The sequence below is a fragment of the Mobula hypostoma genome, chromosome 21 (genome assembly GCF_963921235.1).
Source record: "Mobula hypostoma chromosome 21, sMobHyp1.1, whole genome shotgun sequence".
Classification (NCBI taxonomy): Eukaryota; Metazoa; Chordata; class Chondrichthyes; order Myliobatiformes; family Myliobatidae; genus Mobula; species Mobula hypostoma.
The window spans coordinates 29,253,312-29,325,400 of NC_086117.1; the positions used below are offsets into that span (position 1 = coordinate 29,253,312).

The 72,089-nt window shown below is 42.5% G+C and overlaps 3 protein-coding genes across 4 annotated transcripts; 1 reads left to right on the forward strand and 2 right to left on the reverse strand.

Annotated features, from left to right (window-relative positions):
• Positions 1-11,429: 11,429 nt before the first annotated feature.
• LOC134359924 (uncharacterized) lies at positions 11,430-15,881 on the reverse strand. 2 transcript variants are annotated; one of them, XM_063073785.1, is made up of 2 exons: positions 15,255-15,881; positions 11,430-12,949 (listed from the first exon to the last, which is right to left on the reverse strand). In XM_063073785.1, the coding sequence occupies exons 1-2, from the start codon at positions 15,415-15,417 to the stop codon at positions 12,087-12,089; spliced, it is 1,026 nt and encodes a 341-aa protein (XP_062929855.1). In that variant the 5' UTR covers positions 15,418-15,881; the 3' UTR covers positions 11,430-12,086. The 2 variants fall into 2 exon arrangements, with proteins under 2 accessions (XP_062929855.1, XP_062929856.1); XM_063073786.1 differs by lacking the exon at positions 15,255-15,881 and adding an exon at positions 14,974-15,221.
• An 11-nt stretch (positions 15,882-15,892) lies between these two features.
• mrps2 (mitochondrial ribosomal protein S2) lies at positions 15,893-28,810 on the forward strand. Its single transcript, XM_063073787.1, has 4 exons — positions 15,893-16,042; positions 19,381-19,500; positions 24,294-24,420; positions 25,187-28,810. The coding sequence occupies exons 1-4, from the start codon at positions 15,946-15,948 to the stop codon at positions 25,716-25,718; spliced, it is 876 nt and encodes a 291-aa protein (XP_062929857.1). The 5' UTR covers positions 15,893-15,945; the 3' UTR covers positions 25,719-28,810.
• A 919-nt stretch (positions 28,811-29,729) lies between these two features.
• On the reverse strand, positions 29,730-47,224 carry dipk1b (divergent protein kinase domain 1B). The gene is made up of 5 exons (XM_063073155.1): positions 47,031-47,224; positions 41,920-42,054; positions 40,942-41,049; positions 34,525-34,701; positions 29,730-33,760 (listed from the first exon to the last, which is right to left on the reverse strand). The coding sequence occupies exons 1-5, from the start codon at positions 47,091-47,093 to the stop codon at positions 32,948-32,950; spliced, it is 1,296 nt and encodes a 431-aa protein (XP_062929225.1). The 5' UTR covers positions 47,094-47,224; the 3' UTR covers positions 29,730-32,947.
• Between the last annotated feature and the right edge of the window lie 24,865 nt (positions 47,225-72,089).

A 72,089-nucleotide genomic window follows, 5' to 3' on the forward strand; every position in this document is an offset into this window, starting at 1 on the left:
GAATCTCCGCAGACTCCTGAGGAAGTAGAGGTGCTGTCGTGATTTCTTTGCAATTATATTTATATGATGGGTCCAGGACAGATTCTCCGAGATAGTAACACCCAGGAAATTAAAGTTACTGACCACCTTCACTTCTGATCCTCTATTGAGTACTGGCTCATTGACCTCTGGTACCCTCTCCTGAAGTTTACAATCAGAGTGCTATCACAAGAAAGTAGCATCAGAGACCACCATCATCTAGGCCATGTTCTCTTCTCACTACTACCATCAGGTAGGAGGTACAGGAGCATTAGGTTCTGCATCATTATTTTCAGGAACAGTTATTACCCTACAAGCATCAGGCTCCTGAACTGGCATGGATAACTTCACTCACCACAACTTTGAACTGATTACATAACCTACAGACTCGCTTTCAAGGACTCTGCAACTCATTATCAGTATTATTTATATTTTTATTTACAAAATTTGTCTCCTTTTACACATTAGTTATTTGTTAGTCTTCGTTTAGATATAGTTTTTCATAAGGTCTATTGTATTGTTTATTTTTCTGTAAATGCCTGCAAGAAAATGAATTTCAAGATAGCACATGGTAGCATGTACCTACTTAGATAATAAATAAATAAATTTACTTTGACTTTCACAACTTGCTAGTCCACCTGCATTTGTGCCTGGCAATGTGGCTTTGAGTTTGGTATACAGCTGAGTTATGATCAATATGATAGTAATGCCATCTGTTAGGATCAAGGATGAAATCAGCAATGCAATAAGTTAAGGTTCTTCAGTTCCCATGTTTTACTACTCCTACAAAAAAGCTCTCCATATTAACACAAACACGAGGAATTCTGCAGATGCTGGAAATTCAAGCAACACACATCAAAGTTGCTGGTGATCGCAGCAGGCCAGGCAGCATCTCTAGGAAGAGGTACAGTCGACGTTTCAGGCCGAGACCCTTCGTCAGGACTAACTGAAGGAAGAGCTACTAAGAGATTTGAAAGTGGGAGGGCGAGGGGGAGATCCAAAATGATAGGAGAAGACAGGAGGGGGAGGGATGGAGCCAAGAGCTGGGCAGGTGATTGGCAAAAGGGATATGAGAGGATCATTGGACAGGAGGCCCAGGGAAAAGGAAAAGGGGGAGTTGGGGGGGAACCCAGAGGATGGGCAAGGGGTATAGTCAGAGGGACAGAGGGAGAAAAAGGAGAGTGAGAGAAAGAATGTGTGTATATAAATAAATAACGGATGAGGAGTGAGGGGGAGGTGGGGCATTAGCGGAAGTTAGAGAAGTCAGTGTTCATGCCATCAGGTTGGAGGCTACCCAGATGGAATATAAGGTGTTGTTCCTCCAACCTGAGTGTGGCTGATGGAATATAAGGTGTTGTTCCTCCAACCTGAGTGTGGCCGGCAGACCTATTGTCTCAGCTTGCTCCTGCCCCACCGAACTCGTTTCTGCATACCTCGACACGGTTTTATCTGCCCTTGTTCAATCCCTTCCTACCTATATTCGTGACACTTCTCACGCTCTTAAACTTCTCGATGATTTTAAGTTCCCTGGCCCCCACGACTTTATTTTCACCATGGATGTCCAGTCCGTATATACTTCCATCCCCCATCAGGAAGGTCTCAAAGCTCTCCGCTTCTTTTTGGATTCCAGACCTAATCAGTTCCCCTCTACCACCGCTCTGCTCTGTTTAGCGGAATTAGTTCTTACTCTTAATAATTTCTCCTTTGGCTCCTCCCACTTCCTCCAACCTAAAGGTGTAGCTATGGGCACCCGTATGGGTCCTAGCTATGCCTGCCTTTTTGTTGGCTTTGTGGAACAATCTATGTTCCGAACCCATTCTGGTATCTGTCCCCCACTTTTCCTTCACTACATTGACGACTGCATTGGCGCTACTTCCTGCACGCATGCTGAGCTCGTTGACTTTATTAACTTTGCCTCCAACTTTCACCCTGCCCTCAAGTTTACCTGGTCCACTTCCGACACCTCCCTCCCCTTTCTAGATCTTTCTGTCTCTATCTCTGGAGACAGCTTATCTACTGATGTCTACTATAAGCCTACTGACTCTCACAGCTATCTGGACTATTCCTCTTCTCACCCCGTCTCCTGCAAAAATGCCATCCCCTTCTTGCAATTCCTCCGTCTCCGCCGCATCTGCTCTCAGGATGAGGCTTTTCGTTCCAGGACAAGGGAGATGTCCTCTTTTTTTAAAGAAAAGGGCTTCCCTTCTTTCACCATCAACTCTGCTCTCAAACGCATCTCCCCCATTTCACGCACATCTGCTCTCACTCCATCCTCCCGCCACCCCACTAGGAATAGGGTTCCCCTGGTCCTCACCTACCACCCCACCAGCCTCCGGGTCCAACATATTATTCTCCGTAACTTCCGCCACCTCCAATGGGATCCCACCACTAAGCACATCTTTCCCTCCCCGCCTCTCTCTGCTTTCCACAGGGATCACTCCCTATGCGACTCCCTTGTCCATTTGTCCCCCCCATCCCTCCCCACTGATCTCCCTCCTGGCACTTATCCTTGTAAGCGGAACAAGTGCTACACATGCCCATACACTTCCTCCCTTACCACCATTTAGGGCCCCAGACAGTCCTTCCAGGTGAGGCGACACTTCACCTGTGAGTCGGCTGGGGTGATATACTGCGTCTGGTGCTCCCGGTGTGGCCTTCTATATATTGGCGAGACCCGACGCAGACTGGGAGACTGTTCTGCTGAACACCTACGCTCTGTCTGCCAGAGAAAGCAGGATCTCCCAGTGGCCACACATTTTAATTCCACATCCCATTCCCATTCTGACATGTCTATTCACGGCCTCCTCTACTGTAAAGATGAAGCCACACTCAGGTTGGAGGAACAACACCTTATATTCCGTCTGGGTAGCCTCCAACCTGATGGCATGAACATTGACTTCTCTAACTTCTGCTAATGCCCCACCTCCCCCTCCTACCCCATCCGTTATTTATTTATACACACACATTCTTTCTCTCACTCTCCTTTTTCTCCCTCTGTCCCTCTGACTATACCCCTTGCCTATCCTCTGGGTTCCCCTCCAACTCCCCCTTTTCCTTCTCCCTGGGCTTCCTGTCCCATGATCCTCTCATATCCCTTTTGCCAATCACCTGTCCAGCTCTAGGCTCCATCCTTCCCCCTCCTGTCTTCTCCTATCATTTTGGATCTCCCCCTCGTCCTCCCACTTTCAAATCTCTTAGTAGCTCTTCCTTCAGTTAGTCCTGACGAAGGGTCTTGGCCTGAAACGTCGACTGTACCTCTTCCTAGAGATGCTGTCTGGCCTCTCCATATTAATACTCTTCTCTTGCCACAGTGAGTTCTTTTCTAAGGATCCTGGAAAGTATCTCGATCTTTCTATTTCCTTTAACTTGATGAACCAATCCAATCTGTTAACCCCTTTAATACTATTCACCTCATTCTTATCCACTTAAGGATTCTTCTCATATAGTTCTCTTTAGTAAAGACAAAAATATTTATTGATATATTTTGATATTTTCCCTTCTGCTGTATTATTCCTAATTTCATTCTCTCTCTTATTTCCTGATAGGTCCTGTTCATTTTTTGCCATGAATGGCATTGAGATTTGCAAAAAAAAGTATAATCATCAAGATATATCTCTTGCCAATCCAGTTATGTTAGCTGGATTTACTCAACAAGCAGAAGCTTTCTTTAAACAGCAGAGGGCAATCTGTCAATCACTTTCTAGTCAGGGGTAAAACTCACATTGTTATAATTTTGACTGCAGGTTTTGACATGCATCAGGATCACTTTCTTTTCCCACTTGATGAGTATGATAATTTTATGAGCCAGAGAGTGGATAACAGATATACCCGTCCCTTGAACAGAAGTCTAACCCTTCTCAGAGAATTGAAGCCTAATAATCTTAATTTTAAGCACCAGATAAATAATCTGTGAAATTTCATTTGTCATTCTCTTAAGATCAGATTTCTCAGAGTAAACCTGACACATGTACATTATAATGGGGAAACAAGCCTGGGGAGGATGATCAAGATGGGAGAAAGGAAAAAGATGTGCATTTATAACAAATCTTTTTACTCCGTCTTGGAACTTCCCATATACTTTTACCATGCCGTCAATGTTATAGCACAGCAAAGATGAGTATTTTTTTTTGCCCATTCAGTCTCTTAAAAACATTAATGACTGGATAAACCGTCCAAGAATATTGTTCAAGAGAAGAATAATGGACAGGGCTGTAAGTGTGACTCCTCTACTTCAAAGTGAAGCCACAGGACCATTTATGTGACCTAAGTAATCAGACTGTGACTCTTCAGAAAGACAGCACCTTCAAAAGCACACGATCCCTCAATGGGCAGCACTGTGGCATAGTGGTTAGCACTGTATCCTCACAACTCCAGGGACATGGGTTCAATCCTGACCTCAGCTGCTCAGTGTCTGAAGTCTGAACATCTTCCACATGGCAGTGTGGGTGTCCATAGCCCAAATATTAAGTTGCTGCTGTAAATTATCCTTTGGTGTGAGGAAAGTCACACAGAGAACGAAAGGAAGATTGAGGTGCAGGATTCATGAAAATGAGGAATGAGGCTGGGAGGAATGGGATTGTACTGACTGAAACTGGCACGGATCTGACAATTTGAATGGCCTCTTTAATTCCAATTGGAATCTTTTTGCCTAGGTTACAGTGTTCAAACTTCTAGAGTGGAATTTGAACCTATGACCTTTTGACCCTACTGTCAAATGAATCATTGAGTCATAGTCATAGACATTCAGCGTGACAACAGACCCTTCTGCCCATTGAGTCTGTTCTGAACAGTAACCACACCCTTACACTCTCTCTATATTAATCTCACTTTCTCATCAACATCCCTTCAGATACTACCACTTACCTACACTTAGGAGTAGTTTACAGTGGCAAGTTAATTATTGACTCCCTAGTCTTTGGGATGGGATGGAAACTGGAACTTCCGGAGGAAATGTACATGGTTGCAGAGTGAACATACAACGTCCACATTAAAAGCACCTAAGGTCAGGATTGTCTTTGGTGAGGGAGAGAGCGCTTCCACTCTCTGGCAGGTACATGTCTATGAGCAATGATTCTATTTGAAATCAGTTGGAGAGCCTTTGAACTCAAGCTGAAGAAGCCACCACCGTGGTATTCCAAAGGTGGTTAACATAGTCATAGAGCAAAACAGCATGTAAACAGACACTTTGGCCCAACCAGTCCATGCTGACCACATAGTCCACCCAGCTAGTCCCAATTTCCTGCATTCAGACCATATCCCTCTAAGCCCTACTTTTCCATAGACCTACCCAAGTGCTTATTAAATGACACTGTTGCATTTACCTTGACCATTGCCCCTTGCAACTCATTCCACATACTCACCAGCCATACACTCACAGCAGGATGCAGTTTAAGAGATTTGCTTTGGTACTGTAAGGCCATCAAAGCCAGCCACTGGATGTGGGACATTCTGATTCTGTACCATTGTAGCTGGCCAGAGGAAGTTGATAAATAAGTGTTCATGTTAAATGACCCTTGCTGAAATTATTCATTTCCAATTTAGAAAAGGTTGGCTCATAGACTATTAGGCTGCTCAGTAGCGTAGCAGTTAGCACATCGCTTTACTGCACCAGCAATCACTGATTTGGGTTCAATTCCTGCCGCTGTCTATGAGGAATTTGTATGTTCTCTCCATGGGTTTTCTCTCTCTCACATTCCACAAATGTATGGGCTAAGGTTAGTGAGTCGTGGGCATGCAAAGTTGGTGCTGGAAGCATGACTACACTTGCAGGCTGTCTCCAGCACAATCCTTGACTGTGTTGGTCATCGACTCAAAATGGTGCATTTCAATGTATGTACATAAAAAGATAAGAAATAGGAGCAAGAGTAGGCCATATGGCCCATCGAACCTGCTCTGCCATTCAGTAAGACCATGGCTGATCTGGCCATGGACTCATCTCCACCTACCTGCCTTTTCCCCATAACCCTTAATTCCCCTACTATGTATGTTTTGATGTACATGTGACAAATAAAAAGATAGTCTTTAGATGATGGTGATGTTCTCAGGGATGGAACCCTTGCATAACCTGGAAACTAACTGTATACAGATTTAGTCTATGCAAGGAAGGATTCACTTGTGATGGAGGGAACACTACAAAGCTTTATCAGATTGTTTCCAGGGATAGCAACTGGTCTGTGAAGGGTGTTCTCTAAGTTCTCTAGCTTCCTCTCACATCCACAGAAAAAGATGCACTGGTAGATTCATTGGTTACTCTAAAATTACCCCTTGCACTGATGGCTAGTAGAATTGGAGGGTGAAAGGGAATATGAGGGAGAAGAGGATAGAAGGGGGTTGAATGGAGAACTAGATGTGGTATGGAAATAGAGATCTGTATCAGAATCATATTTATTATCGCAGACTTATACGTGAAATTTGTTGATTTGAAGTAGCAATACAGCGCAAAGATATACAATTATCATAAATTACAAATATAAATAAATAGTGCTTAAAATGGAATGATGAGGTAATGTTAATGAGTTCATGGACTATTCAGAAATCTGATGGTGGAGCTTAAGAATCTGTTCCTAAAACATTGAGTGTGGGTCTTCATGCTCCTGTACCTCCTCTCACATGGCAGTAATAAGAATTTGGAATGTCTTGGATGGTGAGGGTCTTTAATAATGGATGCCACCTCCTTGAGATGTTCTTGATGGTGGGGATGTGATGAAGCTGACTGAATTTACAATTGTCTACAGTCTCTTGTGATCCTATACATTGGAGGCTCCATACAGGATTGTGATGCAACCAATCAGAATCGTAACTGATTGCAGATTCAAAAATTAATTTATTGCTTTTAATGCTGTATGAGAGGAGGTTGGGATTAAATAAGGCTTGTAGCACTACTGGGTGGAGTTTGTGCAAGGCACAGATTGTGATGGTAGCTAAAGTAGCAAGGATATAGAAACATAGAAAATAGTTGCAGGAGTAGGCCATTCGGCCCTTCGAGCCTGCACCGCCATTTATTATGATCATGGCTGATCATCCAACTCAGAACCCTGCACCAGCCTTCCCTCCCTGACCCCCGTAGCCACAAGGGCCATATCTAACTCCCTCTTAAATATAGCCAATGATGAGTTACTGTATTGTAGGTGTGTGCGAGAGATGAGGTGATATGGCTATATAAATTGGCAATGGATGGAACCTGTGGCCTACAATTCATGGTCAAACACAGCACTGAAGCTGACCATTGTGCTGAGGCTGAAGGGTAGGAGGACGAGTGGAATGAAGCAAGAATTGAAAGAAATTGAAAGTGAGGGAAAGCAGCTTGAAGGGTTGGAAAAAATGTATTATTTCTTCAGCGGTTTGATCGGGACACAACTGCTCAAGCACATGCACGTCAGCCAGTGAGAACAGCAAGAAGAGTTTAAAGGGGGACAGTTATTTCTTCAGTGGTTTGATCGGGGCACAACTGTGCAAGCGCGTGGACGTCAGCTACTGAGAACAGCAAGAAGAGTTTAAAAGGAGACACCTTATAGAGCAGGCATCAGAGTAGAAAGCCTTTGGCTCAATGGGACTTTGGTGATAACGGGTCGAGGTGAGGTAGGTTGCCTGTGTGAAATACAGACAGGAAGAATGTGTGTCAGGCCGGTGTTCTGTGCTTGGTGTCAGATGTGGGAAGTCCTGGAGACTCTCAGTCTTCTGGACGGCCACATCTACACCGGGTGTGTCAAGCTGCAGCTCCTTAGGGATTGTGTTAGGGAACTGGAGATGCAGCTCGATGGCTTTCGTCTGGTCAGGGAAAGTGAGGAGGTGATAGAGAGGAGCTATAGGCAGGTAGTCACACCGGGCCCTGGGGAGACAGATAAGTGGGTAACAGTCAGGAGAGGGAAGGGCAGGAGTTAGATGCTAGAAAGCACCCCTGTGGCTGTACCTCTTGACAATAAGTACTCCTGCTTGAGTTCTGTTGGGGGACAGCCTACCTGGGGGAAGCAACAGTGGCCGTGCCTCTGGCACAGAGTCTGGCCCATCGGCCCAGAAGGGTAGGGAAAGAAAGAGGATGGCAGCAGTGATAGGGGACCCTACAGTTAGGGGATCAAAGACAGTTGATTCTGTGGATACAGGAAAGAAGCACGGATGGTAGTTTACCTCCCAGGTGCCAGGGTCCAGGATGTTTCTGATTGCATCCATGATATCCTGAAGTGGGAGGAAGAACAGCCAGAGGTCGTGGTACATATTGGTACCAACGACATAGCGGATGGGCTTAGAGTGTGGTTCAGTACTTGGAGCTATAATGTTGTGGCCATTACAGGGACTTGGATGGCTCAGGGGCAGGAATGGTTACTTTGAGTGCCAGGCTTTAGATGTTTCAGAAAGGACAAGGAGGGAGGCAAAAGAGCTGGGAGCATGGCACTGTTGATCAGAGATAGTGTCACAGAAGAGGAAGACATGGAGGGATTGTCGACAGAGTCTCTTTGGGTGGAAGTTAGGAACAGGAAGGGGTCAATGACTCTACTGTTTTTTTTATAGACCGCTCAATAGTAACAGGGACATCGAGGAGCAGATAGGGAGACAGATTCTGGAAAGGAATAATAATAACAGGGTTATTGTGGTGAGAAATTTTAATTTCCCAAATATCGATTGGCATGTCCCTAGACCGAGGCGTTTAGATGGGGTGGAGTTTGTTAGGTGTGTTCAAGAAGGTTTCTTGACACAATATGTGGATAAGCCTACAAGAGGAGAGGCTGTACTTGATCTGGTATTGGGAAATGAACCTGGTCAGGTGTCAGATCTCTCAGTGGGAGAGCATTTTGGAGATGGTGATCACAATTCTATCTCCTTTACCATAGCATTGGAGAGGGATAGGGACAGACAAGTTAGGAAAGCGTGTATTTGGAGTAAGGGGAAATATGAGGCTATCAGGTAAGAACTTGGAAGCGTAAATTGGGAACAGGTGTTCTCAGGGAAATGTATGGAAGAAGTGTGGCAAATGTTCAGGGAGTATCTGTGTAGAATTCTGTATAGGTACATTCCAATGAGACATGGAAAGGATGGTAGGGTAGAGGAAATGTGGTGTACAAAGTCTGTTGTAAATCTAGTCAAGAAGAGCTTACGAAAGGTTCAAAAACTAGGTAATGATAGAGATCTAGAAGATTATAAGGCTAGCAGGAAGGAGCTTAAGAAAGAAATTGGGAGAGCCAGAAGGGGCCATGAGAAGGCCTTGGCGGGCAGAATTGAAGAAAACTCCAAGACATTCTCCAAGTATGTGAAGAGCAAGAGGATAAGACTAATAAAATAGGACCAATCAAGTGTGACAGTGGAAAAGTGTGTACGGAACCAGAGGAGATAGCAGAGGTACTTAATGAGTACTTTGCTTCAGTATTCACTACTGAAAAGGATCTTGGCGATTGTAGGGATGACTTACAGTGGACTGAAAAGCTTGAGCATGTAGATATTAAGAAAGAGGATGTGCTGGAGCTTTTGGAAAGCATCAAATTGGATAAGTCACCGGGACCGGACAAGATGTACCCCAAGCTACTGTGGGGGTGAGGGAGGAGATTGCTGAGCCTCTGGCGATGATCTTTACATCATCAATGGGAACGGGAGAGGTTCCAGGGGATTGGAGGGTTGCGAATGTTGTTCCATTATTCAAGAAAAGGAGTAGAGATAGCCCAGGAAATTATAGACCAGTGAGTCTTACTTCAGTGGTTGGTAAGTTGATGGAGAAGATCCTGAGAGGCAGGATTTAGGAACATTTGGAGATGCATAATATGATTAGGAATAGTCAGCATGGCTTTGCCAAACTTGGTCGTGCATTACAAGCCTGATTGAATTTTTTGAGGATGTGACTAAACACATTGATGATGGTAGAACAGTAAATGTAGTGTATATGGAATTCAGCAAGGCATTTGACAAGGTACCCCATGCAAGGCTTATTGAGAACGTAAGAGGTAAGGAGGCATGGGATCCAAGGGCACATTGCTTTGTGGATCCAGAACTGGCTTGCCCACAGAAGGTTGAGTGGTTGTAGACAGGTCATATTCTGCATGGAGGTCAGTCACCAGTGGTGTGCCTCAGGGATCTGTTCTGGGACCCCTACTCTTCGTGATTTTTATAAATGACCTGGATGAGGAAGTGGAGGGATGGGTTAGTAAATTTGCTGATTACACAAAGGTTGGGGGTGTTGTGGATAGTGTGGAGGGCTGTCAGAGGTTACATTGGGACATTAATACAATGCAAAACTGGGCTGAGAAGTGGCAGATGGAGTTCAACCCAGATTAAGTGTGAGGTGGTTCATTTCGGTACGTCAAATATGATGACAGAATATAGTATTGCAGGTTGACTCTGTGGTTAAGAAAGCATATGGTGCATTGGCCTAATCAATCATGGGATTGAGTTTAGGAGCCGAGAGGTAATGTTGCAGCTATATAGGACCCTGGTCAGACCCCACTTGGAATACTGTGCTTAGTTTTGGTTGCCTCACTATAGGAAGGATGTGGAAAGCATAGAAAGGTTGCCTGGTTTGGGGAGCATGCCTTATGAGAATAGGTTGAGTGAACTCGGCCTTTTTTCCTTGGAGCGACACAAGATGAGAGGTGACCTGATAGAGGTGTATAAGATGATGAGAGGCATTGGTGTGGAGAGTCAGAGGATTTTTTCCCAGGGCTGAAATGGCTAGCATGAGAGGGCACAGTTTTAAGGTGCTTGGAAGTAGGTACAGAGGAAATGTCAGGGGTAAGTTTTTTATGCAGAGTGGTGAGTGCGTGGAATGGGCTGCTAGTGACGGTGGTGGAGGCGGATATGATAGGGTCTTTTAAGAGACTCCTGGACAGGTACATGGAGCTCAGAAAAATAGAGGGCTATGGGTAACCTAGGTAATTTCTAAGTTAAGGACATGTTTGGAACAGCTTTGTGGGCCGAAGGGCCTGTATTGTGCTGTCAGGTTTCTATGCTGGAGACTCATCAGCCGTCGAATAAAATTATCAAGAAGAGAGATGTGTGGAAAGCTTGGGGAAGGACATGGGGAACAAGGTTCTGAGTCAGATATTGATAGCCCATGAAGATTTTTTATTTGTCCTAGAGGGTGAGGTATTGAACTCAAGATGGAATTGTGGTATTTATTTGCTTAATATCTTTGATAAGTTCAACACCCCATTTCAGACCATGATCATTCTTAGAAATATACCTTGTGCTTTGGAAAACTTTTGGACATAATAGTTAGATGCAAAACAACCAGCAGCAGAAAGGAAATTGTTATTCTTCAGGCAGCTTTAGTAATGGAGATGAGATTCTCCCGTCTGCTCACGGAGGCTGAGACCATGAACAACGGGTTGTGACCAGGTGATCAGGGAGCAGAAGTCAATTAGTTGAGCAGCTGTGAAAGGTTGATAGTGTTTTGCTGACGTCAGAACAAAAACTTTTCTACAAATGTTTACTACAATTTAATATTGATATGAATCTCAAAAATACATCTATACATATCGAAATATAAAATTTATATAAAAATGACTGTTTACAGAAAATATACATTTTTTCTTAGGATTGACATCTTATTTCCTGATGCAAAGTTGATGGGAAATTTTCACCTTAACAGATGTTGAATACAGCCACAAGAAGTGGGCAAGGATAGGGTGGTGTGAAGGAGGGTTGTGCAATATGGCACCATTGGATATCATAAAGTTAACAGTGTGTCATTTAGTTCCTTATCTTTAAATGTGTTTTTACTATCCTTCCTGTATTCACTGAGATTCAATGCAAATTTGTCAAAGGAATACAACACAAATCTTAATATGAACTCCAGGTAGCATAAATATCTGCAAATTGAGAGATTTTCAAGGTCTGTGAGAATGGTAGATTAGTCAAACTGCGAGAAATGGCAAGGATACAATCCAACATGAATACAGGTGCTGCTCCACCAGATGCTACTCACTTAGAGATCCTTCCTGTTCACAGTGCTAACCTTCACACATTTGCTTATCGGCTGATATCCATTCACAATTTTGACTTTTGCCACTGCCTTCATTGCAATTTCCTTTCCCGTGTTTAATTACCAAATAAAACAAAAGTGAAATCCGACAGCAAGATGAGTGGACTCAGCACAGAAAGCCGTTTTCCAAGTGATCCTCAGGATTCACTGTTACGACAGGGGTGATGGGGATATCTGTATTAGTGGGTACTGTTTGGTTGAGATGATGTAAAATATTGGCCATCATTCTCAGCTTGAAATTAGAAGGGGAGATCTCTTGCTTAGGTTCCGCATTAATGAACCACATTGAGACGAGGGACATTGGCACAGCTGTTAGTTCAGTGGCTGGCTGCAGGCTGAGGGTAACAGTACAGGAGAGATTTTTCACTATTTCTGCAATTATAATATTAGAACCTGCTCTGGGAGAAGAACCAGTTTGCAACCAAAGAACTTGACTGTAATCTTGCACTTTACTCATTCCATCTGTACCCAAATCCCCATCACAGACTAGCAATAAACTGGCAATAGTCTTGGAGAGGCAAAGCATTGTATTCCATGAAACACCATAACCAATTCCAATTAACTGAGCTTGGAGGATTTCAGCAGGGTCAGTGGGAAGCTGATTGAAAATATTTTCCAGTGCTGCCCAGAAACCATCTGACTGCCTTGGGAACAAGACCCTTAGTTTACGAAGCTTTTGATTCAGTGAGTGTTGATGACTGAACTTTGGTGAGTCAAGGTGGAGGAGAAGAGGGTCATCGTGTTTGGAGCAAACTAACAAGATTGTGACGACAACAAAAATGGAAGTTAGAACTGCAGCAAGTTTTAACGAAACAAAAAAGTCCGACTCTGGAGAGATTGAAGTCGTCTGCTCTCTTGGTTCCACTTCGTACCCACAGGAATTGTGATCAGCTCCAGGAAAACCGTACCACTGAGCTGTATCAGTATTTGCCATCTGTTCATTGGACATATCCCTGATTGCGCTCTCATCTGTGACAAACATTTAAAAAAGCATGTCATACTTATTTAGTACTTTTTCTCCTAAAAAACATCTCAAAGCACTCAACATAAAATAAATACCGAAATTCAAATGAAGTGACAGATCCACAGGGAAGAGTTTAGTTCGAAATACAGTGGGCAGATGCTGTAACAAATGCAACTCAGATTCACAGAACAGTTTAATAACAGAGACAGGGGGCAGATTCTGTAATATACATAAATGTGGTGCCATATTAATCACTGATACGTGGAGCAGAAATTATAGATGAACAGTATCATGTTTGATTAATGATATTGTTGGAATCCACTTCTTAAAATACTTTTTATAAGATATTAGATGAATTAATGTAACACTAAAGTCATAGTTTAATCATAATTTGTACTTTCTAAAAACAAACTCATGTCATTTTCACAGTATGTATTTTCACAGAAAGTGGAACAGCAGTATCATAACCTTTCTCATTTTTCACTGGCTAAGTGTTAGCACAGTACCCTCATAACATAATTGTACAACTGTTGATTGGTTTATTCTTATCTAAGGAATTTCTGTTATCAGATTATAAAGGTGACGGACTTTTCAAGAGGTGCGATCTTCATTGTTGCTTTTCATTGAATCTCTGCTTTTGCCTCTCAGGCCTTCACTTAGTTTCAACTGTATCTTCGTCTAAACCTTAAAATAAATGTTCACTATTCCTCACCATTCTTGACCCCCAGAAGAACCCCAAGGATCAGAAAAAATAACAGAGATTCAACAATATGCAGGACAGACATGCTGACAAACAGAGCAAACAAAAATATGGATGGATAAACAGGATCCTTTCTCCGACAAGTGTTCAGAGTGTTTGGCAGTTTACATGGCAAGCTTCATTAGAAACTTATTAACTGATAGATAGCCCTACAATATCTTTGATGGGACAGCAAGGAAGCTTACATCAGGAACACCAACACATGCTTAAACATCACAATCCCCCAACTGTACTGCAAAATGGCAATACATTAATACAGCTGACAGAGCCACTGCCTGGTAGCTCCAGTGACCTGGCTTTGATGCTGACCTCAGGTGCTGATGGTGGGGTTTCCGTTAGGTGCTGCAGCTTCCTCCCACATCCCAAATACATGAGGGCTGGTAGGTTAACTAACCACTGTAAATTGCTCCCAAATGTGTAGGTGAATATGGAGTTGATGAGAATGTTGGGAGAACAAAGAAAAATTGACACTAATGCAGAGGTTTGGTTGGGCAGCAAACCCAGTCAGCAGCTCTGACACCAGCCCATTCTCTATGACCATACAACCTTCAGGCTGGGCTTAACCTGACTGCTCCAAAGGCGACACCGCCACAGTTTTACACAGACCAGTGGATCTAGTTGACCAGCTATTGGCCAACTGCTGGATCTGGGTCAACTATCAGAAAAGGATAGCAACATAAGTTCTTCAGTTCCTGGACACTGAGGTGCTGCATCTGGTGAGGAATCTCCTCAAACAACCAAGGTTTGTATTACCTCAGGAATGTTGCTCTGAAGACAAAAGGTGCAAACGTTACTAAGGTGTGGAACTAACCACACTCTGAATGTGTAGACTAAATGGCAGCGGGAATTTAAAGAGCTATTCTTTTTTTTTCTTTTGAATGTGTAATTCCGAACTTTGGTGACTGCGACAGAGGTTTACAAACTTCGATAAGTTCCGGAAATCTGAACCAACGATCAGAAACTCTGAGAATTCTCAGAGCAAACAACATTTGTGGAGGGAGAAAACAAGCTATCTCAGTATTTTCTGGGATTATAATGGAGGTGGGGGATCTAGGTCATTGCTCAGAAGCGCCGGCTGTGAGCAACTCAATGCAGAGAAGTGGAGTCGATTGTTCTGGCAGAATCGAGGTACAAGTACAATTTAAAAAACTTCCTTGCAATGGCATTATAGGTATGCAGATTCAGACAACACACAGAACATAAATTATACATAAATTCATTTGCCTTCACACAAGTTGCTTGACCTGCAGAGTTCTTCCAGTACTTTACCTTTGCTTCAGATTTCCAGCATCCGCAATACCTTGTGTCTCAACATTATGGAATTGTTACATTCGACTTTGCGAAAGGTGAAAACAAAAGTACGACTGTGGAGCCCTAAAGTTTCAAGAGTGAAAAGGCTGGGATAATCCCTTCCCTTCCGTTCAATCTGATTCCTGGTAGATTTTTGTCAAGTTGTGTATCCACCTGCTTCCCAGTCCATGGGACACTCCTCTCCAATCGGAGCAGTGACCCTTACTCCGGCCAACTCTCCCTGCCTTCTCTCTACTCACCTAGGTTACGGGACGGAGCTGGCGTCACTGGGCTGTGACCAGGTGGATTTGACAGGGTTCCGGTTCCTGCTATTCGCCCGCTGGTGCCCCCAGACTCTGTGGTCCGGGACTTGGAATCTCGGCCCGGGACCAAGCTCTGGGACTCTCCTCCCTTCTCCTCCATCGCTGGAGCCAAACCGGTCAGTCCGGTTTCCGGGAGGGAGGGATCAAGAGGCGGGCTGCATCCCAGGAGATCGGGCTCGGCTTCAGCTCACTGACTCCATCCAACCCGATGCCAGTCGGATGGCGCAGCCACCAATGCATCCGTCTCGGGGCAGAGCCGGGCTGGGGGCAGCGGGAACCCGGCGCTCATGGTCCCGACCGGCTGCGTCCGGGACTCGGGACCGCCCGGAAAGGCGGCAGCCGGACAATCACTGGAAATAAAACTAAAAGGTGGGGACATTGAAACAGCAACGGAAAGTACTGGGGAGTCGGCGACAGCTCGGCTACCTTGCCCAAGAGGTGCAGTCACCATTTAATACTCCGAAACCTATTCAGTTCCTCCCGCCGCCCAGAGCCTCACCTGTCGAGGATGGCCAACCGCGCATGCGCAGGTGGTGACTGCGGCGCCATGATGATGAGGTGTAAAGTCAGCATGTGAAGGCGTGAATAATGGCGCCATGATGGTGAGGACTGGGGAGGTGGCTCGACAATGACGTCGACGGAAGTTCTGGGGATTGCTTTTCCGTTGTTGTTCATAAAGTTTGTTGAAATAAGGCTCTTCATGGCAATGCGGTTTCTACCGGGCGGTGAGTGACCTCAGCCGGGGATCTGTTGTAAAGGGGCTTCATGTACTGGTCTCGTTGGGCAAAGGTTCTTTCAGCGAAGCACTAGGAGGGCCAAATCTACTCCTGGGATATCCCAGCAACACACATCAAAGTTGCTGGTGAACGCAGCAGGCCAAGCAGCATCTGTAGGAAAAGGCGCAGTCGACGTTTCAGGCGGAGACCCTTCATCAGGACTAACTGAAGGAAGAGTGAGTAAGGGATTTGAAAGCTGGAGGGGGAGATGCAAAATGATAGGAGAAGACAGGAGGGGGAGGGATGGAGCCAAGAGCTGGACAGGTGATAGGCAAAAGGGGATACGAGAGGATCATGGGACAGGAGGTCCGGGAAGAAAGACAGGTGGGGGGGGGACCCAGAGGATGGACAAGAGGTATATTCAGAGGGACAGAGGGAGAAAAAGGAGAGTGAGAGAAAGAATGTGTGCATAAAAATGAGTAACAGATGGGGTACGAGGGGGAGGTGGGGCCTTAGCGGAAGTTTGAGAAGTCGATGTTCATGCCATCAGGTTGGAGGCTACCCAGACGGAATATAAGGTGTTGTTCCTCCAACCCGAGTGTGGCTTCATCTTTACAGTAGAGGAGGCCGTGGATAGACATGTCAGAATGGGAATGGGATGTGGAATTAAAATGTGTGGCCACTGGGAGATCCTGCTTTCTCTGGCGGACAGAGCGTAGATGTTCAGCAAAGCGGTCTCCCAGTCGGCGTCGGGTCTCGCCAATATATAAAAGGCCACATCGGGAGCACCGGACGCAGTATATCACCCCAGTCGACTCACAGGTGAAGTGATGCCTCACCTGGAAGGACTGTTTGGGGCCCTGAATGGTGGTAAAGGAGGAAGTGTAAGGGCATGTGTAGCGCTTACACGTATAAGTGCCAGGAGGGAGATCAGTGGGGAGGGATGGGGGTGACGAATGGACAAGGGAGTTGTGTAGGGAGCGATCCCTGCGGAATGCAGAGGGGGGGGAGGGAAAGATGTGCTTAGTGGTGGGATCCCGTTGGAGGTGGCGGAAGTTACAGAGAATAATATGTTGGACCCGGAGGCTGGTGGAGTGGTAGGTGAGGACCAGGGGAACCCTATTCCTAGTGGGGTGGCGGGAGGATGGAGTGAGAGCAGATGTGCGTGAAATGGGGGAGATGCGTTTGAGAGCAGAGTTGATAGTGGAGGAAGGGAAGCCCCTTTCTTTAAAAAATGAAGACATCTCCTTCGTCCTCGAATGAAAAGCCTCATCCTGAGAGCAGATGCGACAGAGACGGAGGAATTGCGAGAAGGGGATGGCGTTTTTGCAAGAGACAGGGTGAGAAGAGGAATAGTCCAGATAGCTGTGAGAGTCAGTAGGCTTATAGTAGACATCAGTGGATAAGCTGTCTCCAGAGACAGAGACAGAAAGATCTAGAAAGGGGAGGGAGGTGTCGGAAATGGACCAGGTAAACTTGAGGGCAGGGTGAAAGTTGGAGGCAAAGTTAATAAAGTCAACGAGTTCTGCATGCGTGCTCCAGATAGCTATGAGAGTCAGTCGGCTTATAGTAAACATCAGTGGATAAGCTGTCTCCAGAGACTATTCCTCTTCTCACACTGTCTCTTGCAAAAACGCCATCCCCTTCTCGCAATTCCTCCATCTCCGCCGCATCTGCTCTCAGGATGAGGCTTTTCATTCTAGGACGAGGGAGATGTCTTCATTTTTTAAAGAAAGCGGCTTCCCTTCCTCCACTATCAACTCTGCTCTTAAACGCATCTCCCCCATTTCACGTACATCTGCTCTCACTCCATCCTCCCACCACCCCACTAGGAATAGGGTTCCCCTGGTCCTCACCTACCACCCCACCAGCCTCCGGGTCCAACATATTATTCTCCGTAACTTCCGCCACCTCCAACGGGATCCCACCACTAAGCACATCTTTCCCTCCCCCCCCCCCTGCATTCCGCAGGGATCGCTCCCTACACAACTCCCTTGTCCATTCGTCCCCCCATCCCTCCCCACTGATCTCCCTCCTGGCACTTATACGTGTAAGCGCTACACATGCCCTTACACTTCCTCCCTTACCACCATTCAGGGCCCCAAACAGTCCTTCCAGGTGAGGCATCACTTCACCTGTGAGTCGACTGGGGTGATATACTGCGTCCGGTGCTCCCGATGTGGCCTTTTATATATTGGCGAGACCCAACGCAGACTGGGAGATCGTTTTGCTGAACATCTACGCTCTGTCCGCCAGAGAAAGCAGGATCTCCCAGTGGCCACACATTTTAATTCCACATCCCATTCCCATTCTGACATGTCTATCCACGGCCTCCTCTACTGTAAAGATGAAGCCACACTCAGGTTGGAGGAACAACACCTTATATTCCGTCTGGGTAGCCTCCAACCTGATGGCATGAACATCGACTTCTCTAACTTCCGCTAGGCCCCACCTCCCCCTCGTACCCCATCTGTTACTCATTTTTATGCACACATTCTTTCTCTCACTCTCCTTTTTCTCCCTCTGTCCCTCTGAATATACCTCTTGCCCATCCTCTGGGTCACCCCCCCCCCTTGTCTTTCTTCCTGGACCTCCTGTCCCATGATCCTCTCGTATCCCCTTTTGCCTATCACCTGTCCAGCTCTCAGCTCTATCCCTCCCCCTCCTGTCTTCTCCTATCATTTTGGATCTCCCCCTCCCCCTCCAGCTTTCAAATCCCTTACTCACTCTTCCTTCAGTTAGTCCTGACGAAGGGTCTCGGCCTGAAACGTCGACTGCGCCTCTTCCTATAGATGCTGCTTGGCCTGCTGCGTTCACCAGCAACTTTGATGTATGTTGCTTGAATTTCCAGCATCTGCAGAATTCCTGTTGCCTGGGATATCCCTCTGTCAGCTTCGTCTCTCTACCTATCACCCGGCCACATCTGGATTCGGAAACTCCGAACCTCCCACTTATCTGCGCCGTTACTGGCTGTTCCCAAACAATCTACTGGTGGAACTCGAGGGCGACCAGCGTCTGTAGCAGTGGGGCTTTGCGGGGTGGGCAAGTCGAGACGAGACACTACATCAGATCCAGTTCCTCCAGCAGATTGCTTGATGTCCAGATTCCAGCATCTTCAGCCTTTGGCCATTTCCATTTTCCTCCGGAGTCACTGCGATGCCCATGAAGAATCATCGACCCGAAATATGAATTCTGTTTCTCTCTGACTTGATGTGTATTTCAGCTTTTCCTTTTCAATTTCCATGCTACCGCGTTAACATTTTGTGTTTTGCCTCGCCCTCTCCTGATTTTGGCCGAAGGTCTGTTTCACCTTGTAATCTGATATATTGCCTCTTTGCCTCTCTTAGTACTGCCGCGATTGGGCTTCATAACCCAATCTGTACTTTCTTCCAACCAACACCTGAAAGGCCAAACGTATGGGCACGTCGCAGGGCCTCTCCCAGCTATACAGGTGCCTCCACAAACAGGTCAGTGATGAGCTTATGAAGTTGGGTATTGGAACTTGCTTCACTATACAATCTTGAAGAAATTGGGAGGCGGGTCTTGTGGACAAGGTGACCTTGAAGAGGGGAGAGCAGACTGGAATGTGAAAACATTGCAAGTCTTACTTGATCGGGGGAAGTTTTAGAAGTAATTCAGTTTGGCAAACTAGGAGATAGGAGAAGCTGCCAACAGGTAGTTACCATCTTTGTCACTTATTGTGTAAGCACCTTATGTCTGATGAGGGGCAAAGTGAGAGGGTTTTCGTAGATGAAGAAAGTTGGCAGTTATTTTTGATATCCAGTATGATCTTGCAGTTGTTTGACTGGAGATCAGATAAACCTGATAAGTTTGATGTGGTTCCTCTTGAATGGCAAGTTCAAATGTATAAATGCCATGAAAAATAGCTTTTTTGCACCAACAACAATGACTTAAAATAAATTGTACTTGTATCTGTTATTGATTATACATTTCTCTGACGAAATGTGGCCAAACCACGTCTCTGTCAGGTATATTCAAATCTCTCTCATATGGGCATTTGGTAGTGGAGATGACTGAGGTACCACTGAAAGCATTTGCAATGGGGGGGATTAATATTGCTATTTTCTGGGGAGGGAGGCATTAATGGTGTGGCTGAGCAGGTAGGTCTTTGCATAAATTTAATTGGGGTCGACTTGTAGTTTTGAATTTGAAAGTGCAGTTATGCGTGGCTTGGGAGTGTTTTTATTCTTTCCTGCTAGGAGAGAAGCGGGGTTAAGAAGAGAAAAGGAAATGTGGTTAAAGGCTGGCGTGCACAAATGATGTCCTTTCTGCCGTCAGTGCAGAGGAGAGCAATCTTGAGGATTATCATCCAGCTGGGCATGGAGGCAGTGAGAAAGGGAGCTGCTTAAGTCACTGAAAATTGCAAGCTGTTTGGTGCAACGGATAAGGGGAGATGGTGGGCGGAAGGGTATGCCCTGCTTGTAGCTTAATGTGTTCATTTCTGGATTTTGATTAGACAGTGAGGCATTTAATAAGTAAGTGGGGATAGATTAGAGCAGGGTTCCCATACCTTTTTTTTGCCGTGGACCCCATTAAGTAAGATTGGGAACCCCTGGACTAGAGTGAAAAGGGGTGTCGCACTCCCAGTGCCCTCATCCAATTTATATTTCTAATTGCCATTGGTAAAATCAGTCTGAAAAGCAGTGTTGCTTTCCACATATATGCTAATTACAGTCATCTGTACTTCACTGCGATCTCTCTTGATCCTTTCTACTCTCACTAAATTATCTTTCTGCTTTTTTGATGTACATTAGTGAATAGGTGGAAATTCATTGTAGCTTAATATTGTGAAGACTGAAGGAATCAATATTGTTGACTCTCTCACAAGCTATATTCCCAAATCAGTGAATCTGTCACTGTTCCTGCATTGAGCTCAGAGTGAAGCCAACTGTTTGTAACCTTAACCCCCAGAATTCAATTGCCCATTCAGTTCTTCACTAAAACTGTCAATTTCTACTCAATAACATTGTCTATTCTGGTACTCCCTTCATGCTGTTAAAATCTTCATCCATGACTTCATCTTCAAATTTGTTATTTCAAATTCACTCCTGGCCACTTCAGACATCCATCCCTCTGCAGACTTCGTGAATCTCTGCCTCCTAACTTGCATTAAGTATTTTTTTACTCAAAGCTAATGTTCCCTATGTTGGTTTCTGGTTAAGCAATACCCAGTATTTGAATCGATTGCTCAGCTCCATTTTCTAACTCTATTGTCTCTAATCTGGTGGCAAAGTGTGAAGTTACTGGACTCAGATTTTGGCCTTCAATTTAAATTCTGTCAATGCAGCTCAGGGCTTTAAATTAATCAAATTAAACAAGTCTAGGTTCCTTAAAGGAACGAAAAGCATCTGTAGTGATAACTGTGAAGTACTGGTCGACTTTCATTAATCCGGCACCATCGGGACCTGAGGAGTGCTGGATTAGTGAAAATGCCGTATTACAGAAGGATCACACTAAGCAATAGCTAACCACCTCATCATACCTTTAAAATATCAAAGGATTCAGAGGTTCATTTAACGTTAGAGAAATGTATACAATATACGTCCTGAAATGCTTTTTCTTCGCAACCATCCAGGAAAACAGAGGAGTGCCCCAAAGAATGAATGACAGTTAAATGTTGGAACCCCTAAGTTCCCCCCCCCCCGCACGTAAGCGGCAGCAAGCAACAATCCCCCCTCCCCACCGGCAAAAAATAAAGCGCACCCACTGCCAGCACTCAAGCGTGAGCTAAACGATAGCAAAGACACAGACTTGCAGTTACCCCAAAGACTACATTTCACTCACAGTTACTGAGGGAATCCTTGTTAGTTCCTTTTCCTCCGCTTAGTAATGTGCTTAAATTCCGCGGGTCACCACATCTGATCTGAAGTCGTAGGCAGAAGAGAACGGAGTGCCAGCTGGGCAATGCCGGAGGGCAGTGTGTGACTGCCGGCAGGTGGGCGAGAAGGCGGACCGACCCAGTGCGCACCAGCTCCCTCGCCACTGGCGGGTGAGACAGGCGGGTACCAGGCGGCCACACCTCACGCAAATGATATTAATAAATGCAGGAAAACAAGCAGGAATCGCCTTGCTTACAAGAGCGCGCCAACACCTGAACAGATCTAGCACAACCAAAACAATGTGTAGCAGATTGGTACGGTGGCCTGGAAATTTGGAAATTACAGTTGTGTGGAAAATTTGAAATCAGTGCGGATTATCGAAGGAACCGGATTACAGTTAGTCGGATTAGTGGATGTCAACCTGTACTGGATTATTTATAAAACAAGCATCCTTGTCAAGGAAAACAATCTGCCAGGTCTTGCCAGATTGTTGTGCCCAATTCTGTCCCATTGAGCTGTTCTGATTTCAGGTACTCCACCACTGTTAGCCGTGCCTTCAGCTGTCATGGTGCTAAGTTCAGAAATTTCCTCCCTAAAGATCATCCTTTAAAGTTCATAAAATCTATTGTCTCGACCAGTTTTTTGATTATTGGCCTTTATAACTCCTTATGTGGCTCACTATGAAATTTATTGGATAATGCTCTTGTTCAGTGTTGTTACTGTATTATAATTATTGTGTTAATCTAAATTGAACGGTTGAGCAAGCTTGGATTTTTCTCTTTGGAGTGAAGGAAGATAAGAGGTGCATTGATAGCAGTGTATAAGATGATGAGAGGCATGGACAGAGTGGACAGCCAGTGGCCTTTTCCCTAAGTCGCCAGTAGCTAATATGTGAGGACATAATGTTAGGGTGATTGGTGGAAAGCTTAGGGGGAAGGAATCAAGATTGTTTATTGTTTGTCAGTACATGAGTATAAAGGAGAACAAAATGATTGTTACTGTAGATCCATTGCAGTATTAAAAAACATGCAATGAGCATAAAAGAGCACAGTAAAAAGCACAATAAATATAAATACATAAAATTAGCTTGCATACATTAACTGATTTTAGTATACAAAGTGGCGCTAGATAAAGGAGTACCTGTACAGAAGGTGACTCTGAGAGGAAATATGAAAATTAGTGGTGGTGGTGAGGTGGGTTTCATGGGTGGACATGTTGATCAGCCTGAGGGCTGGGGAGGTAATTGTTTTTGTTTCAGAGGTAGTGGTTTTTTTAATGCAGAGTGGTAATTATATAGAGCGCATTGTTGGGGGCATTGGAGAGGCGGATGCATCAGCGAGGTTTATAGAAACATAGAAACATAGAAAATAGGTGCAGGAGTAGGCCATTCGGCCCTTCGAGCCTGCACCGCCATTTATTATGATCATGGCTGATCATCCAACTCAGAACCCAGCCTTCCCTCCATACCCCCTGACCCCTGTAGCCACAAGGGCCATATCTAACTTCCTTTTAAACATAGCTAATGAACTGGCCTCAACAGTTTGCTGTGGCAGAGAATTCCACAGATTCACCACTCTCTGTGTGAAGAAGTTTTTCCTAACCTCGGTCCTAAAAGGCTTCCCCTCTATCCTCAAACTGTGACCCCTCGTTCTAGACCTCCCCAACATCGGGAACAATCTTCCTGCATCTAGCCTGTCCAATCCCTTTAGGATCTTATACGTTTCAATCAGATCCCCCCTCAATCTTCTAAATTCCAACGAGTACAAGCCCAGTTCATCCAGTCTTTCTTCATATGAAAGACCTGCCATCCCAGGAATCAATCTGGTGAACCTTCTTTGTACTCCCTCTATGGCACTCTAAGACACTCTTAGGTGGGCACGTGGATGAAAGAAAAATGAAGGGCTATGTGGGAGGGAAGGATTAATTGATCTTGGAGTGGGTTAGAAGGTTGGCACATTATTGTGGGCCAAAGGGCCTTTACTGTGCTGCATCGTTCTGTGTTCTAAGTTGTTGATGAGGTAGGTTGAGATAGGATAGTCTAACCAGGTGGGAGACTTCAGTTGTGTCATTGCTCATCAGTCCAGTTCTGGTTAAAGTAGGTAGATTATAGAGATCAAGGACTTTATCTGACATGAGTGATCTATCGGGAAGTGAAAGCAGTTGTTTGAAATGCAGGCAGGTTAGCACTGAGATCCTTGAGATGACTGGACTTTTCAATAAGGTCACGGTCGATAATAGGTTCAACTCCACGTTCCTGCCTACCCCCCAAATCGCTCACCACCTTGCAGAAGGGACGACAGGTGTTGAAGGATAGAGGTCAGAATTTGTACAGTGGATTTGTGGTGTCAGCTCAGCGAGACGTCTGAACTGTGGGTGAGCAGAATTGCGACCGTTAACCCTCTGCTGTTCAACTATTCCAGAGGATGACAAAGTTTTGAACGACCCCCTGAAACATCCTGATTTCTTCCACGTCAGTGAGCTCTTCACTGTCAAAGACCTCTTCGACGCCAGGGTGCACCATGGTCACAAAAGAGGCTGTCGGAACAGGTAGGTGTTTGCTCTTCAGGGACTTGGACTGGATAAACCACAGAGGCTGGTAAATCATAAATGATGATTGGCGGTAGGAAATACTCTGAAGGGAGTCTGATGTAACTGAAAAAAAATCCCTTTTATCTTCCATTCTGTTTGAGGTGAAACTTTAGCATAGAAAACTAACCAGTTGAGAGAATTTGTAATTTATTTAGGTAGTGCCACTTCAGAGATAGTGTGTGAATTGTACTGAAATGTGTTATTAAATAAATTAATTTTAAGCAAAGATTTCAAGGCGAGGCATGAATATGGAAAGTTTTGGGTTTGGGATTCCAGCTTTTGAACCATAGCTCTCAGTGTGGAGTGATGTTGGAGCATGTCCAGAGAGGGTGGAAATTTCAACCATATGTGACTTTGCCCCCAGAACTTATTAGGGAACCCATGGGATACTGCACTTTTACAGACTGCCTCTAATATATTTTGGATGTTCAGATTGTCTAATTGGCACTCTGAAATCGATAGCTAATGTGGAAATGCAGGAGTGGGCATGGATGCAGATAGTCTGTCCTTAATTGCTAAGGTAAGTGATATTGTCCTCTAGGGCATCGATATGATATAGCCTCAGAGGGGGAGGTTGTTAAGTCTAAGCTTTTTAAGCGGGAGTGTGTGGTTTCTGGATGATAGAGCTAACATTACTTACTAGCTGTGCCTTGGAGGATGGCTGCTCGGTGAGGTTTGTCTGTGAAAAGAATAGGAATCATGGAAACGCTTTGCCTCTCTTTAGGCTGATGGAACCATATCTATTCGGGTGCCGATTGGAACAAGACATTATAGACTTGGATCAGACGGTTCTTCACCTTCAGCAGGCTCTGAACTTCACTGCCCATTGTGCATATCGGAAAGGGATCATCCTGTTCATAAGTCGAGCCCGTCAGTTTTCTCATCTGATAGAGAAAACAGCGCAGGAGAGTGGAGAGTACGCGCACACCAGATATTGGCAAGGTGGGCTCTTGACCAATGCGCACGTCCAGTATGGCCTAGGTGTTCGCCTGCCTGATCTCATTATCTTTATCAACACCCTGAACAATGTATTTGAACAGCATGTTGCCGTGCGAGATGCTGCCAAAATGAACATTCCAACAGTAGGAATAGTGGACAGTAACTGTAATCCAAGTCTCATTGCTTATCCCATCCCAGGGAATGATGACTCTCCTTCGGCTGTTAAACTTTATTGTAAACTTTTTAAAATGACCATTCTCCGGGCAAAGGACAAAAGACGTCAAATGGACCTTCTCCATGGACTCCAGAAAGAATGAATGAAGTAAAGTGATTAATATTCTGAGACAGAGCTGCCATCAGGCAAAGGAATCTGTAAAAACAGGAGGAAGTCTCCATTGTAATAAAAAAAATTAACAATATATTAAATTAGTCTGCAGTTAGTGCACAATCTTCTTGAAGGTTCCTTCTCATTTTGGGACAAAGGCAGAAGGGAAAAGTTAATGGAAGAGTGGAAGGCAATGGGAAAGGTTTGAAATAGTTATTTGAGGTAGATATGAAAAAATGTCTCTACATCTGGGAAGTTCAAAATGATAAGCTGGGTGCTACTGTCTCCAGAAAAAAACGTACATTCACCAGCAGGGAGAACCTCCCAAACTCATTTCATTCGTTCCATTGAAAGAAATCATCAGCTAATTCTAGAGTGTTTGCTTAATGATTTCTGCTGGCTATTGCTATGACCCTACATGAGTTCAGTATAATTCTAAAGATAAAAATCTGATGGCAGGTGCTGGAGGACCTTGGAACAAAACTAGAATGTTGAAAATATCCAGGAGACCAAATTGTATGGCTAGATAAACAGTCATACCATTGGTCGATCAGTACTCATTAAAACTCAGCTGAGGAACTTTGACCTAACTTTCAGCTTTCAACACAATACTAGTTGCATCTAGACATTCGGACATCAGAGATAAGGATCAAGGTTTGGTTATTTGGCTCCTTGCATATTCTCCCCAATTCATGGTCAATCAGTTGCCTCGGTGCTACTTTTCAGTATTAAGACCATAAGAAATTGGAACTGAATTAGGCCATTTGGTCCATCTAGTCTGCTCCACCATTCCATCATGGCTGATTTATTATCCCTCTCAACCCCATTTTCCTGCCTTCTCCCCGTAACCTTCGATGCCTTGACTAACCAAGAATCTATTAGCCTCTGCTTTGAATATACTGAAATGACTTGGCCTCTACAGCCAAATATGGCAATAAATTCCACAGATTTACCATCCTTTGGCTAAAGGAGTTAATTTGCATCTCTATTCTAAATCAACATCACTCCATTCTGAGAATGTGCTCTTTGGTATTTAACTCGCCCATTATAGGAAACATCCTATCTGCATCCATTGTCTAGGCTGTTCAATATTTGATAAGTTTCAGTGAGACTCCGCCCCCCCCCATTCTTCTAAAACCAAGCAAGTACATACCTAGTGCCATCAAACACTCCTCATATGTTAATCCTTTCATTCTCAGAATCATTCATGTGAACCTCCTCTAGACCCTCTCCAATGCCAGCACATTTTCTCTTGGATAAGAGGTCCAAAACTGCTCACAATATTCCAAGTGTGATCTGACCAATACATTATAAAGCTTCAGCATCTCAGCCTTGCTCTTATTTTCTAGTCCTTTCAAAATGAGTGCTAACATTGCATTTGCCTTCCTTACCACCAACTCGATCTACAAGTTAACCTTTAGGTGATGCTGCACAAGGACTCCCAAGTCCCTTTGAAACTCCAATTTCGAATTTTCTCCCCATTTAGAAAATAGTCTATGCCTTTATTCCTTCTACCAAAGTGCATGAACATACTCTGCCTGTTCTTTCAATCTGCCCAAGTCCTACAGATACCCTGCTTCCTCAACACTACTTTTCTCTCTACCTATCTTTGTGTCATCTCCAATCTAGGCCACAAAGCCATAAATTCTTTCATCCAAATCATTGAATTATAACGTGAAAAGAAACGGTCCCAGTACAGACCCCTGTGTAACACCACTAGTCACTGGCACCAACTAGAACAGGCCCCCTTTTTGCTGGATCTTTGTTTCCTGTCAGTCAGCCAATCTTGTATCCATTCTAGTAGCTTTCCTTTAAAATCATGGGCTTTTAATTTGTTAGCAGCTTCATGTGCGGCACCTTGTCAGAGGCCTACTGAAAATCCAAGGACACAACATCCTCTGATTCTCCTTTGTCTATCCTGTCTGTTGTTTTCCTCCAAGACGTCCAACAGATTTGTCAGGCAAGATTTCTCTTTAAGGAAGCCATGCTGTTTTTGCCCTACTTTATCATGTGTCTTCAAGCACCCCAAAATCTCATCCTTAATAATGGAATCCAACATCTTCCCAACCACTGAAATCAGGCTAACTGACCTATAATTACTGTTCTTCTGCCTGCTTCCATTCTTAAAGAGTGGATTGAAATTTGCAATTTTCCAGTCCTCTGGAGGTATTCCAGAATCTAGTGATTCTTGAAAGATCATTACTAATGCCTCCACAATATCTTCACCCACCTATTTCAGAACCCTGGGGTGTAGTTCATCTGCACCAGGTGACTTTTCTACCTTAGGATCTTCCAGCTTCTCAAGCATCTTCTCCTTAGTAACAGCAACTACACTCACTTTTGCCCTGTGACACACTCTAATTTCTGGCATACTGCTAGTGTCTTCCACAGTGAAGGCTGATGCAAAATGCTTATTAAGTTCCTTTGCCATTTCTTTGTCCCTCATTCTTTGCTCTCCAGCATAATTTTCCGGTTTTGTTATCCACTCTCACCTCTCTTTTACTCTTTATCTGTTATTCTTTATATATCTGAAAGTAAACTCTGATATTGTTGACTAGTTTATTTTCATATTTCATCTTTTCTCTTATGTTTTTTGTATTTGCCTTCTGTTGGTTTTTAAAAGCTTCCCAATTCTCTAACTTCCCACTAAACTTTGCTATATTTTATGTGATTTCTTTTGCTTTTAAGCTGGCTTTGACTTCCCTTGTCAGCCACAGTTACCTCTCTTTAAATGTTTCTTCTTAGGATTTATCTATCCTGCACCTTCTGGATTCCCCCCAAAACTCCAGCCATTGCTGTTCTGTCATCCCTACTGGCACCCCCTTCAGATCAACTTTGGCCAACTCTTCTCTCATGCCTCTGTAATCCCCTTTACTCCGCTGTAATACTGATAAATCTGACTTGAATCACGGGGAGTGCTTTGATCTGTGGTTAATAAAGTACCATTGCAAAATTGGTTCTGTGCGGTCAATATAGGCTTTACAAAATTCTCAATAGACACTTTATACTCAAGATATTTTGATTTTGTCTAACATTAGATTTAAATGCTTGGTTGCTGGTAGAGGGGTGGGTTAATTTCCCCAGAAAAGCTCATCCAAGTGTCATTCATATGGTTATTTTTATAATCTGTGATAAACATATTGATGTTGCTAAAGAACAGTCTTACATGTGGTGTAATTGCCTTTGCTTGATTTTTCAAATGATTCCTATACAAGTTCAAATGCCACTTGCCTTTAGCTCTATTCCAATTTTAATAATAATGGAAAACTAAAAATAGCAGCTTCTGATGCAAAGGCATTGTTATTCTGGGCAGTGGTAAATCAGTAATTTTTTTACACATTGTACACCAATGATTCAGCCACCATTGTCACTGATGATTCAATATTAAAACAGTTCTGTCTGGAAAGTGCAGTGCCACACTGGGGAGGCGAGAGAGGAAAGACAACACCTCCCTCTGAAGAGGTGCTGCACCATCGAGAAGGCAATGCCTAAGGAGCATTATCAGATGGCAATATTGAAGGAGTGGACCACTGTTAGAGAGAGACCAAGCCAGTAATTGAAGACAGACCCATTTGCTGCTGGATCTGTTTTTGTAAAGCAAAATATAGATGCATCTGATGTGATCCCAGCTTTGGTCATTTACTTCCAATGTATTAGAGTCATAGAAAAGTACAGCACAGAACCATCCATGTACCTACCCAAACTTCTCTCAAACATTGAAATTGAGCTCGCATGCACCACTTGCACTGGCAATTCCACACTCTTGTGACCCTCTGAGTGAAGAAGTTTCCCTCGTGTTCCCCTTAAACTTTTCACCTTCCATCTGTAACCCATAACTTCTAGTTGTAGTCCCACTCAATGTCAGTGAAAAAAAGCCTGCTAGCATTTACCCTATCTGTACCCCTCATAATTTTGTATACCTCTATCAAATCTCTCCTCACAATGTTCCAAGGAGTGAAGTCCTAACCTTTTCAATCTTTCCTTATAACTCAAGTTCTCCTGTCCTGGCAACATCCTTGTAAATTTTCCTTGTACTCTTTCAACCTTTAATGGATGATCAAAACTGCACAAAATACTCCAAATTCGCCTCACCAGTATCTTGTACAACTTCAACATAACATCCCAATTCCTGTACACTTCCATCAATCTCTCCAAGTAATTCCAACCAGCCTTGATGAGGCTGAGATCGGGGTTGTTGAAGCCATACTATCTAAAACCATATAAAACAATCTAGGGTCTCTAAAACTTTTGCATAGTGTTTTGTGCTTTGGAGACAATTTAAAGTGAACATTTACTCTACTAACTTGCACATTTTTGAGATGTGATTAAAACCTGGGGCATCCAAAAGGAGCTCGTGGTCGAACAGAGTATGTACTATCCGTGTGCAATTGGCAGAGATCATGATTGAATGTGCATCTCCGGTGATGTGAGGCAGTGGTTCTTCTAGCTACCTTTGAACTAAATCAAGAAGGGCAGCAGTTTCTTAAAAGATGTTGAGTTGGGGTGTGGGTTCTGTTTCCCACGTCCACAAGGATTTCCCCAGACATGCTTGATCAACAGATTTCATTGTGGGTACCTGGTTTCACATAGTTTGCAACTTTTTAGTTTTGCTCAAAGCCAGTGTCCAAGAGCTTTTGCTCTAAGTCTTAAATCCCACCATCTTGTGTACGAAGAAATGGGGAAATGATTTGGGTCCCATAGGAAGTAAAGGAATAATAATTAAACTATGTAGCTCTTTGAGCCTTCCGTGATTCATTTTGCTGCTTTAAACTTTGTTTGACCTAAATAGGACTAAAATGCAACAAAACATTTTGGTTTGGAGTGCTCACTTTCTAGGTAATGAGACGTTTGACTTGTTATGGCGGGTTCCCCCACCCAAACATCATGACAGGGAATACAACTTTTATATCTGAGGACACCTGGGACACTGTCTTGAGTTTACTTTAAGGGCTGGTCTCTGAAACATTGTGATAAATAGGGAGGAGGGCAGTTTAGTGATGAAGCATATTAAAATGACACCATCAAACTGAGAAAACAGTAAACATACATTAACACAAAGATCCACCTATTTTCGTTTGGTATTTATTTATTTACAAGGCATTCTTGGCATAGCAGTTGTTTTTTCCCCATCATTGATTATCTCTGAGAAGGTGCTGGTGAATCACTTTGAACAGTTATAGACCACCTGGCGACGGTACTCCTAATGTCATTAGGTAGGGAATCGTAGAATGTAGACTCAATCATGCTGAAGTAACGACGACATATTTCTGGCAAAATAATGGGTCATATGAATAAGAACTTGCAGGTAGTGGCATTCCCATGTGCAAATTGTCCTTGCAGGTGGTGTAAGTATTTTTGGGGAAAATGTTGAAGTTGTGAACTACAGCAGTATACTTTGTGGCCGGTACACACTGCAATGTACATATGCTATGGTGGAGAGACTGAATTTTGAAGATGAAATATGGTATGTCAGTCAAGTGGCAACTTCATCCTGGATAAATTTCTTGATACTTCAATCATCCAAGCAAGTGGATGGTATTCCATCATACTCTGACATGTGCCTTGTAGAAGCTAGAAAAGCTTATGGTATTGCTAAATATAAGTTTACACTAATCAATAGTTTTTATACGGACTGCATGGATCTTTAGAAGAGTGATAAGAGATGGAATGGGCGCAACTCCCTGTCAGCCTTGCCTAATAATGTCTCCTTTTGGCCTGAAAAGATTTGGGGTTTTCTTGGTCTTTTTCTTGAAGAGGTCAAAACAGGAATTTGAATAATTCCCCCCCCCCCAAATGCGAAACTAAATACTAAAATATCTAAAGAATATTTGCTGTAGGTTGTGATATAAAGTTCTGCAGTTTGGTGAAGAGTGCACTCCTGACATTGATCTGTTATACCATCACCAGATACATCCTGGCAGAGGAATGTGCATGTCTTCAGGATCACCTGGGATGAAGGATGTTAAAGTAAAGCTTGAAGTTATTAATTGATGGAAGCAGGGATGAGTGAAGCTTAGATGGATTAGCAGTAGCTCACCAACTGCACATGATCCACTACTGAGTATCCAACAGTGGTGTGCAGAAACTGTTTCTCTTGACGCTCTAGAGTTAAGTCATGGTAATGGAAATATAGAGTTGGGAGAAAGTTACTAGAATATGCAGACAAAATCCTTTTAAGGAATTCTGAGAAAAGCTTGCATGATCTGCTGGAATCATTCACAAGTAAAGGGGGATTGATGGATAAAATGGGAACTGTGCTACATGTTCATATTTCCCTCCAAACCATCTATATAAGATTTTGAAGGTGTATTATTCAACATCACACCCTACAGTATATGGACTTGGATCAAACATTAAACAATGAAGTTGAGAGTTTCAATGCACCCATTTCAATTGGTGGCAAAGGTTTGGAACAGACTAACTAGGGAGTTCAAAGTAGCACCTCTTCCTCACTACCTAAATACAAGACCATATGGTACAGGGGAGATTGGGAGAATGAATGAAGCTTCTATGAAGAAAAGTTGGGTGTGGTGTGTAGAAGATGTTGCTTAGAGCTAGTGAGGGAGTTATGAAGGCTCTGGTGATAGCAAGATCAGAAGCGAAGTTGAGGACTTAAAAGGTTTGGAGATATTAGTGTCATTGTGCAGAAAGGTGAATGGAATTGTTGGTGTTTTGGCTTGAAACCCTGCATCAATTCCTCTCCCTACACTGATGTTGCTTGACATACTGAATTGCTGCAGCAGATTGTTGCTTCAGATCCTAACAGCAGTAGTCTCTTGTATCTGTAGAAGGTAAATATTTGAATTGCAACTTTTCGGAGGAGTTATTAGCATACTGACATACTCAATTTGTGACATTCATCATGGGTTAAAGGAGATGGCAGGTTGAAAGTTACTACTAATAAATCTCATTCTGTTGATAAAAGTTATACTCACAAGATTGAGACTGTAACCAGTGGAACAATTCCCTAACAATTAGCAAAAACCCACAAATAAATGAATGTTTCTTGTTCTCCAACCGCTATATTTCATCTTTAATATCATTTTCATCCCTCACACTACAACAGATTTAAAGTCTGACAATGTAAAGGTTATTTTAAATTGTCTTATTAGGATCTACAGCTACTTGCCTAGAATTTTACGAAGTTGTTGACACAGATAATACTAACTTATAAATGATGTTACAGACCCCAAATACAATGCTTAGAGAATCTCTGACCCTTTAAGAATATTTGGTGTTAGAGATCTTTTTCCACAGTAGCGTTTTGATGTTGTTCAACAGCAGTGAATGATGTACCTCCATCTGGCTTGCTAGGCCATTCAGAGTCATGCAGGTTTGTAAATGTTTTTGTAGTTCATCCCTGAAATCAGTGGGTGCCCCATATAGCAGATATTCCTGAAGTAAACCACAAATTTTGGCCAGATTTGGCTGTATCAGTTCAGTATTGCATTGCTTCAAGAGTTTGTCACAAGTTGCTATGCAGTCCTTTCCATGTGTGCAGTCTGTGTTGTGTTCACAATGACGCCCTTTATAGAAATCTTTAAGAGTCATCTCTGTTACCACCTTCCTGAGGTTAACCATTTTAAAATCATATTTCTCATTGTAGCCGATGTTACCTGGGTCAGTGTCGCAGATATAAAAACTACCGTAAGTGCCGTGAAAAATCTCCTCCACAAATTCTAGGAGTCCAATGGTGATTTCTGCTCGCCTGGGCCATGCAGGAGCAAACCATTGGTTCAGGCTCTTCTGCAACACTGAGGGTAAAACTGCCTCAAGGAAATGTGGCACCTTGATGCTGTAGAGGGAGTGGTAGGGGATCTTCTCAGTGATGTACAAATCTCCACAGAAGCCCAGCAACTGTGCTGTGTGTTCTTTCTCATGCAGAGAAACTATCAATAAAAACTCATTGAGCTGAAGCAAAGCCCAGATAGACTTTGCTTCTGCTAATGACACCTTCTTGTCCTGGTTAATATCAGCCATGCTGATTATTCTGGTAACAAGGTTTCCAAGTGATTGTTGATCTCCAAGACTAGCCTGAAATAAAGTGAAAGCATTGTGATTGACAGCATTGCAGGAATACTAAATACAGTTTCAAAGTAAAAACAAGAAAACTAAGTATGAATCTTATAGGCTATTTGTCAGTGGGAGTTCAGTGAGATGGAGATACAGTGTAGAGGAGGAGAAAGCTGAAAACTAAACCAAACAGTGACTCGATAAGGAGTTTTGGGGGAAGAGGTTCATAAGCTGTCTGTGGTTTAGAGCTGGTAGGTTTAATGATGATGGACGAATCCTGGTGTGAATAGTGTTGTTGGAGGTCAGATGTGAATATGTGTTAGAAGCCTTTTAGGAATATTTGAATAAATTATTTTAAAATTATGGTTCTACTATTTAAGGCTGGGCATCAAGTAAAAGAAACAAGGCACCTTTCTGCTATAAAAGGATTGGTACAGGATCATCAGTGCTGTACAAGTTTACAGAACACCAGGAAGTGTTTCTAGGATTTTGCACAGAGGCAAGTGAGTGTTCTTAATGCCCCCTCTTTATCCCCATTATTTGTCTGGATCTGATAGAATAGCTAATGATCCTTCTATATGTAAACGAGGTGATATTCACTTCTGAGGAGTTCAATACGACTAGGAAGGATTCTACCATGCATCTACTTTCATCACGTAGATTTTGAGCTTAAATTTTGATTTGCCCGAAGCAATTTAACTCATGACAGATCCAGAATCTGATTCAATCTATCAATTAGAATTTCAGAATCAGAGATGCTTGATAGAAAATCCTATTAAACCAACCTTTAGGAATGTTAGCAGCATCTCCTTGAACTCCTCCATTGAGGTACCCCTAGTCGGTTTGTCGAACAGCACAACATCTCTCCGAGGCAGAGTCTCTGGGTTTAGGTCCGCTCTGAAGGCATCTTCTATACCACACTTAATAATGACTTCCTTCCCTCTCCATATACCACTATAAACCTAGGAGAGGTTCAAACATTACAGGATGACGATGGTATTACTGCCCTCGGCATCAAAACCCACCTTCACCACACCTGCTCATTGTACCTCTTGCATTTCTCAAGACCAGCTGTATTTTACTGAATGTATCAGTGATGTGCCATGTGGATTACTGTGATTCTCGTGATCAGAGAAGCTCTTGTATGGAGAGGGAGGGAGGGAACTGAAGATTCATTCAAATTGACCTACCAATGTGACGATAATGGAGTTGACTAAACATGGTAATCAATCTAGCAAATTCAAACAGGTCCAGATAAAGGGCAAATCAAGAAGTTTGAAAATCATTGGTCCAAAGTCACCAATGCCTCCAAGGTAGCAGTATCCTCTCTTAAATTAATTGTATGCTGTATCTTAAAATGTAATTTTCCAAAATGTGTATTCAAGCTATGGCCTACATATATACCTCTCAAAAATGTTCATTAGATTCTTTTATGCTCAACTAACACATTAAACAATACAATCTCATAAAAGTACTCTTTCTAACACCAAGTACAGCTGGTAGCATTCTTGTCTCTGAGTCACACTTCATTGAAGAAAGTGGGCTCCGAATCTAACCTGCATTTGCAAAAAGAGACGTGTAATATAATGATAAAATCTCCTTTGTTTGTCATTCTGTTCTGGTGGATGCATATGGTCCCATAACACTGACTATGGATGAGTACAGTAACTTAGTCATATAGTCATACAAAATGAACACAAGTTAATCAGCCCACCCAATCAATGGACCGTACTAATCAATGGACAGTAGATCTTTGCCCTTTGCCCAGGACAGAGGATATCTTCACAAATCTTTCTGGAGGAAAACACTTAAGCAAAGTGAGGCCTACGTACAGACAGAGAAAGAAGAAGAGTCCAAGCTGTTTCTCACCATAAGCACTCATAAAGGCCTTTGTCATGCTAGGCTTATTTTTGGAGTAGCATCTGCACCTGCACTCTGACAAAAAGCTAGGGACGGGTGCTGCAAGGCCACCCGGACACTTAGTGTTAGCTGGATAACTTCATTGTTACCGGTAAAGATGATAAGGAACATCTCCAAAATCTCAAGGCTGTGGAAGATTACGGGTTCAGAGCATGACGCAACAAGTGTGAATTCTTTTAAACCAAGCATCACTTACTGTGGTCATACTATTGACACACAAGAATTACACGTGTGCTGAGAAAATTCAAGCAGCAGTGGATGCTTCAAGACCAAACGATGTGTCATAGATGCAGCCCTGTTTAGGATTTGTTAATTACTACAGATCAGAAAGAAATGGCAGTGGACGAAGCAGTGTGAGGTGGCTTACAAAAAAGTAAAGGAAATAGTGATGTCAGACACTGTACTCCCACATTATGATTCACACTGTCCAGTGAAGCTTCCCTGTAATGCCTCACTGTATGATATAGATGCAGTCATCCCCATGTTATGAGTGACGGAAGTAAAGGCCTTTGCATCACATTCCCTTACCTCTGCAGAGAAAAATTATGCATAGATTGAGAGAGAGGCTTTGAGCCTCTTTGGGGTGTAAAACATTTTAACCAGTACTTGTATAGGAGACAGTTTACTGACAAGTACTGGTTAAAATGTTTTACACCCCAAAGAGGTGTTACTGATCATCAACCATTAGTGTCAATTTTCTGTCCACAGAAAGGTGTTTCACTAACAGCAGTAGCATGAATACAGAGATGGTCTCTGTTTCTTGGGGGGGACAATTACAAGATTGAATTCAAGAGGACAACTAAGCATGGAAATGCTGAAAGCTTGTTCCATTTATCCTTGGAAAAGGAAATACCTCAAAAAATTTTACTCTTTTGTATTCTCCCTAATGCAAGTGAAGGTATGCCTATTATAGCAGAGATGATCCAAAGGGAAACCAGAACAGACCCCACATTGTCTCAGGTCTACATGGCCACCCAAAATGGTGGGAATGTGCAGCAGAAACTCAGTTTCCCTACTTTTACCAGTGGCGGGATGAACTTGCCCCTAACGGAGGTTGCCTTGTGTGGGGGCTGAGAGTTGTACCATACAAACTGAGAGCTAAAAAGTGTTGGAGGAGCTACATGCTGGTCATCTAAGTGTAGGTAAAATGAAAGGGTTGGCTTGAAGCTTTGTCTGGTGGCCTGGGATAGATCAGCAGATTTAGCAGCTTGCCATGCACTGTTCAGGATGCCATCATGCCCAGAAAATGCCAAGAGCAGCACCTCTCCATCCCTGCAAATCACCTGCATTGTCCTGGCTAAGGATTCATGTAGATTTTGCCAGACCATTTATGGGCACAAATTTCTTGTTCGTAGTAGGTGGAGGTACAAAGTGGCCAGAAGTTTTCCCAATAGCCTCTGCTACAGTCTTGCACACTGATGTGTTGAGAAGCCTCTTCTCAAGGACAGATGTTCCAGAACACTTAGTGAAAATGGACCACAGTTTGTTGTGGAACAGTTTCAAGTCATTCCTGAAAATGAATGGAATCAGACATATTACATCTGCACTGTACCATCCAGCCACAAATGGCTTGGTGGAAAGGTTTGTCCAGAGTCTAAAACATGCACCGTGAGCAACGTCAGCAGAACACAGTACACTGACACTCAATCAGAGGTTCACAATTTCCTCCTTGCATATGGCAATGCAGCACACTACACAACCAACAACTCACCAGCTATGCTGTTCCTGGGTTGTCGCTTGCATTCACACTTGGATCTCCTCAGACCCAATCTCAGAAGGAGTATGCAGGACAAGAGCTGAGACAAATTGAGGGCTCCTTAAACTAGGAGGTTCGATATTTCACTCCTGGACAAGCAGTCCTGGAGAAGGAACTACAGAGGTCATCAAAAAATGGGTACTTGGAAAGATTAAGGATGGAATTCGAACCACTCTTCTACATAGTAGAGATTGTGCTTGATATCATCTGGAGATGACACATCCATCAGTTGAAAACAGAGTCAATTGTCAGAGCTGTCAGAACCATTTCCTGCAGTCCCAGAGTCAACTCCTATAACCATTATAGAGGAGGCCCCACCCTGGAATCTGAAATTGTTTTCACGGCCACAAGTCTCACCTGGCACAGTGATTAAATCTTTGGGCCTGAATGGTACAATTTAAAATTTACTATGCTGTGAATGAATAGTAGTTGTATTATATAGTATACTGTGTATACAGTTGAGATGCATTCTATATTGAGTTGGAGTTTATAGCTAAGCAGGGAGGAATGTTGTGTATTTAATATATTAGTAATATCTGAGTAATATTGTAAATATATTGATTTAGCATTTTGTTTACATAATACATTGCCAGTTATGTGTTTACACATAAATGGCAAGGGTATGTAAATGGTATACGTCATCATGCTACCATGTGATTTCTGCGCACCCTGCTTAAAGTAAAAAAAAAGTTAGTCTCACATTCCAGCTCTGTGTTTTTTGCTTTTAATTAATTTTAGAGTTACAAAACATAACAATAACCTTCTTCACTGAGGTGATTCAAATGCTCATCTAGACAAATACTGGCACTCACTCTGTTTCCAACACGTTTAGGCAGTACATTCCAGGTACTCACCACTTACTGGGTGAAAATGATCACCTTCACATCCCCTCTGTATCTGTTCACCCTTACTCTAAACCTATGTCCTCCAATTTTATTACCTCTAATATGAGGAAACATTTCCTGCAGTCTGCCCTATCAATATCTCTCATAATTTTATATACCTCAATCATGCACCACTTTAATGTCCTCTGATTCAGGAAAACAGACCTTGTCTCTCCAGTTTGTCCTCATAATTTAAACCTATCATCCCTAGAAATGCCCTGATGAATCTTTCCAGCACTATCACATCTTTTCTATGGTGTGGTGACCATAAGTGACTGGACATTTAAGTCTTTTAACCAGAAATTTCCTTTAAACACACATGATTCATCTTAGTTAGCTGCTTATTAGATCTTTCTTTGCACAACCTGGCTGCTTTGTTTGTTAATAAAGCCACATTGTTTCTACATCAAAATAATTCATTGATTATGAAGTCTCTTGATGGGTATTGAAGATGGAAGGTAGTGTGGTGGTGCAAGTTCTTACATATTAATCTTTCATCTAGTCTCAACTACTACTCCTAGAGGGCCACAACCTTGTTGTAGTTTGGAGGCTTGCATGTCTCAAAGACACTGAGAGCTATGTTGGCTGGAGTCTGAGCTTTATGTTTCAGGATAGAGAACAGACTAAGAGTGGTCCACTGGCCCTCCACATTCGGTGGTTCAATTCAGGGCTAAGACCTCTCCTTCACTAGTAAAACAAAATTGTTATGGAAACACCAATGAAGAATTCTTCATCTGTGTGCGACGGCATTCCTGAGTCTCTGCCCAGGACTTGTATGGCCACCAATAGTGAAAACTGAGAGGAAGCTACCGACATGATGAAGGAAGCCCTGAACACCGCCAGAGATGGAGGACCTTCATTGCTGCCCTAAACGCCAGCAGCATAATGGGCAGGAAGTAAGTGAGTAGTATCAACTATTGCATACTGTCCTGGAAGGCTTATAAAATTAAATGCTACTTGATTGGGTTCATTCAGTTCCATTCACCGCTATTAGTTGTCATTCTAGTGATGCCACAATTAGTGTTCAAATTTCCCCAGAGTATGATGTCACTGCTGGTGACCTGGAGCCATATTCTTGTATGTTAATGCTTCTGAGAAATGCTTTGACTGTTAAAAACAAATTTTAATAAGTTATATTTATGCACTTTCTACAGTCTTTATACACACCCCTCCACCTTTCAAGAATGCCATGTTCACAAATGATAACATCTGGATTCATTTAACTTCTGTTAGGCTTAGCCTTAATATCTTGAGAAACACAGGATCACAAATGATCATATAAACCATATTCCAGATCCACCTCCAAAAATACTTATTGTAATTTGATACTAGCTTAGCTTGGAGTTTTATTTGATTGTTTCTAAGAAATTCATGTTACCTTTGAAGGAGGAAATGAGGTGGATTAAACCTGGAACTGGAACGTGATGAGAATGCATGACAGTTCCTCAATGAGTAATACACAAACTATCTCCTGTGCCTTTCTTATGACTACTAACTTTAGCTCTTAGGCAGTACAAGATTAGCAATAAAGATGACAATTGTTATCAATTGATTTCATTGGAACACCCTCCAAAATCTCATTTGGGACAATGCAATAACCTGTTGTGCAGGTTGACTCTGTGGTTAAGAAAGCATACAGTGCATTGGCCTTCATCAATCGTGGGATTGAGTTTAGGAGCTGAGAGGTAATGTTGCAGCTCTATAGGACCCTGGTCAGACCCCATTTGGAGTACTGTGCTCAGTTCTGGTCGCCTCACTATAGGAAGGACGTGGAAACCACAGAAAGGGTGCAGAGGATGTTGCCTGGCTTGGGGAGCAAGCCTTATGAAAATAGGTTGAGTGAACTCAGCCTTTTTTCCTTGGAGCGATGGAGGATGAGAGATGACCTGATAGAGGTGTATAAGATGATGAAAGGTATTGATTGTGTGGATAATCAGGGGCTTCTTCCCAGGGCTGAAATGGCTAGCATGAGAGGGCAGAGTTTTAAGGTGCTTGGAAGCAGGTACAGAGGAGATGTCAGAGGTAAGTTTTTTTACACAGAGAGTGGTGAGTGCATGGAATGGACTGCCAGCGACGGTGGTGGAGCTGGATACGATAGGGTCTTTTAAGAGAATCCTGGACAACTACATGGAGCTCAGAAAAATAGAGAGCTATGGGTAACCCTAGGTAATATCTCAGGTAAGGACGTGTTTGGCACAGCTTTGTGGGCCGAAGGGCCTGTATTGTGCTGTAGGTTTTCTATGTTTATGTTTCTAACCTCCCATTTACATGTAGAATTCCCTTTGCACTCTTGATACCAGTGAGTCATGTGCTCATCGACCTCTGATTGAAAAAAATACATCTTAAATGTTTTTATTTAAAATCCAATTTGAGTCCATGGCCCCAAATTTCAGGTGCCCATTTTTACTCCATAGCAGTTTGGGGACAGGGCAGCCTTAGATCTTGTTCTGAGTTGTAGAAAAGGGAACGGAATTGTTTAAATTTGCCTTTTATATTATAGAGGAGCTGGGCCATGTTGTCCTGGCTATTTAATGTTCCTTTGCATAAACATGCCTCCCAGTGTGTGTTGAGTCCAGCTGTCAACCATTATGTGTGAACATTTGTATAAACACTGATACTAGCGTAATCAATAAATCAAATACCTGATTCACGGGGTTTGATGACAGGCATTGTTGAAACAGCAACTTGTTTTCTTCACACAGATCCTTGCATGCAGATCCAGAAATAATTCCTTTCTTATAACGATCACACTGAGAAGGAATCATATTGTAGGTCAAAGTACTTTTAATAATCATTAACGACAACAAGGAGATTCCAATTTCCAGATATATGAAACATCCCATTCATAGTTCAGTGAACAATGGACTTTAAGCTCAGGGCTTAAAACTTGGCCACTTTCTCTTCTGATATTGTTAACAATTCCATCTTGCCTCTTATCATTCATTGTCCTAGATACTCAGTGATCTTGCTTTTGAGTTTGGAGATCTGAGCTAGTAGCTCAGATCTAGAAGAAACGGTATGAAATTAGAGGATTCAATAAATACCATTTTTCTCATAGAACCGCACAGCACAGGACTAGGCCCTCAGCCTATTGTGCTGAACCAATGAAGCTAATGATCCCTAATTAAACTAATCCCAGCTCTGACACAGGGTCCATTCTCTGCATGTTCAAGTGGCTAGCTATGATCCTCTTAATGTCTCCTATCACCTCTGCTTAACTACTAACTACCCTTTGCAGTGCATTCTAGGTATACTATTCTGTGGAGCGAAAAAGACTTTGATCCCCATTCTCCTTTGCACTCCCACCCTCACCTCAGGTGCACGCCCTCTGGTAATGTACATGTGATTTTGTGCAGTTACACACATCATAGATCCTGATGCAGGCTATGGCATTGACATATCACACTTTACAAGATGACACTGGAAAACATTGATCTGCAAATTTGACCACTTTTAAATCAGTTTGCTTATTCTCCTTCTGATGTTTTACTTTCTTATTGATTTTTCTATAAATTAAGTGCTATTTTTAATAACTCAGCATCAATTATTGAGCTAATTCTTCAGTCATGTGACATGCATTGATTGAAAAAGGCTAATTTGTCCGGAGCTGTAATACTTACAATGATCATTTGGCAGATATGACCTCGGCACAATTCTGAATAGGAGGAGTAGTGCATATAAAGCACCCAGCTGCCAAGTAGGATTCCTAACCACATCAAGAACAGGTACTTCACTTTGACACCAGGGAGGCGCTTCTACCAAAAAAAAAGAAATAGTGAAAGTCCCGAATAGGATCTATTACAGCTCATCAACAGCTTCACTGCCACAGGTTGTATGAATTACCAAAGGAGGATAATGAATATGTGGGATCACCATCCTGTGACTCGATGGAAAATGACAACATTGTCAGTTTTAAGACTGCACTTGGAAAACACGAAGATCTTTTGGCTGCCATAAATTTCTAAGGAAGGTGGACAATTGGGAATGTGTATAACCCGGTTAATGGATATGTCCCTTCTATCTGTGTTAAGGAGAATCAGTGGCAGTTACATTCATCCGGTGATTGGATTTATTGTATGTAGCTAATGGAAGTGAAGGGGATGTTGCATGCGGCCACTCGGGTGTGTTCATTTGCTGTGGTTGAAGTGGTTTACATGCATCCATTGGAGGAGGATACAAGCTGAATCCATGGGAGGGAGTTTTCTTCGTCCAGCAGAGAAGCACTCAGATAATCGGATCAGAAAGAAAGCACTTTTCTCTACATAGAGCAGATTGGGAGAGGAGGTAAAAGCCAGTCTGATCTGACAAGATAGAAGAGAATAGTAGATTGTAAAATGCAGAATTGGGGACTGGAATCAATGGTGAGAGAAGAATATACAGACTGGAGTCACTGATGTGGCCTTGAATCTTGTATTGAACTGGGGTTAGCCCATGTGCTCTGTGTCAGACCGTAATTGAACAGGTAAAATCTGAAAGTTAATTAAATTTGATGATACATTTTGGTTTAGAGAGGAAAAAAGGTATTCAATTCCATGTCCAACCAAAACAATCACCTGAACTTTACAGGAATCTTTGAGTGTGCAGAGACCTCCCTCACCTCAGAACTAAATCTGAATTCATCCTGTACTGGTATTGACTTCAAACTGCTTCAGAAAATTGAACAAATGGTCCAGGCTGTGACTTTGAGATCCATCCGCAGTTTCCGTTAGACATAAAAGGTCCAATGATACTATTTCCAGAACAGGAGATCTCATAAAATCGCACAGCACAAGGGGAGGAATTTGGTACTGTAAAGAGCTATCCATTCCCTGGATCATTCAAAGCCCTGCAAATGGTTCCCTTTGTCAACATGCCTTTTTGAAATTACTAATAAATTAATATCCGAAATCCTTTCAGATAGAACATTCCACTTCTCCCAGTATTCTTGACAAGGCATAACTTTAAACAAATATCATTAAAGTATCCACTGCTGTTGATAGGTTTGACTTTGTTGAAAGAGGCTTCTGTATTTGACTTAATTACCATATTTTCCTCAGTGCTGAGTGTGAATCATGTTTGGGTTTGAAACTTATTGCATAGAATGATCCGATTTAGAATCACAGAATTAAAGGTCAATCCTTTTCACTTGATTTTTTTTCACTTTTTAAGTATTTCTGATATAACTTATAGATTTTTTAAATTTACTGCACTGTTCTGCCGCTGTAAAACAGCAAATTTTACGACATACTGTAATGTCAGTATAACCACCCTGATTCTGATGATAATCCATTGAATTTTCTTTCAACTATATATCTAGTTCTCTTTCATACCTTACTATTGAATCTGCATTTCAAACAAATCGCCGCTCACTGTGCGGCAGCATTTTTTCCTATCACTTCTGCTTGTGTCACCAACAATTCTGTTATGTTATTGTGATCTTGTCCTTATAAACAGCACAATGTCTGACACCTTTCCTGCAATGCCACAGGTGCCCACGTGCTTCACTGTGAGCTAAATACTTTTGAAGCTCTAGTTACAGTAGAAGTGTTGGAAAATGCACAAGCCAGTTTGCACACAATGGATCCAACAGAAGAATTAGGTAACTGCCAACATCAGTTTTAGATGTTGTTTAAGAGGAAAAAAATACATGTTTGGACATTCAGGTAATCTATTAGTTCTTCATTGAGTAGTACTGTAGCAAATAGATTAACATTTATAATATGGGTACCTTTAACATTCACTTACTATGGCACATCCTTTAGTGAAGTGTTCCCTGTTACAGCACAACATTCCTTTAGTTCTAATGTTTCAACAGTCTGTCATCCCTCATTCCTTTCTGTCTGACAGTGCAGTGCTGCCTATGGTGTAGCACTTTACAGCACTGCAGAGTGTTAACCAATATTAAGGGTTTATTATTCTAAAGGTTGCATATCAAGTGCCTCTTCAAACATGACAGCAGTATTTAATGGACAAAATAATTCTGTTTTGCATTAGTAAATGCATTATTAGCTGTGCTCTGCAATCCCACACCCCAGGGGCATGATAATATCAAATCATTTGAAACCAAAGAATCATCGCTGCCCAGCATGAAGGCAAATGAGGTCACACCACTAACAAATATTTGAACCCTCATCCTTCTTGCTCAGAGGAGAGCTTTTGATTATCGGGATTAGTGCAGACTACAATGGAAATAAACCAAAGGAAACCGGTTGAGTGATGTAGGACAAAAACACAGACCAGTACAGAAAGGGAACATGTCCTTTGACCTGCAATGTTGTGCTGAACTGATTACATTAGTAACCAAATGCTCAACTACACTAATCCCTTCTGCCTACATAATGCCCATATCCTTCCATTTCCTGCCCATTCATATGCCTATCTAAGAGCCCCTTGCATGGCCCTACCATTATTTGTCTCAAGTACCACCCAGGCAGTGCACTGCATGCACTTGACATTCTCTTAAAAAACATGGTCCACACATCTCCTTTGAACCTACCCCCACCCACTTTAAATGTATGTCCTCAGGTATTAGATATTTCAACCCTTCATAATCTTATAAACCTCCATCAGATCTCCCCTCAGCCTCTGCTGCTCTATAGAAAACAACCCAGGTTTGTCCAGCCTCTCCTTATAACCCATGCCCTCTGATCTAGGCACCCTCATCTTAATGAGGGTAATCCTGTGCACCCTCTCCAAAGCCTCGAATCTTTTCCACAATGGGGTGACCAGAACTGAATGAAATTCTTCACATGCTGCTTAACTGGACTTGTATAAAATAGTAACGTAACATCCCATCTCATGAATGCAATTACTCAACTAATACACCACCACATGCCTTCTTTAACACCCTATCAACCTGTGTAGTCACCTTCAGGAAGCTACTAACTTGGGCACCAAGATCACTTTGCTCATCAACATTGTTAAGAGTCTTGCTCTTAACAGTGTACTGTCTCTTTACGTTTAATCAACCAAAGTACACTTCGCATTTGTCCAGGTTAAACTCCAGCTGCAACTGAGCTACTGTATATCACACTGTATCCTTTGCCAGACTACTACACTATTCACACCACCACCAATCTTTGTATCTTCTGTAAACTTACTCACACATCTACATTTTTATCCACGTAATTTTTATAGATCATAAGAAGTCCCAGTACAGATCCCCGCGGAACACCACTATTCATGGACCTCCAACCAGAATAAGTCCCATCGACAAATACACTCTGTCTTCTGAATTCAAATGGCTAATTCACCATGGATATTAATCTTCTGGATGAGCTTCCTATGAGGGACCTTGAATAACATTTTACTAAAATCTATGAAGACAACTTCCACCGGTTTATCTTCATCAATCACCTTTATCACCCCCTCAAAAACCCAATCAATTTGCACCACACAAATATGTGTTGACTATCCTTAATTAAGCCATGATTTTCCAATTACTCACAAATCCTATACCTAAGAATCTTCTCTAGTAACTTCCCTACCACATGAGACTTGCAAATCTATAGTTTCCAGGATTATTCCTGTTTTCCTTCTTGAATAATATGGCTAGAGAAGATACTGGTCAAGGCCCCACCAATCTCATCTCTTAACTCTCTCAATAATGGTCTTGGGACTTATCCACCTTGATGTTCTTTAAGAGACCCCACACTACCTCCTCCTCTATCTCAAAATGCCCTGGTAAATTAGCAGGATTCACACTGACCTCTCCGTCCTCCACATCTTTCTTGGTAAATACTGATAAATATTTGGTAAATACATGGAAAGTACTTATTTCGACTTCACGCACATTGTCTGTCTCCAAGCACATGTTCCCTCCATTATCCTTGAATGATCCTACCCAAAGGGACAAACAATGGGTACAGACTGGAGCCACTGGGAATAGTGACACACTGTATACCACACAAAAATACAGATTCACTGGTCCAACATCTAGATTCACTGGTCTAACTTTCACAGAAATCTGCGAGAAAGTAAGGATGTATTTTGCTAAAGTTCCCAGTATTCCATCTAAAGTATAAAAAATACTCGACATTACAAGCAAGTTATTGAGGAAGAGGAAACAGGAAATAAAAGAGCAACATTTAAAGGGTATTTTGATGAGCGATGTTTAAAGGGATACAGACCAAACATGGGCACTAGTTTGCTGGTCAGCATGGATGTGTTGGCCAGAAGGGACTGGTTCCATGGTGCATTATTTTATTATTCCAATCAAGATGGCAAGCTGAGGAAGAGGTGTGAGCTCAGGGAAAGAGGATGGCTTGGGGCAGTTTCAGCCCCTGACCCATCTCAGTGAAGCGGGCTTTAAACACTTGTTTACTAATCTGCTCAGGATCTCAGCCCTCCCAGCCCGTGGCACCTCCAGAGATCTCTGACCATCACCAAACTATACCTCTTCAGTACCGGCACGAATGGCCTCAGCTACTCGACACAAAAGCTCTGGAAATCCCTTTTTTTTTAAACCCTCTTATCCTTTGTGACTAGTTTTAAAGCCGACCCCTTTTGCACCGCTTATGGTCACCTGCCCTGACATCTCTTTATTTGGCTGCGTGACAATTTTCGCTGGATGAAGCTCTACTATATTAAATGGGGTTGCATAAACGCGATTTGTAGTTGCTGGATTGCTTGGGGTCTCCCAGACGGTAACGCTATCGACGCTGGATTTGGGGCTGGGGGATGTCTGCGATTTCCCGGTTCCCCTACCCTTGCCTACCCTCCCCCCACATTAAAAGCTCGGACCCCCGAGTACCTGCAGAGCCCTAGAGAAGGGGCAGAAGACGACCAGATGGACCAACCTCCGGGCGCGTCTCATCCTCGGACCGGCCTCGCTGCCCGCACAACCCGGCACGGCACGACCCCCACTCTCCCTCTTCCTCGTAACGGGAGCTGGGCGAAGGAACCGACGCCCCTCGCTGCAGCCCAGGACCTAGGCAGGCATTAACGCCTACCCTCGGGCAGCGATCGCAGCGCCGAGCCCCATCAGCAGAGAGCAGGAGCCGCGGCTTCGCTCTGCTCGGCGCCGCTTGTGCGGCCACTCCGGGTTCGGTAAAGTCCTCGGCTGCAGCGAGCAGGATCGGGTGGGCATGCGCCGGGCATCCAAACGGGGGAGGAGGAGGAGGCGGGGGAGGAGGGGTGGGAGCGCGTCCCACGCCTGCCAATCCGCAGGAGGACGGGGAGGAGGTGCGAGTCCCGCCAGGGACCCGACCCACGGGAACGGGAGCAGTAGGATGCCAACCATCGGAGATGGAGTCGGGTCGGATGGAGCAGAACCCGAAGGAAATGTAAGCACATCCGAAGCGAACTCGCCGTGGAAAACAGCAGCAAAGGAATCTCTAAAGAAGAATTCCACCGGCAGAAATTCTCCTCAACAGGAACCCATTTTTAGAAATTTTCTTAAACAACAATCCCATCCATTTCAATTCATTTAATCGCAATCCCAGCAACAAGAGTCTTATTGAACGGAATTCCATCAACAGGAATTATATTAGCATGAACCCCGTCATCAGAAGTATTCCCAGCAGGAATCCCATCAACAGGAATAACTCCAACAGGAATCCCATCAATAAGGTTCTTGTCAACAGCAATCACGGTAACAGGAATCTTATCAGCAAGAAAATCCACAGCAGGAATCTAATCAGTAGGATTCCCATCAGCATTAATCTCCATAACCGGAATCACATCAACAGAAATGTCATTAATAGGAATCCCATCAGCAGGAACCTTGAGCTGAAGGGCCTGTTTCTCTGCTGTACTGTTCTATGTTCTTTGTTAATATCACCAATAGTAATCAGATCAATAGGAATCTCTCAAAAGGTATCTCATCATTAGCAATCTTCCTAACACAAATGTCCCTAACATGAATCTCAAACGTAATTTCATGAATAAGAATATTATCAATGGAAATCTCATAGACAAGGACCCCTCAACAGGAATCCAATCAACATAGATCCTAATAACAGGAATCTTATTGGCAAGAATCCCATCAATAGAAATCTCCTCAAAAGGAATGTCACTGACAGGAATGCCATCAACAGAAATCTCCCCAGCAGGAATCCATTGGGGATTCTGTCAACAGGATTACATCAATAAAAGTACAAGCATTGGAACCACACCATCTGTCACACAGACAAATCTTACACCAGTGGAGATTCCATTGGTAGGTTAATGGCAGTGACACGAATAGAGAATCAGCAATGTCCACCGAAGTAGCAATAATTAAACTGGAACAGGAATTGCACCATCATCATACGAATGGAAATATTACCAAACAATGGGAATGAAAAAGGCAGCAATGAAATCAGAAATTACAAGAGCAACATTTGCTTTAATCCTGTCGCCCGTTGTAAGGATTCCTACTGACATGATTCTTTTAAGCCGTAGAGAGAAATATAGCATAGAAATGGACCCTTCTGTACACTGAGTTTGAGCCAATGGTCAAACATGCCCTTGCATTAATCTTATATCAATATCACTTATCCTCAGCAGATTCTACCACTTACCAAACACTGAAGGTATTTGCCAAAACTACCAACCTGTGCCTCTTTGGAATGTGAGAAGAAACCAGTGCACCCAAAGGAAACTCACACAGACACAGAGAGAACATACAAAGTCCCCACAACATTCAAGATCAGTGTGGATCAACACTGCTAGGGTGGTGAGGAGGTAGCTCAAGGAGCCACAGCATTTTACGCCTTGCTGCCATTCCACATGGAGGAAATGATGTGCCTGCTGTGGGTGTGTACGCTTTCTACTGGTGACTTTGATCTTATAATTCCTAATATTATAATAGATGTTGGTACTGTTCATGACATTCCTATTTACTCAACTGACAGTGTAGAATGTTTCAAATATTAGTTGTATACCAGAGGAATGTAAAATAAAAAAACTTACAATAAAGGAGAAAAGTTAAGAGTTTCAAGCTAGTAAGATGTAAAAAAAATCAGACAATGAGAGCATCTGCCAATATGTAAAGGACGATGGACAACATAAACATTGATTCATTATAGCTTGAGTCTGGGGAATGAACAGTGCAAGATAAGGAAATCGCAAAGAGTGACCTATTTTGTATTTTGTTTGAAGATACTAACAGAGCCCCAACAATAGTGGGAAATCAGGGGGCAAAATGGAGGGAGTAATTTTAAGCAGTAATTATTATTGTGAAAAATATACTAGAGAAATTATTGGACTGATGACACTTGGTCTGTGTCCTTGCATCCTAAAGAGTGTCTGTAGAGTTATAAATGTTCAATATTCCCTAAAAGCTGGAAAAGTTCAACCACATTGGAAAGCTGTAAATGTAGCACACTCACTGAAAGAAGAAGCGAACCAGAGAGCAGGTAGCCTTGAGCTAGTTAATTTTAAATCTATCATTGGGAAAATGCTGCAGTCTAATCCTAAGGGTAATTTTAGCACAGTAAAGCAGAATAAACATAGTCTAATGAAAGACAAATTATTTTTGATGATTATCAGAGTTTTTGAGGATGTAGTAAGGATGGAAATCCACACAGGTGAAATATTTGAATTTCTGGAAAATACTCAGTAAAAGACTACTTACTGGATGAGTTAGTTAAAGGCATTGAAGATAATAGGAAATAAAGCCAGGATCGGTGCTGGATCTGTTGTTGTTTATCGTTTATATTAATAATTTAGATGATAATATGGTAGAATGGATCAGCAAATTTGCAGATGACTCCAAGATTGGGGGCATATTGAACAGCAAGGAAGGCTATCAAAGCTTATAGCGGGATCTGGACTAGCAGAGAAAATGGGCTAAAGCATGGTGGAATTTAAAGTAGACAAGTGTGAGGTGTTGCAGTTTGGGAGGACAAACCAAGGTAAGATTTACATAGTTCAACTGTAATAATTAACAGGAGTGTGAAGGTAAATTGGACTAGGTAGAAGATCATGTTGGAATGCACAGGTGTGCTGCGGTTGTTAGCAAAACCGCATTTAACATATCTCGCCTTGAGTTTCAGGAGAGATAAACTTGCATAAGTTGCAGTTCAGAACAGATTACCTCATTGATCTCTTAGATGAAAGTGTGTCCGATGAAGAAAGCTAGAGCAGTTTGGACAACATACATTGAAATTTAGAAGAGCAAGAGGAGATCTTAATGAAGATTTTGAGGGGGTAAAAGGAGAGAATGTATCCCCATGTGGGGGTATTTAAAATTTAAGATTTCATTTCAGAACAAGCAATTGCCAGTTTAAGAAAGGTTCTTTGGAATTCTCTGCCCCTCGAGAGCTGGGTCAGTGCTGATATGGGGAAAGTTTTGAAATAAAACCAAGGTTAGACGAGTCATGGTTTTTCTTAATAACTGAGCATTTGTCTTCCCTTGCTCGAATTTCTTCTGTTCATATGAGGTGGGATTGATATCGGTGAAATTGATGTCAGTCTCATTGCTTCTGTTTCTTTTGGTGTGATCGTTACTAGTATTGAGGCCAGGATTCCAGTACTTTTAGCCATGAATACAATTGATATAATTCCTGTTGGCTATTCTTGCAATGTCATTTTGTTTGCTTTGGTTTTTTTTTGTTTGAAGTAATATGGTTGGTTCTGACACAAATTTGTTGATGCATCAGTAAGATGTTTCTTTTTGGTATTTGTGAGGCTAGACTCCTTTTGGTATAAGTGTAGTGTTGTTGGTGTCAATCCTATTGATGTGATTTCCATTGATTTAATTAATTGATATTGTACAGGTTCATGTTGATTAAATTCCCAGAGTATTTTTGTAATTGTGAACAGCAATGACGCGATTCCTGTTCATATAAATATCATTAAGACAAGTCTGGTTGGTTAAATAGTTGTTATTGTGATCACAGTAGGTGTTATTAATATGAGTTTGTGTTATAAGGTGTGCCTTTGAGCTCTTCATCTTTGTGAGAATGTTTATGGCTTGATTCCAGTCAGGCCCACAGGAATGGTACCAACATTGACCATACCAAATAAATCACATCAATAGAAATGTCACCAAAATGTCAGAGACTATAATACCCTTAATGGAATCCTTCCAACATAGAGTCAAATCAACAACAATTACTTCAGCAGTATGTACACCAACAGCTATTTCACCAGCAGGAATCTTACTAATATAAATCACGTCAGCAACAGAAAGCATACCGACTGCAATCAAACCAATTTGAGATACAGAAACTACTGCCATTGATACTAACAGGAATCACATGGACAGGTATAATATTTCAAATCTCTTACTAGCTCTTCCTTCGGTTAGACCTGACGAAGGGTCTCGGCCCGAAACATCGACTGTACCTCTTCCTAGAGATGCTGCCTGGCCTGCTGCGTTCACCAGCAACTTTGATGTGTGTAGCTTGAATTTCCAGCATCTGCAGAATTCCTCGTGTTTGCATATCTACAGCAATGCGCCAATGCTCATCAAATAATATCAACCCCACTTTTGTCACACTGGTCCCAATTACCCTAACTCTAATCTAAGTAATATTAACATCTCCAATGTGATCAAACTCACACTCCCCATCACTCCAATAGAATCACAGCAATGGCTGCATGTTGGCCGGGATGAAACATTTCAACAGAAGGTCACCTGAGATGTAACCTCTCAGCATCTTTGAAAGCACAGCACATCCAGCCTTGAAGTGGATAGGTTATAGCAGCAGAAGACCTTGAAGATAGACTCAATGGGCACTTTATTAGGTACAGGATTAGTGTATAAGACTGAGGGTGTAGGTGTACAGCAACTTGAGCTCTTGAGTTAAATAAGTTCAAAGGCCGTTGTTGGTTCTCTCTGAGGTTATTTGGTTAAAAGTTATTGTTATAAAGTGCTCTATCACCCATAGGCATTTAACAGAGAATTCAATGTCTGTAAAGCACATTCCAATGTATGGGTAACTTACATCAAATGATCTATCTGCTATATGACAGATTGTAAACTACTTCTCTTTAGTGAAAGAACAATACTAGAGCAGTGGTAATTGTTTATCTCATTGTAAGGCTTTGTAATTAATAGACATCAAAGTGCAATGTATGCTATCTTATTTAAGATAGCTCATGGTAAAGTCTTGTATGACTGCAAAGCCCACCTGCAATGTGTGAATTAAGAATTCAATAGTTGTATGACTGTTGCAAGCTACTCTTTATCTGAGTATCAGAACTGGAGAAGTAATAGCTTATGTTTTTGTGATATTCAATTCAATGATCTATAGCAGTGCAAGTCTGAAGTACTCTCTCTAATGCAGAGGCATGTAACAATGGGTGTGCTATTATCTGAAAAGCTCAATTGAATTGTATATAGAACATAGAATAGTACAGCACAGTACAGGCCCTTCGGCCCACAATGTTGTGCCGACCCTCAAACCCTGCCTCCCATATAAGCCCCCACCTTAAATTCCTCCATATACCTGTCTAGTAGTCTCTTAAATTTCACTAGTGTATCTGCCTCCACCACTGACTCAGGCAGTGCATTCCAAGCACCAACCACTCTCTGAGTAAAAAACCTTCCTGTAATATCCCCCTTGAACTTCCCACCCTTTACCTTAAAGCCATGTCCTCTTGTATTGAGCAGCGGTGCCCTGGGAAAGAGGCGCTGGCTGTCCACTCTATCTATTCCTCATTATCTTGTACACCTCTATCATGTCTCCTCTCCTCCTCCTTCTCTCCAAAGAGTAAAGCTCTAGCTCCCTTAATCTCTGATCATAATGCATACTTTCTAAACCAGGCAGCATCCTGGTAAATCTCCTCTGTACCCTTTCCAATGCTTCCACATCCTTCCTATAGTGAGGTGACCAGAACTGGACATAGTACTCCAAGTGTGGCCTAACACTTGTGACATATTTTGAGTTAATTGAATCAATGTGTTTATGATGAATTGGAGAATATTCTTCACATGAAGAGTAATACTGGAGTTGGAGGAATGCTTTCTCTCTTTGCAAGATCGTTTAGTTCAAAGTAATTCTGGTATGGAGTACTTTATCTTATTTAAAAGCTCTTGGAACACAGAGAGAAGCAATCTGCAAAACTCAGATTCAATGTGTGAAGAAATGAATCTGTTTAAAGATTGATTGTAAACCACTTCTCTTCATGTGAAGAGCAGGATTGGAGTAAGAGCAGTGGTTCATCTCATTGTAAGACTTAACTCTATTCTGTTTAGAACAAAGAAAAATGTCTATAAAGCTGAGTTTGCACTGCACATTGACTGATGCTCCATTTAAACACAACAATGACCCTGACCCTTCTTGCTTGTTGACGTTGCATTAGTTAGCAACTCAGTAAATGTGGGAGGCTTGATTAATCTATTATCTGGCACTGAGTCTGACCCTGTGGTGCAGAAGGGTGGGACGGAGAAGAGGAGAGCTGTCGTCATTGGAGACTCTATAGTCAGGGGAGCAGACAGGAGATTTTGTGGACGTGAGAAGGACACCCGCATGGTTTGTTGCCTCCCAGGTGTCAGGGTCCAGGATGTCTCTGACTGGGTGCACGACATCCTGGTACGAGAGGGAAAGCAACCAGAAGTCGTGATACATGTTGGCACCAACAACATAGGCAGGAAGAGGGATGAGGTCCTGAAGTGTGAGTTTCGGGAATTAGGCAGAAGGCTGAAGAACAGGACCTCAAGGGTGACGTTCTCAGGATTGCTGCCAGTGCTACGTGACAGAGATGGTAAGAATTAGAGGAGATGGCAGTTGAATGCGTGGCTGAGGAATTGGTGCAGGGATCAGGGTTTTAGATTTTTAGATCATTGGGATCTCTTCTGGGGAAGGTGGGATCTGTACAGATTGGATGGGTTGCACCTGAACTAGAGGGGGAGCAATATCCTTGCAAGTAGGTTTGCTTGCATGGTTCGGGAGGGTTTAAACTAATTTGCGAGGGGGATGGGACCCAGAGCAGTGAAAGAAGTGCATGGAGTAAAGCCAGATCTAACATACAGAGAGGCTTTGAGGAAGGAGAAGCAGAATAAACGGTGTAAAGACAGTAAGGTAGAAGGGCTGAAATGTGTGTACCTCAATGCAAGAAGCATCAGGAACAAAGGTGATGAACTGAGAGCTTGGATACATACATGGAATTATGATGTAGTGGCCATTACAAGGACTTGGCTGGCACCAGGGCAGGAATGGATTCTCAATATTCCTGGACTTCAGTGCTTTAAAAGGGATAGAGAGGGCGGGAAAAGGGGAGGAGGGGTGGCATTACTGGTCAGGGATACTATTACAGCTACAGAAAGGGTGGGTAATGTAGCAGGATCCTCTTTTGAGTCAATATGGGTGGAAGTCAGGAACAGGAAGGGAGCAGTTACTCTATTGGGGGTATTCTATAGGCCCCCTGGTAGCAGCAGAGATACAGAGGAGCAGATTGGGAGGCAGATTTTGGAAAGGTGCAAAAATAACAGGGTTGTTATCATGGGTGACTTTAACTTCCCTAATATTGATTGGCACCCGATTAGTTCCAAGGGTTTAGATGGGGCAGAATTTGTTAAGTGTGTCCAGGATGGATTCCTGCCACAGTATGTGGACAGGCCGACCAGGGGGAATGCCATACTAGATCTAGTACTAGGTAATGAACCGGGTTAGGTCACAGATCTCTCAGTGGGTGAGCATCTGGGGGACAGTGACCACCGCTCCCTGGCCTTTATAATTATCATGGAAAAGGATAGAATCAAAGAGGACAGGAAAATTTTTAATTGGGGAAAGGCAAATTATGAGGCTATAAGGCTAGAACTTGCGGGTGTGAATTGGGATGATGTTTTTGCAGGGAAATGTACTATGGACATGTGGTCGATGTTTAGAGATCTCTTGCGGGATGTAAGGGATAAATTTGTCCCGGTGAGGAAGATAAAGAATGGTAGGGTGAAGGAACCATGGGTGACAAGTGAGGTGGAAAATCTAGTCAGGTGGAAGAGGGCAGCATACATGAGGTTTCGGAAGCAAGGATCAGATGGGTCTATTGAGGAATATAGGGAAGCAAGAAAGGAGCTTATGAAGGGGCTGAGAAGAGCAAGAAGGGGGCATGAGAAGGCCTTGGTGAGTAGGGTAAAGGAAACCCCAAGGCATTCTTCAATTATGTGAAGAAAAAAAGGATGACAGGAGTGAAGGTAGGACCGATTAGAGATAAAGGTGGGAATATGTGCCTGGAGACTGTGGAAGTGAGCGAGGTACTCAATGAATACTTCTCTTCGGTATTCACCAATGAGGGGGAACTTGATGATGGTGAGGACAATATGAGTGAGGTTGATGTTCTGAAGCATGTTGATATTAAGGGAGAGGATGTGTTGGAGTTGTTAAAATACATTAGGACAGATAAGTCCCCGGGGCCTGACGGAATATTCCCCAGGCTGCTCCAGGAGGTGAGGGAAGAGATTGCTGAGCCTCTGGCGAGGATCTTTACGTACTCGTTGTCCACGGGAATGGTACCGGAGGACTGGAGGGAGGTGAATGTTGTTCCCTTGTTCAAAAAAGGTAGTAGGGATAGTCCGGGTAATTATAGACCAGTGAGCCTTACATCTGTGGTGGGAAAGCTGTTGGAAAAGATTCTTAGAGATAGGATCTATAGGCACTTAGAGAATTATGGTCTGATCAGGGACTGTCAGCATGGCTTTGTGAAGGGCAGATCGTGTCTAACAAGCCTGATAGAGTTCTTTGAGGAGGTGACCAGGCATATAGATGAGGGTAGTGCAGTGGATGTGATCTATATGGATTTTAGTAAGGCATTTGACAAGGTTCCACACAGTAGGCTTATTCAGAAAGTTAGAAGGCATGGGATCCAGGGAAGTTTGGCTAGGTGGATTCAGAATTGGCTTGCCTGCAGAAGGCAAAGGGTGGTGGTGGAGGGAGTACATTCAGATTGGAGGATTGTGACTAGTGGTGTCCTACAAGGATCTGTTCTGGGACCTCTACTTTTCGTGATTTTTATTAACAACCTGGATGTGGGGGTAGAAGGGTTGGTTGGCAAGTTTGCAGACGACACAAAGGTTGGTGGTGTTGTAGATAGTGTAGAGGATTGTCAAAGATTGCAGAGAGACATTGATAGGATGCAGAAGTGGGCTGAGAAGTGGCAGATGGAGTTCAACCCGGAGAAGTGTGAGGTGGTACACTTCGGAAGGACAAACTCCAAGGCAGAGTACAAAGTAAATGGCAGGATACTTGGTAGTGTGGAGGAGCAGAGGGATCTCGGGGTACATGTCCACAGATCCCTGAAAGTTGCCTCACAGGTGGATAGGGTAGTTAAGAAAGCTTATGGGGTGTTAGCTTTCATAAGTCGAGGGATAGAGTTTAAGAGTCGTGATGTAATGATGCAGCTCTATAAAACTCTGGTTCGGCCACACTTGGAGTATTGTGTCCAGTTCTGGTCACCCCACTATAGGAAGGATGTGGAAGCATTGGAAAGGGTACAGAGGAGATTTACCAGGATGCTGCCTGGTTTTGAAAGTATGCATTATGATCAGAGATTAAGGGAGCTAGGGCTTTACTCTTTGGAGAGAAGGAGGATGAGAGGAGACATGATAGAGGTGTACAAGATAAATAAGAGGAATAGATAGAGTGGATAGCCAGCGCCTCTTCCCCAGGGCACCACTGCTCAATACAAGAGGACATGGCTTTAAGGTAAGGGGTGGGAAGTTCAAGGGGGATATTAGAGGAAGGTTTTTTTACTCAGAGAATGGTTGGTGCGTGGAATGCACTGCCTGAGTCAGTGGTGGAGGCAGATACACTAGTGAAGTTTAAGAGACTACTAGACAGGAATATGGAGGAATCTAAGGTGGAGGCTTATATGGGAGGCAGGGTTTGAGGGTCGGCACAACATTGTGGGCCGAAGGGCCTGTACTGTGCTGTACTATTCTATGTCAGTCTAGTGGACTCTTAGTCTTTCTTCTCTATCCTGTGGTCAAATGCCAGCCACCAAAGGGCTTCTTGGACACTTCTAGTACTTGCTCAAAGACTCTAGTTCTGAAATAGCCCTAAGATCTGAACTATGAATAAAATTGGTCATATTCCCTTACCCCCAACTGACAGAAGAGCTGCATATGAAAAGTTTGTGGCTTCCAGAATCTCTTAATGAGTAAGGGAGAAAAACAAATATAGAGACCTATTTTCAACTGCTTGATTTGGTGCTCACTTTAAGAAAGCTGTAATTACATGATATCCTTTTATAAGGAAGGTATAGTTGTATTTGAAGGCATTATAAAAAAAGTCACTGGGATGATTCTTGTTTGAAGTGAAGTCAAGCAGCTAGTCCTATAATGAAAGAATCTAGTAGAAGAACGGGTAATTTTATTGAGATACTTGAGAGTCTGAGGGGATTTGACCGTGTAGGTGTTGTGAAACTATTTTTTCCATGTGGGAAAATTTTGCAGAGAGGTCATAGTTTCAGAAATGGGAAGGAATTGTTTCTTTTGGTGTTTGGAATTTGAAACATAGAAAATCTAAGCACATTACAGGCCCTTCGGCTCACAATATTGTGCTGACCATGTAACCTACTCTAGAAGCTGCCTAGAAATTCCCTGCCACATAGTCCTCTATTTTTCTAAGCTCCATGTACCTATCTAAGAGTCTCATAAAAGACTCTGTTGTATCTGCCTCCACCACTGCGGCTGGCAGTGTATTCCCAGTGTGAAAAACTGACCTCTGACATCCCCCTTGTACCTACTTCCAAGCACCTTAAAACTATGCCCCTGGTGTTAGCCATTTCAGTCCTGGGAAAATTCTCTGACTATCCACACGACCAATGCCTCTCATCATCTTATACACTTCTATCAGGTCACCTCTCATCTTCTGTCCCTCCAAGGAGAAAAGGCCAAGTTCACTCAACCTATCCTCATAAGGCATTCTCTCCAATCCAGGCAACCTCCTTGATAATCTCCTCAGCACTTTTTAAGACAATTCTTTGTCTTAAAGTTTTAAAGGCTGAGTTATTGGCCATATGGGCAGATTTGGCTTAGTGGTGTCATAACAACAACCTCCCACTCAATGTCAGCAGGACCAAGGAACTAATTGTAGACTTCAGGAGAGGGAAACCAGAGGTCCTCGAGCCATTCCCTATCAGGGGATCAGTGGTGAAGAGGGTCAGTCACTTTAAATTTCAGGGTGTCACTATCTCAGAGGACCTGTCCTGGACCCATCATGTAAGTGTCATTGCAAAGAAAGCACAACAGCGCCTCCACTTCCTCAAATGTCTGCAGTGATTCAACATGACATCAAAAATCCTGACAAACTTCTATAAATGTGTGGTGGAAAGTATACTGACTGGCTGCATTACGCTCTGGTATGGGAACGCCAATGCCTTTGAATGGGAAGTCCTACAAAAGGTAGTGGATTCTGCCCGGTACATAAAGGTAAAGCCCTCGCAACCATTGAGCACATCTACATGAAACACTGTTGTAGGAAAGCAGCATTTATAGTGAAAGATCCTCACCACCCAGGCCAAGCTCTTTTCTCGCTGCTGCCATCAGGCAGAAGGCAGATGTGCCTCAGGATTTGCACCACCAGGTTCAAGAGCAGTTACTACCCCTTAACCATCAGGCTCTTGAACAAAAGAGGATTATTACTCTCAGCTATTGAGATGTTCCCAAAACTGATGTTCTCACTTTAAGGTTTCTTGATCTTGTTATTTCATGCTCTCGTTATTTATTGCTATTTACTTATATATGCAGTTACAGTTTGTTGTTTTCTATGCTCTACTTGCCCTTTCATTGATTCTGTTTGTAATTACTATTCTAGAGATTTGCTGAGGATGCCTTCAGGAAAAGAATCTCAGGGTTGTATATAGTGGCCTGTATGTAACCAGATAATAAATTTTGCTTTGAACTTTTGAACTTTGATTATTGGCTGGTGGGGCTAGGAATGGTCGGGGATTTCAGAAACCAATACGAAAGTAGTTTGTGTAATGATTAGATCAGTTATGCTGGTACAGCTTTGAGAGGCTGAATGGTCTACTCCATCTCCAATCTCTTACATTCTTATGCTCAAAAATATGCAACATTATGACCAGTCTTTCAATTGCTCCAACTGAATATAAAATGTAGTTTGCCCCGTCAACGGATAAGGCAATGAAATGAGTTCCTTATTAAACCAAGTTAAAAAACAGGATTTTCTGAGGATATTTTAACTATAGCATGTATCCATGAGGCCGATAAATTCTAAAAACATCCAAAATAATTATCTTTGGGCTGAAGCATACTTCCATCTGGTGACTGTTTATTTGGAGAGCTGTTAGTTATCTTCCTCATTGGTAACTTCTGTGCCTATGCATTATAATACAGTAGTGAGAGATAAACTGGAGCTTGGATGTTGGTGCATCAAACTTTCCACTCCATGGCGGATTCTCCATTTAGTAAAAAATGAGCTGAGGGGCTCAAAACCCCTTTTTACGTAAGGAAGTGGTTGGCATAACTGAGACAGCTCCAGTGGTTGAAGGGGCATTGACTCTACGTACCAAGTTAAGCAATTTGCTTATTTTTCTTTGGTTTACTTTATCTTTTTGTTTTAGTTTTCGGCACTCTTAAGGTGTTTTAAACATTCAGCATATTTTGGCTCATGTTGGAATTGTAACCGCAGAATGGAATATGTATTAACCAGGAACACACACAAAGTACGTGTAGGAACTCAGCAGGTCAGGCAGCATCTATGGAGAGAAATAAACAGTTGATGTTTTGGGCCAAGACCTTTCATCAGGACTCAGATGAAGCGTAACTAGGTTATTATGCTTCATCCAAGGAGATCTCTCCAACAGAGATGTCTGCAACATATTATGAATCAGATCAGAATCAGAATCAAGTTTATTATCACTGACATGTCATGAAATTTGTTGTTTTGTGACAGCAGTTCAGTGCAATACATAAAACATATATTTTATATATATAATAGAGAGAGAAACAGAGCAAAAGTGAGGTAGTGTTCATGGGTTCATGGTCCATTCAGAAATCTGATGGTGGAAGTGTAGAAACTGTTCCTAAGACATTGCATGTGTGTCTTCTGGCTTTTGTACTTCCTCCCTTATGGTAGCAATGAGAAGAGGACGTGTTCTGGATGATGAGGGTCCTTAATAATGAATGCTGCCTTCTTGAGGCATTGCCTATTGTAGGTGTCCTCAATGGTGGGGAGGCTATTGCTCACGATGGAGTTGAGTGAGGTTTCAATCCTCTGCAGTTTTTTTTCTGATCCTGTGCATTGGAGCCTCCATATCAAATGGTGATGCAAAACACTTCATGGTACGTCTACAGAATTGTGCGATTTGCAGTGACAAAGCCTTTCCTTAAGCCAAACCTCTCATAAAGTGTGTCAAATACTGGACTTTGATACCCTAGAGTTGTCACAGATTGACAGAGGTCCGCTGTGAGTGATATAGGACAGATGGATACATAGGAGGTCAGGATACAGTGTATCCTGAATGACTTTGCCATGGCATATAGATCCCTGGGTCTTGTTTTGAATGTAAAAAAAGACACAAGTCCTAAATCAGCCACCGCCCAACTAGCCATTTAGGTTGACAACATCACCCTTGAAAATGCGGATCACCTTGGCAGCAGTCTGTCCAAATTCTCATGGAGAGATGCTGTGCCGTGCAAAAGTCTTGGGCACCCTAGCTGTACATATAAATGTCTCTAAGACTTTTGCACAGGACTGTACAACATGGAAACAGGCCCTTCAGCCCGTCAAATTCATGCCATTCACGCCTATTTACACTCATCATATATTAACCCCTTTCTCACTACATTCTATCAACTCTCCCCTGATGCTACAGCCCCTCCTACTCACTGACCAATCTGGGCATCACGGTAACATTGCAGTTAGCACGGCGCTATTACAGCTCAGGGCAATGGAGCTGGGGTGGATCCAGTAGTCATTTTCCACATTGGAAGGAATGACATAAGTCAGGGCAGACTGTCAGCTCTGCAAGACAAATTTAAAGAGTTAGGTGGGAAACTGAGGGACTGAGCTGACAAGGTGGTCTTCTTGCAATTTCTGCCTATGCCACATATCAGTTCAGGTAAGATGGAAGAGATTAGAAGATTTAATGTGTGGCTCAAACCATGGTATACGTTAGAGGGACATTGGGGCAGCTTTTAGGGCAGATAGGATGGGTTGCAAGCTGAACTGGAGGGGCACTAATGTACGGGTCAGGCATGTGATTCAGTTAGTTGAGGACTGTTTAAGCTCGGGATGGGGGTGAAGGGAACTTAGAACAGGCCAGGCTCAGCTGTTTAAGCACATTAATGGAGAGTGACATATTCAGACATGAACTGATTATAGGCTTCAAAAATACAAAAATGGGTTGGAATAGGATGAAGAACATCAGTAATAGACTAAGGATGGCCTGTATACATGCAAGAAGTATTAAGAATGAAATAAATGAGCTGGAATTATATGCAAGTCCATGTAATAGCAATAACTAGTTGTCTAGTTGAGAGTAGTACCTCAGAGACTTTCAAATCTATTTCAACACACTATGTGAGTAGGGATTTGGCAAGTCTTGTTGGGCCAAAAGGCATGTTCTTGTCAAAAACATTCTAATGTTCTAGTTCGGAGTTCAATTCCGGTGCCATCTGTAAGAAGTCCTCCCTGTGAATGCATGGGTTTCTTCCCCCATTTCAAAGATGTACTGGTTAGTAGGTTAATTGGTCATTGTAAATTGCCCTGTGATTAGGTGAGGGTTAAATCGGTGGGTTGCTGGGTGGTGTGGCTCGTTGGGTTGGAAGGACCTGTTCTGCATTTTATCTCCATATAAATAATAATACAATTAATTATCCTTCTGACCTGCACATCTTTGTAATGGGCAATGAAACCAGAAACTTGGAGGTTTATTTGTTTCACTGTTCATCAGTTTGGTATTTGTATGATTAGAATTGTCAAATACAAGGTCAAACCAAACTATATAGGCAAAGGAAATAATTAGCTTATAACCTTAGTGCTATCTTCTCTCTTACTGTGTGGATCTTACTGTTTCTATGCAGTTCCCCTGGTGTGTGCAATGTTGCTAATAGTCTCCTGTTTCCTCTGGGTAATGTGCCTGCCATAGTTGGATAACTGGCAGTGGAAGCTGTGAGGTGTGTGTTTGGAGAATGGATGAATGGTAGGTATTTGAGGGGTGTGATGATGCAGATCAATATTAAGTAACTCCATTGCTGCTCCCTGGTCTTTTGTCCCGGTGTTTTAAATTCTCTTCCAAATACTTCCTATTTTCCAAAGCAACTTTGTATGTTCAAGAAGCTGGATTTAAAATATCTCTATAACAACCTGCCTTTACATCGAGTTTTTAACAAAGACTAAATTATCTGGAGGTATTTTCCATGTTAAAAGAAGAAGGAATATAAATATGTACAATATCTTAGAGTGAACATCTAAATTAATGGTCTAAAACAGGACTGAATGTACAATCAAAGGGCCATTAGTCCATAGCTTGTTCCACATCACCCTACCTACTAACATTCATTGACTCCCAATATTTAAAGCATACATGCCTCATTAATGATGCGATTTGTTGCTCGTTTCTCAATGGTTACAGCCAGAAGCGTTGGTGCACCAGTGGTGGAGGCATGGATGCTTATGGTGATGCTTGGATAGTGTCACCACCTGGAATTGTGTTGAAACAGTGGTCATCCAGGCATACAGGGCATATTCCATCACACTTGTGACTTGACTAGATGGTAAAAAGCCTCTGTGCAGTCAGGGCTGGAGAAATATTATTATAAGAGCTGTGGCTAGGTTTCTTTCTTAGGAACAAAAATTGTGGAGGGAACTTTAAATCAAGGTACATAAACTTTTAGCAGATCTAGCCAAAGCGATAAGGAAAGGATTATTTCTCTGAGTAGAGAGATCAATAAGTGTTAACAGGTTTTAGGCAATTAGTAGAAGGATTGAAGGAAAGTCTGCACTGAGAACATCTACAAGGAGCGCTGTCACAGGAACGCAGCATGCATCATCAGAGACCCCCAACATCCAGGCCACGGTCTCTTCTCACTGCTGCCATCAGGAAGGAGGTACAAGAGCCTTGGGTCTCACATCACCAGGTTCAGGAACAGTTATTACCCTGAACCAGAATGGATAACTGAAATTTTCTATCACATTCGCTAGGGAGTTTGACAACACAATTTATCTAATCTAGCATCTACAGCACAAGATGTACCACATTAACTGTACAACAGCAGTAAATGTGGCCAACATTAATTTTGAACTTGCTTACAAATATCCTGTGCTATATGTCTAATCACAAAGTACTGCTGAACACCTACTAACATCACGGGAGAAGCGTTGTCAAACACATGCCTTCTTCCCAGCAAGAGTGCCACACATCATGACATCACTGTAATCCAACAGTGCCCTACAATGGTCAAATTATGCATTACAGAATATTATCACATCATGTTAGTCCACAGGGCATATCAAAACTAATATTTTTTAAATATTACTGACTCCTTTCAGCAAGCATAGATAAATAGAACATGTCAAAGTCATTTATAATCTTTGTCTTTTAAAGTATCTCACAGCATATCTTCCAAAAAAAACCTGTCCGGTTATTAATGTTCTGTTAGTCATCTTTCCCATAACCTAGTTATTGCTCCATACCTTATTTAATAAAATTGCCAGGTGAAAGTAAGAGCAGGGTGAAAATTGGCAGCAAAAGTGATAAGATTTTCTAGTTCAGGGCAAGACCTGGCGTTGTCACTGACTGACTCGTTGATGCATTGGACCTGAGAACTTGTCAAAGTTGAAGTAAATTTATTATCCAGTACATATATGTCACTATATACTACCTTGAGACCCATTTTTTGCAGGCATTTACATAAAAGAAGTAAAATAGAATTTATGAAAAACTATACATTAATATAGACTGACACACAATCAATGTGCGAAAGAAGACAAATTGTGAAAATTATAAAAAATAATGCTGAAAACACAAGTTATAGAGTCCTTGAAAGAGGTTCTGTAAGTCATGGAATCAGTTCTGAGTTGAGGTTAGTGAAGCTATCCAGACTAGTTCAGGAGCCTGATGGTTATAGGGTAATTAACTGAAACTGATGGTAAGGCTTCTGTACTTTCTGCCCGATGGTAGTTGCGGGAAGAGAGCATGGCCTGGACTGTTGGGGTCTTTGATGATGGATGCTGCTTTCTTGTGGCAGCACCCCTTGTAAATGTGTTCAATGGTGGGGAGGGCTTTGCCTGTGATGAGCTGGGAAGTATCCACCACGTACTGTTGACGTTTCTGCTCTTGGGCATTAGTGTTTTCATTACAGGCCGTGACGCCACCAATCAGGATACTCTCCACTGTATCTTTAGAACTTTGTCGAAGTTTTAGATGACATGGCATATCTAGACATCTAAGAAAGTAGAGGCACTGTTGTGCAATCTTTGTGATGGCATTTACATGCGGTCCTCGGACAGATCCTCTGTTAAGGAATTTAAAGTTACTGGCTGTTTTCACCTCTGATCCCTTAATGACAACTATCTCATGGACCTCTAGCTTCTTCCTCCTGTCAATGACAATCGACTCTTTGGATTTGCCGACATTGAGTGAAAGGTTGTAGTTGAGGCACCATTCAACCAGATTTTTAATCTCCCTCCTACGTGCCAATTTGTCACTATGTGTGTGGCACAGTGGCACAAATAGTAGAGTCACTGCCCCGGATCGATCCTGATCTCAAATGCTGTCTGTGTAGAATCTGCGCAGATATTCTCCCCGTGACCACATGGGTTTATGCTGGATGCTTTGGTTTCCTCCTGCTCTCCAAAAATGATTGGGTTTGTATGTTGATTGACCACTGTGAAACGTGTCAACAAGTGGTAGAATCTGGGAGTTGCCGTGTTGAGAGAATGGAAAATGGTATTAATTAGGATTAGTGTTAACTGTTGGCTGATTGTCAGTGTGGACTTAGTGGGCCGGAGGGCTGGCTTCTATGCTCTATCTCTCTATGGATCTACAGAACATGGCCCCAAGGGGCTGTTTAAGAGCCTTTATCCCATGTGAAGCAATGACTTATTTGTACTTCAATTTTAATTGATTCCATTGTTTGCTAATGAGGTGGTTTCATTAGATTGAGACTATGTGAAGATTTTGTGACTGCTTTGCAGAATGCGTCAGTCCATCATGAATTGCAAGGTGATCTTGAGTTTCAGTTGTCTGAATTTAAATTTCTGTCTCACACTCAATCTGTCCTCAGCTTCCTGTTCCTCTCAAGGCAGTTTCCTGAGGTTGACCGTGACGTGCTTCCATTTTGCTTTTGTAGGCGAATGTGGGAAGTGTATACTTTTCCAAAGAAGGGCTGGAGGATGTTGACAGGATGAGCAAGTGGATAGTTTGTGAGATAGAGCACCCATTCCACTCCTTATATAGTGCTTCTGATTAATTGCAATACTGTCAATACTGTCTCGATTGTTTCTTCCGCAGTTTGACTGGTCAGGTGCTGAAGGTTTCCAGTAGTCTGTAGGGATGTTATTCTTCAAGGAAGATTACAACACATCTTGAATTCCTTTCTTCTGTTCACCTGGTAATCTCATACTATAGTAGAACCTAGAATAGACCATATGTTTCAGATCTCTTGTGTCCTCACATTGCCTGATCAAAGTAGTCAATAGGGAGTAACCATACTTTCCACACTATTCCAATGGTTCAATTTAAGTACAAAAATCATAACTTCACCTTCTGACCAGGCATGTTGTGGGCTTTCCTGACTCAAAACAATGTTTTCAACAACGTCAAATAATGAGCATTTCATCAAATTTAATTCCAGATTTCACACAGTCTTTCAAAACTCCCTTGGTAATTTCGTAAAACCAATCTACACTTTCATCTTTAACCGGATTTCGGTAACTTGACTCCTTTTTGTTTTATAATCGTTCCTACCTTCCATCCAATCGGAGACCTTCCTTTTCATTCTCCCTCCCTTCTCATTTCTCTGCAAATTGGAATCAAAACACTCAAAGTGGCAGCTTGGCAGAAATAACAAAAGATTCTTCCTACATCTAAAGAGCCCCTTTGAAAGGATTCAAAGGTTCATTTGTTATCAAAGTATACAACTTCGAGATTTTTCTTCTCGGGATAGCCACAAAACTAAGAAAAAAAGAATGGCAACATGATCATCAACTTCCACACCCCTCTCGCCCGCACGAAACACAACAAGAACATCAGCCCCAGATACCTCTCCCCACATAAAAATATTGACAAAAAAGCAATATCAACCCTCAAACTCCCTCCCCCTGCATGAAATGTAAAAAGGACACTGGCCTCCAAATCTCCCTCTCCCTGTACAAAGAAACTAACAATAAAATGCAACAAGAACCCTTTTCCCCCTGCACACAACACCCCAGGAACAGCAACCCCGAAATCCCCCTCCCACGCTCAAAAAAAGAGTAAGAATGGGTGAAAAACGCAGAGTATAATAAACTATAAGATTGGAAAAAGTCTACAGTCTGTTGTTGAAATCCATATCCAATGTGCAGGAAACCTCAGTAACAACCTTCGGACACAGTGGCAGGCCATGCAAGCTCCCCTCTCCAGCAGCAGATATTAGGTTTCAATATTTTCATATCTGTCACAAACTTAGAGTCACCTCCTTTTTCTTTTGTTTGGTTTTATCATCTATTAATACTTTTGAATGCATGATGAAGTTCTACAGCTTCTTTACTGCAAAAGTTTGTACTTTGATATTTAAGTTCCACTTTCATAGGACTGAATTTGCAGTGACAGAGCGGCTATGACTATGGTTATGAAACACTTAACCAATGGTAGTTTGGAACATGCACCAGTCCTCATCGAGGAATCAGCAGTGTTTCCACTGAGCAGTTTCAAGTTCTTGGGTGTCAGTGTCTCTCTAAGGTATACCCTGGACTCAACATATTGATGCAATTATAAAGAAGGCACGGATGCATTGATCTGTGTATGAAGGATGTCAGAAATAAAGTCAATTTAATCCAATTCAACATATACTAAATGAGGAAAGAGATTGAAGTGAGTCAGGTATTAAGTGAAGTAAAAGGAAGAATAAGGAGAAACAATAAGGATTTGATTTTAATGAGGATGCAGGTACAGACAGTCCCGTAGGTTTCCACACACAGCACATAAAATGCCAAGTCAAACTGAGATGGTTATTAACAAAAGTACTCTTTAACTTTCAAGCTAAAGGTAAGTACAAAAAGCTATGACTATATATATCACTGGTGGCGATAAATTCTGACACCACATTTTGAGAATGACATTGAACCTTACAGAGGATCGATAATACCAGGGTTGAGAGCTGCATGAACAGAGATTGGCGTTCAGAACAAAAGGGTTAAAGGGTATTTAATGGTATCATAAAAAGTCATGGAGCTTTTAGTAAGAGCAATGTTGCGTATTTAATATTTCCGTACTATTTGAGTAATCTTGTGTATATATATTGGTTGATTAAGCATTCTTGTTTGTTTAAATAATTCATTACGAGTTATAGGTATAAATATGTGAATTGCATTCATCATCACGCTACCACGTGATACGTATACAGCTCGCTTAAAACACAAAGTCAGACCACTTTGGACTCTTGTGCCTTCCTTTGAATTAGTTTAATGTTTTGAAGTTACAAATCATAACAGGCAAGTAGACACATCTGGAGTCACTAGGTAGAGAGCACAGAGTTAAGCTAACTGGTAGAAAGTAATCAGAATCGAGATGACGAGTTTCTTTAATAAACTAAGTTGCCATGGTCTGACGTTCATTTCCCAAAAGAATGGTGGAAAAGGATTTCATCGTGACTTTCAGCAGAGAATTGGATAAGTGTGTGAACAGGGAAACATAGTGGAGTTGTGGAAAAATAGTGCTACAACCACAACCTGTCACTCATCATCTGTAATACCAAAGAGCTGATTATTGACGACAGGAGGAAGAAGCTGGAGATCCGTGAGCAAGACCTCATCAGTGGAATGGAGGTGGAAGGGTCTATAGCTTTAAATTCTTTGACATCAATATATCAGATCTTTCTTGGGGCCAGCATTTAAGTGTCATCACAAAAAGGGCACAGCGATGCCTTTACTTTCTTAGAAGTTTGCATAGAATGGCATTCACCAGCGTCTTTGATAAACTTCTAAAGATGCACAGTGGTGAGTACCCTAACTGGATGCATCATGGCATCCAGTTATAGAAACACCAATGCCCAGGAACCAAAAAGGCCACAGAAATTCACAAACATGAGAAAATCTGCTGATGCTAGAAATCCAAGGTAGTACACACAAAATGCTGGAGGAACTCAACAGGTCCGGCAGCATCTATGGAAAGGAATAAACGTTTGCTGTTTTGGGCCGAGAATCTTCATCAGGTCCTGAAGAAGGGTCTCAGCCTGAAATGTCAACTGTTTACTTGTTTTCATGGATGCTGCCTAACCTGCTGAGTTCCTCCAGCATTTTATGTGTGTTGCTTTGGACTTCCAGCATCGGCAGATTTTCGTCCTGTTTGTGCCATTATGTCATTGTCACAAACACGAGCGAATCTGCAGACGCTGGGAATCCAAAGCAGCTCACACAAAATGCTGGAGGAACATTTGACGTTTCAGATGGAGACCCTTCATCAGGACTCATTGTGTGGTTTGGGATTACGACTTAGTATTTGTCCAACGGTGACCAAACTGAAAAAGGCAACACGGTTATTAGGGTAATTTCAAAGAGGTAATGAAAGATAGTACTGTGGAAACCTTATCAATTGTGACCATCAGGAAAGTCACAGTATCCCACTTATGGCTGCCACCCTCTGTAATGCCCTACTTTAGTTTGCAGAGGGTGGCAGCCATAAGTGGGATACTCAGTTAAACTGGGACTCAACTGATACCTCCAGGAACAGCTCAATTCACAGTCTCAGGCTGCAACTGACATCTAAGTTTACACTGATCTTATTAAACTTAATGGGGTTTAATGGCATAGATTTTTGGAACAATTGGAATTGAATAACACATGCAATATGTACTAATTTAGAATCTCACGTACACAAAATGCTGGAGGAGCTCAGCAGATGAAGCAGCGTCTATGGAGGGGAATAAAGAATCAGCGGCTCGTGCTGAGTCCCTTCATCAGGAAACTCTTTATTCCTCTCCATAGATACTGCCTGTGCTCCAGCACTTTGTGTGTGTTGCTTTGGATTTCCAGCATCTGCAGAATCTCTGGTGATTAGAATGTCCCACATTTTGTTGGATGGCTTATTGCTGTCAGGCAATCAGTCAATTTCCTTTATAGGCAAAGGAGTCATGTTTCATGCTTTAACCAACATGGAGAACAACAGTAAACTTCCAACCAATGGGATAATCTGGGTACAATGTGATTCTAATCGATACCCCTGTGGGAACCTGTCAACAAACAATCTGCTGGAGGAACTCAGCCAATAGACAATAGACAATAGGACAGGAGTAGGCCATTCGGCCCTTCGAGCCAGCACTACCATTCACTGTGATCATGGCTGATCATCCACAATCAGTATCCAGTTCCTGCCTTATCCCCATAACCTTTGATTCCACTATCTTTAAGAGCTCTATCCATCTCTTTCTTGAAAGCATCCAGAGACTTGGCCTCCACAGCCTTCTGGGGCAGAGCATTCCATATATCCACCACTCTCTGGGTGAAAAAGTTTTTCTTGAACTCTGTTCTAAATGGCCTACCCCTTATTCTTAAACTGTGGCCTCTGGTTCTGGACTCACCCATCAGCGGGAACATGCTTCCTGCCTCCAGCGTGTCCAATCCCTTAATAATCTTATATGTTTCAATTAGATCCCCTCTCAGCCTTCTAAATTCCAGAGAATATAAGCCCAGTTGCTCCAATCTTTCAACAGCCGATCGAGCAGTGTTTGTGAGGGGAGAGGAATTGTTGATGGTTTGGATCAAAACCCTGCATCAGGACTGTTGATGCTTCAGGTCAAAACCTTTTTGACCCAAACCATCAACATTTCTATTCCGTCCTACAGATGCTGCTTGACCCACTGGTTCCTTCAATAGGTTGTGAGTTTCTGCAGATTCCAGCATCTGTCATATCTGTGCCAGCTGGGAATAGTTCAACCTGAGTTGCCTGTCCCAAAGTTCTGAAGCATATTACAGGGTCTAATCACTTTCCCAAAAGAAGTTCAGCATAATAGGGTGGCATGGTAGCGTAGTGGTTAGCACAACGCTTTACAGTACCTGTGACCCAAGTTCAATTCCCGCCGCTGCCAATATGTATTCGCCTTGACCGTGTGGGTTTCCTCTGGGTGCTCTGGTTTCCTCCCACAGCCCAAAGATGTACCGGTTGGTAGGTTAATGGGGCATTGTAAATTGTCCTGTGATTAGGCAAGGATTAAATTGAGGGATTGCTGGATGGCGTGGCCTGAGAGGCTGTAAGAGCCTATTCCGCTCTGTATCTCAAAAAATAAATCTGATGATCAAACACAAGGCATCTTATACTTGCCTAACTCTATTTTTACTGAGGACAGTAAGATAACTGACTGACAAAATGGAAGAACCCTCATCTTTTTAATACCTTGTTGTTTCAAAATAATTTAAATATGTCCTGATTTCCACATTAGAATGAAATGTAACTGTGCATTACTGCATGACAGTTTGCACAGACATTCCTGAGATTTCAGCATATCTTCTTTGAGAGATAATTATACATTTGACAAATGTTCAAGTAACACTTTAAAATTACGTTAAATCTCGAGAAGCCACTGCTCTACTTAACAGATTGATTCCCACTGTGCGCAAAGGGTCAGTTGTTCTGTGCATATTTGGAAGTTGGATCATTGCAAAGCCAACTGAGAGTTGCAAATATTGACAGGAAGTTGGGAGCTGCCTTGAGTGCAGTGTTTAATTTGACCTCTTCCTCCTAAATCAGCCGAGGTCACTGTCTCAAGTTAAGTAAATATACAGCTGACTACTTCTGTGAGGTAATGAAATATTTGTGGCATGTGGTAGCACATTAATATGTTCACACATCAGCCTCTGAAATTTTCTATCACATTCGCTAGGGAGTTCGACAACACAATTTATCTAATCTAGTATCTTCAGCATAAGATGTACCACGTTAACTGTACAACAGCAGTAATTTTGAATTTGGTTACAAATATTCTGTGCTATATGTCTAACCACAAAGTACCGCTGAACACCTTCTAACATCACAGGAGAAGCGTTGTCAAACACACTGTTCACGGCCAGCTGTACTCTTCCCTGTACATTCAGTTCTGTGAAAGACAATTACTCAAAATGGTGGCTGACACTCATGCACTGTTCTAGGAAAAGTACTCAAAGGTCAATTTCTTCCTTGTCCTTTAAGAAAATAATTGAAGATTAATTGCTTAAGTAGGATCATAAAAACATATAACACTGAAAAGGGTCCTCACAGCCCAACCCATTCATGCCGACTATCTTTGCCGATCACGTTAGGCCCTCTTCCTGTAGTCCCTTCCTATTCAAGTATGTGTCCGGATGAGTTTTAAACATTGTACATTACATGCCTTCATTCTGTTCTCTATAAACTAGTTCCAGATAGTCACCAACCTCTGTGAGAAAATATTACCATTAATTTCCTTTAAATTCCTCCCCTCTCACCTTAAACCTGCCCTATGAAATGAAATTCTTGTTATCTAATATGTATGCCTCTCATAATTTTGTAAACCTCTATAAGGTCGCCCCTCAGCATCTTTTGTTCAGTGAGGTGAGCATAAACTTAGCCCAAATAATCCCTCCTTATGACTACAGCCCCCAGGTCCAGGCAGCAGCCTGGTGAACCTCTTCTGCACTCTCTATATTTTTACCACCTCCTTCTTGCAGTGTGGTAACAAGATCTGTACACAATATTCTAAGAGTAGTTGGTCCAATATTTTGCACGACTCAATTTGTGAATTTTCTTTTGGTCAGTGCATTTCTGT

Bases quoted from the DNA above. Each gene is read 5' to 3' on its own strand.
- LOC134359924 (XM_063073785.1), bottom strand. From the start codon at position 15,417: ATGGAGGAGAAGGGAGGAGAGTCCCAGAGCTTGGTCCCGGGCCGAGAT. The intron at 12,950-15,254 runs GTGAGTAGAGAG...TGTTTGTCACAG, and splicing joins AGCTCCGTCCCGTAACCTAG to ATGAGAGCGCAATCAGGGAT.
- mrps2 (XM_063073787.1), top strand. From the start codon at position 15,946: ATGACGTCGACGGAAGTTCTGGGGATTGCTTTTCCGTTGTTGTTCATA. The intron at 16,043-19,380 runs GTGAGTGACCTC...TGCCTCTCTTAG, and splicing joins AATGCGGTTTCTACCGGGCG to TACTGCCGCGATTGGGCTTC. The intron at 19,501-24,293 runs GTCAGTGATGAG...CAACTATTCCAG, and splicing joins ACAGGTGCCTCCACAAACAG to AGGATGACAAAGTTTTGAAC.
- dipk1b (XM_063073155.1), bottom strand. From the start codon at position 47,093: ATGAGACGCGCCCGGAGGTTGGTCCATCTGGTCGTCTTCTGCCCCTTC. The intron at 42,055-47,030 runs GTACTCGGGGGT...TTTTTTTGGTAG, and splicing joins CCTTCTCTAGGGCTCTGCAG to AAGCGCCTCCCTGGTGTCAA. The intron at 41,050-41,919 runs GTAAGTATTACA...ATTCCTTCTCAG, and splicing joins ATATCTGCCAAATGATCATT to TGTGATCGTTATAAGAAAGG.